Source organism: Camelus ferus, chromosome 1 (genome assembly GCF_009834535.1).
Source record: "Camelus ferus isolate YT-003-E chromosome 1, BCGSAC_Cfer_1.0, whole genome shotgun sequence".
Classification (NCBI taxonomy): Eukaryota; Metazoa; Chordata; class Mammalia; order Artiodactyla; family Camelidae; genus Camelus; species Camelus ferus.
In genome coordinates, this window is record NC_045696.1 from 10,493,329 (window position 1) to 10,564,710 (window position 71,382).

Consider the following 71,382-nt stretch of genomic DNA (forward strand, 5'->3'; position numbering starts at 1 on the left):
CTCTCTTTTAGGGAACTTTGATGAATCTGCTTTATTGGGCAATCTGGCCCAGAAGAAGGGACATTTGTTGCTAACCTAGGTTTGTGCAGTCAGTCATACCCATGAGATTATGTTGCTGGTAGGACTAGCTACTGTTCACTGAGTGACTGCTCTGTGCTGGCGCAGGCGTGGGCATTTTTCACAGAGTGACACTACTCCTTGGGTCTTTTCATCCCCACATACAGATGAGGAAACCGAGCGGTCATGGGCCAGTAAGTGTCCGAGGTGGAATTCAAAGCCCGGGGCCTTCTATTCTCTGAAGCTTCCCAGATGCCATGGGGCCCCTGCACCAGGCACAGTCCCTGGTTGACCGCAGACAGGGACTGAGGAACATCCTCTGAATGAATGGACATTAAACATGACGCATGAGAACCTTGTTCAATCTGACAGTCACACAGATGCAGTATCATTAATACACACAGATTAAATAAACTTTAATAGTGCTATATAAAACTCGTCCATGTAGGAAAGTAAGTCTCTGAGAATCCACAAAGTCTGCTCTCTGTACAGTGTTTGCTGACAATTACTTCTGAGTCCAGGCCATTTTTTTGGACCAGTCTATTGGCACTCTGCTCAGATTTTACAGTATCTCAGTTTTTATTCCTCATTTTAAATATTTCTGCTTGCCACCATTTAAAACCTTTTTTTTTTTTTTTTTTTTTTTGGTATATCAGTGAACACAAGAGGTTGAAAACCATACCTCCAGTGGCCAACTACTTCCTTTTTTTAAGCATTAAGGCCTTTATAAAGTAGCAAGTTCCCAATACGGAGTCTTTTTGCCAAGTGAGCCTTTAAAATTCAGCTCTTTGGTTGTTTATGCTTACCCCACTGTCTGAGAGTTCTCGATTTGGGGTTTACTCAGGTGGTCTCGGTCCTCGTTTGTGTGTTGCTCTGATCCCCTTCAGAGGCAGATGTGAGAAGCAGGGGGTCACCGTGCCCAGCTGAGTGTGGTCCCTCCTCGGAGACTAGTTCAAAGGGTCCCTGCCCAGACTGGATCCTGAGGCTGCAGCTGGCACCAGGATTCTGCCTGTGGCTTTCAGATACTTCTGTGATGACACTCAGTTTGTCAAAAACTTCATTCTCATCAGACAGTAGGAAGGAGAATGAGAGAAGTGTGCTGTGATGAGGATGGCCCAAAAACTGCAGGAGGAAAAAAAAAAGAGTTAATTATCAAAGTTTCCCATTCTTTTTTCTGGGCTCATGATTTTATATAGAACTCCTGGCTGGAAGACGCTGTTTAAAAAAATGTGACAACAGCAATAAGACAGTTCCTCAAAAAATTAAAAATAGAATTATCATATGATCCGATGGTTCCACTTCTGGGTATATACCCAGAAGAACTGAAAGCAGGGTCTTAGAGAGATATTTGCACACCCGTGTTCAGAGTAGCATTATTCACAATAGCCAAAGATGGAAGCAGCCCAAGTGTCCATCCACGATGACTGGATGAACAGAAGGTGGTCTATACGTGCAATGGAATACTATCCAGCCCTGAAATGTAGTCAAGTTCTGATAAGCTCTACAACACGGATGAAGCTTATGCTAAGTGAACTAAGCCAGATACAAAAGGACAAATACTGTATGATTCCACCTGCATGAGGTACCTAGAGCAGGCAAACTCACAGCCAGAAAGTAGAACGGTGGTTGCCAAGGGCTGCGGGGAGAGGGAGATGGGGAATTTTGTTTAATGGATACAGAGTTTCTGTCTTATAAGACAAAAGGAGTTCTGTGCATGGATGGTGGTGATGGCTGCACAATGTGAATGTACTAGAAGACCACTAAAATGGACACAGAAGTGGTTACGATGGTAAAGTTTACGTTATGTGTGTTTTACCACAATTTTAATATTGCGACAATAAATCTGCACCTCATCTGCTAAGTGACCACAGGTCTGCCTCTCACAGTTCCTCTTGTAAGCCAGAGGGTGATTTTTCAGGACGATCAAGAAGCTGTGTGGCTGACACAGCCTGGGCATCCTTTCCTCTAGGAAGCAAGGATGTTGCAGGCACGGGATAGATGTGTCTTGGAAAAACAATCTCCTGTGTGTCCTCACACTGAGTTGGGGACCCTCTTTGGTGCTACCCAGTGTCCAGTGGGCCCCACGCTGTCCAGTATAGCAGCCACCAGCCACACATGTGGCTACTACTTGAAATGTGGCTGGTCTGACTCTATACGTAAAATACATACCAGATTTTGAAGACTTTTATGTAAAAAGACTGTAAATATTTCAACAATTGATCACATGTTGAAATGATATTTTGGATACACTGGGCTGCATGAAATGTATTATTAATATTAATTTCATCTGTTTCTTTTTACTTTTTAAAAAACCTGGCTACTAGCAAATTTAAAACTTAGGTGCTGTGTTTCCATCTAGCACGTTTTACGGATGCTGACTCTTCAGTGTGTCCCGTCAGCAGACGGGCAAGTTACAGACAGGAACCAGTCTAATTATCCTTGTCACTCCAACACTTCAACAATGAAAATGTCCATATATGTTTCCTGGAATATCCCCTGATTTCACATTCTCCATTTTTCATCCTTGTAGGTCCACTAATGCTTTTAATCTTCAAGATGAGATGGAGAAACATTCCTTAAAGCATTGCATTTTTAACCTCTCCCCCCCTGAGTTGGTTATTCTTTAAGTCACCTGTCTGCTCCCTCTTAATGTCATCTGTACATTCTCTAGACCATGGTTAATGGATTCTCTACATGATGAGTCAAACTGGAGAATTTCATGATGTGAGGAACCCCATCTGCTCCAGAGTTTCTGGGCGCCTCCCTCTCCCTCACTCCCCTGGCCCCTCTCCAGCGCCCCCACCTGTATTTCTCAGATATTACAGGGGCTGGTCCACAGTCACGTCTGCAAAGTCTTCCTGCCTTGAGGGCAAGAGCTGCTTCCAATGGGCCCCTTAACTACGCTGGTCTCTGGCTTTGATTTGCCTGGCAGCATGCTGTCGCCCCGTCTGTCCTTTCCTGTGTGATGACACGTCCCTTTGATGGTGAAGCCAGAAGCAAAAATAGCAGGTGAACAGTTTTGCTTCCTCTTTGTTCTCCATTTACAAAACACCTTCTACCCAGAGCAAAGGGCCCGCACCTCTTTATTCTCCCTGCTGCAAACGTGGCTTCTCAGAAGCCCACCTCTGGAGGATTCTTGGCTCTTTCTGGTGCTGCAGTCTCACGGGCACTCTTGTTAGAAGGTTCTGGCTACTCTGAAACTCTTGCCTGTGGTCATGGGGCCCACCTTCTATCCACACTGGAGGCTGTGCTGCCCACACTGGAGCTGAAGTGGCTCCTAGTGGAGTCCCTGTCCAGGAAGGCAGCTGTCTCAGCCAAGGGCACTTGTCCTCCCCAAAGCTGGCCTGGAGCAACTGACTGGCTGGTGTGCGGACAAGGCCTGACATCAGCTATCATGACAATATGGGACTAGGACCAGGAAAGCAAGAAGTGGCAAGGCCTGGGTAAGACATATGTACTTCAGAAGGTGGGACCCTTGTCCAGTGAAGATTCAGGGACCTCCCACATCCGTTTTAGCGGTCCCATGGAATAGGCCATGCCAGGACATTCTCTGCAAAGGAAGGGACTGATTATCACGTCTCACCGCCCATCGCTAAGAAGGAAGCACCATACTAGGTGGGTTCCTTAGGGCTCTGGGGGCAGGATGTTCCACATCTGGAACACGACTCCAGTGTGTTTACTGACTGAGTGACACAAAAGGCTGCTGGCCCTGAGGGGGCCCGGAGCAGGAAAGGGCCCCACAGATGGTCTGGGCTTTGGAGCAAGCTGCCCTGGCCACATCCCATGCTGGTTAACACCGGGGTACGAAGGCCTGGCCTCATCTCCAGATGACAATGTGTTAACTGAACCCAACAGATGTGAAATGGCTGTGAGACCTGGGAGATCCCTGAAGGGCCTGTGGTGGGAAAAGACACTGTGTAGAGCTGATGGCAAATCCCAAGAGAACCACAGTGCGGGTCACTACAGTTCTGCGGCCAGGCTGCCGTCTGCAGCGGAGGATTGCACCCTGTTGGCAAACAGCTCCTGGATCATGGGCTATGGGAACCTGGGAGAGACAGAACCTCCGGCCACAGGACGCCAGGTGACCATGCCACCTAAAAGTAACCATCACGAGGCTTGTCAGACCCACCAGGTCCTAAGGTGGGGTCAGAGGCTGCATGTGCAGGTGGCCCAGCCGACCCCCCTCATCCGCCCCTGCTGCCTCTGCTCACACCTTGACCTTGGTGGGGGATGAGTCCTATGACTCGCAGGAGGGAGAGGCCAAACATGGCTCACAGGGAGGTCAGGGTGGCACGTGGGTGCAAACCAAACCTGGCCTGCCCCGGACAGCTGTGGTGAGGACAGCGCCTCCAACTGGCAGAGCTTCGGGCTGTGCGTCTGGTCACCTATCCTCTCTGTATGGAAAGAGAAGCAGCCCAAGGCCAGGTATCTGTGGAATCCCAGGCAGGGCCCTAATGGCGAGGTTGGCGGTCATGGGCCCGAGGAAGGGAGACCGGAAGGCGAGGGAGTCCGGGAAGAGGCGTGTGGCTGGACTCTGGGAGCAGCTCCACGTGGGGAGGTCTCAGGACCACATACTGACTCCGAGACCCACAGCGGGGTCCTCTGTCCCTGGAGCAAACGTTCTGTCAGGCCTCAGCAGTGCCGGCAAGGCCCTGCAGGACAGGTACGGCTGATCATTCCCCAAACAAGTGTCAGCTCCAGTCGGGGTGCACTGGTGCCCCTTCCAGAGTCTGGGCCTCGGAATGTGACCCTGTTTGGAGATAGGGTCCTTACAGAGGAAACCAAATTAAAGGAGCCCCTTAGGGTGGACCCTGGTCTGATATGACTAGTGACTTAAAGAAGAGGAAATCTGGACACAGGAGAACACCACGTGAAGACGAAGGCAGGGATGGGGTGAGGTTTCTACAAACTAAGGCACCAAAGATGACCAGCAGCCTCCAGAAGTGAGGGGAGCGGCCGGAGCAGCTTCGCCCTTACGGCCCTTGGAAGGAACAGACCCTGCCAACACCTGCATCTTGAGCTTCCAGTCTGCAGGGCCTTGGGACGATGTGTGTCTGTTGCTTAAGCCTCCCAGTGTGTGGTGCTTTGTTATGGCGGCCTGAGCTGACTAACGCACGCCCTGCGTTACACCATGTCAGGCCCCGGGACCCAGTGATGGCAGAGGAGGCCAGGAGTGGCTTGGTATCCGCGTGCTGCACCTCCCCCCAGCGGCTGCCAGCCTGGAAGGACAGTGGCCAGCCTGCTGAAGGTTGGAGCATGTTGTCCCCTGGCACCAGGCATGCACCGAGACTCAACGACAGTATGTGATACTGTGTCCCCAAGAGGTTTAGGGACCAACAGGTGGAAGTGGGAGTGGCCCTGCCCACCCTCACTCCCAGTGATGCTCCTGGGAGCCGGTGCTCCGTGTCCACGCAATTTTAGGTTCTATGCGCTCAGAGCTGAGCTCAGCAGACTACAGCCCATGGGCTAAATCCATGAGCATGGATTGGTTTCAAAGGATGGTTTTAAAGTTGTAAATGATTACATGTAAGTGGTTCTATAGGTATCCACATAAGATCTCAATCTTGGCTTCAAAGCCTAAATCAGTTACTTTGTGGCCCTTCAAGGAAAAGTTTGCTGACTCTGATCTAGAGGGTTCTCAGAGGGGACGTTTCCACCAGGGGACACAGTAGGGGTCCCACTAAACTTTCAGTTATAGCGGCCACCTTCTCATGTCAGGCTCCTTGTGCCAAGAAACTAGCCGGCAAGGAAAGGAGTCAGCACATGGGTCATTGGGAGGAGAAAAGGCTGCTGCCACGTGATGAGGGGCACCCAGCTGAGTGACAGGGCACCTAGTGGCACTGAGACGTCCCCTGTCCTGATGGCAAGTGGAGGAGCAGAGCAGCCCAGACCCATGCGGCCCCGTGAGCAGAGGCTCAGGCTTTTAGCACTGAGGGTGTGAGATGCCCTGTGAGGTCAGCAGGGCTAGTCAGGGGAGAGGGGCCTCCAGCAGGGACAGCAGAGCAGCGAGACAGTGAATGTTACCCGGGACCAGCTGCAGCGGTGGGGCTGGACCTTGTTCCGTTAACCTTCCTCTTGTAACTTTCCCCAGGAGAAGAGATCAATTCAGCTCCTGGAGGAACTGTACCGTGGGTCCCGGTGGTTTACGGGGTGGGCTGGAGTGGATGCCGCAGTAAGCCACCCGGACCTCCTTCAGCAAGGAGGCACGCAGTCCCCTGGCTGCGGGAGCAGGGCTGCCTCCCTGCTGAGGGTCTCCCCACGAGTTCCTGCGCCCTAGTTTCGCCTCCCTCCTGGGGGTAGCCCACACCCAGCCCACGGTTAACATGGGACCCACAGGCCCTCTTGCCTCAGCTCGGGTCATCTCTAAAGAGCCACCCCAGCTCCAGAGCCCCTGTGGGATGGCAGAGACCTCTGTTGTGACAGCATCACATCTCAACATTCCCCTCCTCCCAGCCTGCTAACCTCGCTCCCTTAGAGGTATTACTCCCAAAGCTACTCCTCATTAAGCCTTCTGAATGCAAACCTCCATCTTAGAGTCTGTTTCCTGGGGAATGAGACTGAAGATTGGGTCTTCTGGGGCTGGGCTTGGCACAGTTTCATTTCTAAAGGTGAGTGTATAGCCAGAATTTCATTTCTTAAGGCTACGTCTGTCCCACTGTCTCTACCCAGGTACATCCCTTCTTCCTTCTAAACCCTTTGAAAATAGCTTTCTTAAAAAGACAGAAAAAAGAAAATTGCTTTTCTAGTCTCCGAACCGCCTCCCATCATTTTTGTCGCTCCCAGAGATCCCCAAACTGAAGCTGCTCCTGCCCCTTCTCCCAGCCTCTCCCCTGGCTGTCTGCTGGCACTCAGCCTAGTTTTCTCTCCCTTATCTTCTCTGCTCTGAGCTCTGCCTTGTCTTTTCTTGTCCCAGGATCATCACCTTTGCTCCCTGACATCCCAAGGACAGGGAAGGTTGGAGAAGGAACAGCGTCCTGGCTGGAGGGAGGGCTTCTGGAACAAACCTTTGTCCTCTCCCACAGGACAGTTCCATGAGCACAGATGTCCCTGAAATGGCCCCAGGGCTGGGACCAGCATGTGTCCTTTCCAGGAAAGTCCGCTGTGCTGAGTTAGGCGGCCCTGACTTAGAAGGAAAACTCCTTCCAGCCAGCGTTTCTGAACCCACATCTGGCTCCACGGTACCACCTACCTCTTTCAGGTGCTGTGGAAAGGAATACCTCGGGGAGAAGGCGTACCGGGCCTTCCTGTACAGGCAGCGCAGTGAGGCGAGGCAGCCAAGGAGCAGCAGGAAGGCGGCACACACCGAGGCGGCCAGGACACCGGCCACGAGCCACGAGGGAGTGGTTTCTGCGGGGATGACGGGCTGGGTCATGTTCTTGTCATGCACAGATTGGATGACAGTGCCCTTAACACTATTTTCACCATCACAATACAATGGCAAGCCCAGAAATGGGGCCCAACATCTTGGAAGGTGTGTGGGGGATACACAGCAGCTGTTCGAGGATCCAGAGGTTTGCAAGCCTCTGTCCTCTCCCTATCTTCCTCCAACCTGGGCTTCGGCATGACTGCTGATATACACAAGCAAGCACTCTGACCTGCTTTACTCACAGGGCAGCCATCAGCAACCTGGTCTGGATAAACCTCTTGTGGCTTAAAGCAAGAAACAGGACTCCCTGGGTCCCCAGAGCCCCACTGAAAAACACGTGCTGCAGTGTTCTGTCCTGAGAATCACACGGACCACCCCATCCAATGGCCTGCACTCAGAGACTCTCAGGCCAAACCCTGGGCCCACCCAGCGCCCCCTTGAGCTCCTGTCTGGAAAAACCCAAGGCCGCCAAAAGATCTCACCTTTGTTCTGCCAACCTTCCTTTCTTAGTACATTTTCATAAAAAGCTTAGGACTGTAAATCCTTCCTCTGTCCCTTTGAGACCTACACGGATCTCCTACAACCCAAGAGTGTCTTTCTCAAGGACCTGAAAGCCATTCCTCTGAAATGGGGAAAAAGTGGGCCCCTGTCTCTGAGTCTCAGTACAAAGGCGGAACCCATCTGACAAATACCGTTGAGCGTTAGACACAGACAGCCTGCCCGCATCCATACTGACCAGCCCTCTCACCAGTTTCTGTCATTTCTCACTTCCCTGGCTCTCTGCTCTCTTCCCCTCCTGGTTCCCTATTCTTCCTTCAAAACTCCCAGCTCTTTCCCCTCCTACAGTTGTGATTGACTCAAATCAGTTTTTACTGCTTTAATTGATGTCTGGCTTTATCTTTGATGGTGTCCAGGATGTCGTCCCGGGTGGTCCAGCTCCCCTCATTCAGCCCCTTGGCCAGCCGCCCTCCTTGACCTCTCTATGACCAACCCCTGGCAGCCAGAACCACCCTCCTGATCCAAAGCCAAAGCATTTGGTGAATGGGCCCAGCCCTGTGAGAGCAAGTCGTTTTAAGGGGATGGTCTGTGGGAAAATGTCAATTCTTACTCACATAGGGCTGATCAAAGAACCCCGTAACAGCACACAATCCCGGAGCGACACTGACTGCAGTCCCCTGCGGGCCCCTCCCAGCACGGAGCGGGGTGCCCGGCCACAGACACCCCTTAAACACTGGAGGATGGATATGGCGGTCATAAGGGGTGAGAGGCTTGACGAGCCCGCCTCCCTTCCCTCTTCGTCCTCTTACTCTGCAATTCACGCTGGCAGTGGCCTCACAACCTTTCTAGCCTGTGCCCTTGCCGAGCTCAGAGGGACTCATCCTGGGTCCCTCTGAGTTCTTGTTTCATTTACTAGAATCGAGGGGTGCACTTCTTGCATGTTCAACTCAGATTTGTCTCCCTGGCAGACGCAGGGTATTGTGGCGAGGGAGCCGGCGGGGGAGGCCCCCAGGCTATCGCCCAGCTGTAAACAGGAGGCCAACCTGAGATCTGATGTCCCAGCTCTGGAGGAAGTTCCAGGATCCTTCTCATCCATCCGTCTTTTCATTTAATATTTCAGCGGTTCTCTAATTTGCCATGAATCAGAATCACCCACTCAACACTGATTAAATGTGGACTGCCAAGCCCCTCCCTGGCATGGTTGGTGACACTGTGATGAACCCCTGGGCGGCAGTGCCTGGGTGTCCTTGGGTCCCAGGCCCAGACATCGCAGCATCTTAGACAAGAACATTCCACGAACACACGTGGTTGATGGTGACAAAATACAAAGGGTGTTTCTGTGACTCACCCCGAGGGAGAAGAGGGGGGTGGAGAGGACCCTGCTTTACACAGGCTGTGAATTGTGGGGGAATTGAGTAATCACACCCTCTACAAAAAGCTCTCCAGCTGGTTTCAGTCTACCCGACCACGCTGTCGGCTGGACCCCTTTCTCTGTTTCACCCGCAGGGAAACGGCACCTTCACTTACCTACGGAATTAACCTGTAGGCAGTGGGCACAGACATTACTTCCCTCCTGTCATTTACTAGCTGAGCGCCACTGGGCAAGTTACTTCACCTCTCTGAACCTTCACCTTCCAGTCTGAGGAAGGGGAGAAGGCCTTCCAGTGCTCTCACTAAAGACCTGTTGTGAGGTTTAAATGAGAGAACTGTTTCAACGAACCCAAAATGATGTTTGATGAAAGCAGGTTTTCAATGGGCTATACTTTCCTTTTTCCTTTCTAGAATGTTTGGACTTTGTCAGTTAATGGGTGATCATTTACAATCATGAAATATTTCTCTTTTTGGTCAAACTGTGTGCCCCATGCCATGTTTCATGACATAAACCTTAAGGAACAACTAAAGATATGAGATGAATAATGTCCTTATTAATAATAGTGATGGCTAATACGTGCTGGGGCTCACTCTGCGCTGGGCACTGTCTGGAGTCCTCCCAGCACCAACCCTCCTGTGTGGTAGCATCATTTTATTTCCCCCATTTTGCAGATGAAGTGGCTGGGGCACCAGGCAGTTCAGGACTTGCCCGATGTCACATGTTCTGGAGTTCATGGTGGGGAAGGACAGGCCACAGGACAACCGGGCTTGTACTCAAGGCTTGGGGGAAGCAGCCAGCGGGTGTTTAGAGGAAAGAGGAATGATTCCAAGGTGAGGGCCTCTAATGATTCAAGCAGGATGCAGGTTCCCAAGGTACAGAATTCTGACACGTGATTCAGGAGCGGAATAAAATGGTAGGCTTTTGTTATTTAAAGGCTCTGTTGAGAGGCTCAGCCACTGCAGGAGGAACACGGGCTGACAGAGGTGGGGCACTTGGGGGCGACAGAAAAAGAAAGGAGAGTGACAGAGAATTCCCTCCAGAGACACAGCAAGAATTTCCATCTTCTCTGTGGCTCTGCAATCCTGAGAAAATTTGCTAATACGATTGTAAAAGGGTTTTGGATGACACTGAAAAGAGCACGTGCATGGGACAAGTGACAGAATCCTGGATTCGGGGAAGTAATTTGTGCATTTACAAAATATGGGGAAAAAAAAACCTCAACAACAGCAAGATTCAGGAAACTACAGGCTGGTAAACTTGATGCGATGTCCAGAAAGAAAACATGAACATTCCAGAATAGATCGTTAAGGAGCTAATGACAAACACTTAAAAAAGATACGGACAGCAACTAAAAATAGTAGCATGAGGGCACCAAGAAGTTAGCGAATAGCGGCTGCCTTTCCTTTTTCCAGATAGAATTACTTATTGGCAAATAATGGCATATTATGGGCAGGTTTTTCCCAAGCTGTCTTCCTTGGAATGCTCATCCTCAAAAAAGGTGTTGAAAGATCTAATACGCTAAAAATGTTATTAATATAGAGGGTGACTTTTCTGAGAGGGAAAAGTGGGGTACCATCATTTCCAAGCACATCTGACTACCAGGCTCTTGCTTTGTGAAATGTCCGACAGCCACTCCTGGGACACTGCTGGGGCGGTGCTGTGCTTGGCACTGGCTGTCGATTTTAGCTGATACTAGACTTTGCCAAAGTCTTTCACGGTGACTTTGTGGATAATAAACCAAAATAGCGCATAACAGTCCACGATATTCAGATGGATGGGGGACCAGTAAGCAAGCAGTTGAGTAGTCTAAAGGAGGGTGTGTCCTAGACACACCAACAGTTTAAATAACAACCTGGTGAGGATCCTGAGGCTCTTCCCAGCAAATCAGATGGTGAGACAGAGCAAAACCGGGTGAGAAATATGTTCAGTGACAAAAACCAACATTCAGGAACTTGAAATGATGAATCAGTGTGATGGCAGCCCCGTGACCGCCTCAGAACTGCAGCCACACAGAAGATGAAAAGCTGTGCACTCTCGCCGGCGGGAATTCTTTACTCTCCGTTGTGTTTCTGTGGCCCCTTGTTCAGCGCCTTGCTTCCAGGAGGACCTCCGTGAACGCAAATGGCCAGGAGCAGACCTGCACCCGTGCATCCTTTCATGGTCTGAGCTGGCTGAGCCTCTGGATGTCTTTAAATAGCAAAAAGGCCTCTCATTTGTGTGCAGACATCCAGGCTACAAGTTTTTATCACCTCGTATGCAATTGCAATGCGTCTGTGTACAAATAATCAGGGTCCAGGCCAGCTGGTACCCTGCCTTTCCCTCTTTTCCTCCTTCCCTTCCTCCTTTTGTGTGTGTGTGTGTGTGTGTGTGTGTTTTTAAGAAACACCAAGTGTTGGGGCACTCTGCCAGACGCTGCAATACACGTCATATGTGAGGGATGGTGATGAGGTCCTGGTGCCAGCATCCACGAGGGACCCAGAAAGCGGCTCGCTGAGGAGAGTGAGAGAGCCTCCGAACTCCCAAGCATCGTGTCTGGAAAAACTGGAGATGTGCAGCCTGGGAAGGGAAGGCTCCTGGGTGTGTGTGCCAGGGCGCGACCTTTGCTGGGTGGTCTTGGGAGGACTGAGACTTGTTTCAGGGAGCCCCAGGGGACAGAACCAGCACATTGGAGGGGGCCGCATGGAGGGGGACCTCAGCTCCCTGGGTAGAAGGACTTGCCTTTAGTCTCTTTGGTCTAAGAGTGAATGAGTTGCCTCAGAGGGTGGCGATCTCCCTCCCGGCATGAAGTAGTCAGTCATGGGGTTTTGGTGATGTCTCAGGAGCTTTCCAGCCCTGATAGTTGCTGGGAGTCTATAAAGCTCTGAGGGACGCTCAGAGAGGGGGAGCTGCGGATGGTGCATCTTAAGACTCACCATCATTGGTTGTTTGTTCACAGACCAGCTCACTCCATTGCCCCGTTTTGTTCCGATCAGGAAGAAATCCTTGAACTTGAACACAGTAAGTTGTCCATGACTCAAGATTTCGGAGGACTTCAAAGTCGTACTGACAAGTAATTGTATACTATAATGGAGACAAAAATAAGAACATGCCTCAGCAGTAAAGGGGCACCATCTTTTCTTTCCTTCCCCAACACTCACCAGTTCTAATCTTCACTTCAGGAAGCAGGTGCTCCTCCCAGTTTATGTCAGGGCACCCTGATACCATTCTAAGGGAGAGGCAAGGACTGACAGTCCTCACAAACCATCTCATTTCCTGAATTCTCTAGTTTAGATGACATACAAACCATCTTACTTTCTTTGTTTTGTTTTGTTTTTGGAGGGGGAAGGGGGATGTAATTAGGTTTCTTTATGTATTTTTTAATTAATTTTTTATTTTATTTTTTAGTGGAGGTACTAGGAATTGAACCCAGGACCTTGTGCATGCTAAGCCTGCACTCTATTGCTGAGCTGTACCCTCCCCCATGTCTACTTCCCTTAAAAAAAAAAAAAGATAAAGCAGCTGAATGGGTTGAATTTCATCCTCCTAATATTCATATGTTGAAGCCCTAACCCCTGGTACCTTAGAAGATGACTTGGTTGGATAGAGGGTCTTTGCAGATGTAATCAAGGTAAACAAAGTCAGCAGTGGGGGGCCCAATCCAGTCTGACTGGTGTCCTTGTAAGAAGAGGAGATTTGGACGCAGACATGCACACAGAGTACCACATAAAGATGAAGGCAGGGGTCAGGGTGATGCCTCTGTAAGCGAAGGACCCAAAGATGGCCAGTAGCTACCAGCAGCCTGGACCAGATCCTTCCTCATGGTCTTCAGAAGGAACCAATCCCACAGACACCTTATCTTGGACTCCCAGCCTCTAGAACCTCGAGATAGTACACTTCTGTTGCTGCAGCCGCCCAGTTCAGTGCACTTTGTTTCAGCAGCTAGCAGGCACACAGACACCTACAGCAAGACTCAACATGATTTTCTAAGTTGAGATCATGTTTTCCTCGGAACCACTTCTCCACTCATGCAGCTGGGCTGCCCTCCCCCAGGGCTCACCTCTCCTCGAGGGCACACGCCACAGCCTGCCTCCGGTGGGGATATCCTGGACTCATCGTAGCTTGATTGGAATAGCATAATTGGTATCATTAATTGATGACATATTTCTGAATTTGAGAAACCAAGATAGTTTCCGGCAAAATAAAGGAAATTAAAAGAGTACGTACGGCCTGTATTTCCAGCATGGTCATAATTTCCTTACAGAAGGGTCTTATGTAAAATTTGTTATGTGAATAGGAACTTCACAGTAAGTGAGCGCAGACTCCTTTTTCACTTTGGTAATTGGTTATTCTTCTTTGGGCCGTTGGGCTTGCTGACCTCTTATCTCTAGTCCTTTACTGTATGAGAAGCTAAGCTCACTGAGGTCAAGAACTGGATCATACTCATAGAAAACATGCAGAGCACAGTATAACTTCTAATAATGAAAAACAGAAGTAAGAACTACCTCTCCCCTCCCCCAGCTGTCATTTCTAGAAATCCAATACCTCTAGCACCTTACAGTGCAATTTTTTCAGGACTAACCTCAGAGGCTGATGCTCAAGAGGCAGACAGGGAAGAGAGTGGCGCAGATGTGAGGGGGCCTGCTCAAGTCCCCTCCGCCTGCTTTTCTAGCCTTCCTTCACTTCTGGACAACTGCTGGTTGCATCTTCTCACTTTCTCCCTTCAGGAAGAAACAGAATTTCCAAAAGCCTTTTATGTTTTCAGCTCAGGGACCTACTAGGGTACCTGCTCAGGGACAGACACCTGCATGCGAAAAGGGAACCACAGTGCCTTATGGCTGCTGCAATAGAATGACACAGACTGGTGGGCTGGGTGGCTTATCAACAACTGACATTTATTTCTCATGGTTCCAGAGGCCGGGAGGTCCAAGATCAAGGAATGGGCAGATCTGGTGTCTGAGGAGGACCTGCTTCCTGGTCTGTAGCTGGATCTTCTTGCTGAGTCCTCACAACGTGGAAGGGATGAGGGAGGGAGCCCTCTGGGGTCTCTTCTGTAAGGGCACTAATCCCGTTCACGAGGGCAACACCCTCATGACCTAATCATCTCCCAAAGGCCCCACCTCCTGATACCACAAAATTGGAGATTAGGTTTCAACACATGAATCTGTGGGGTGGGTGTGGCGGGTTGAGGGAACACAAACATTCAGTCCATAGCACATACGAACTGCTAAAGGTAACACCGCAGGCACCTGTGAGGGGGGCGCTGGGGAGCACGCAGCCTTTCCAATGCTCTGCATGTCACGCCAGAGCGTTCCACACAGCCAGGTTGAGTGATGGGACAAATGTGCAACCAGATGCCTATCCTGTGGGCAGATTCTAGATAAGAAGCTAAAGATAGGCTGGGTTTTGCATTTTGCGCCTGTGGGAGGCGGCACTCAGGCATGGTAACTGTGGAAGGGGATCCTTAATCATAGTAGGAGTTATCTTTGCATCCCAGAGTTTAGCAGGGACAACTGCATGCAATAAGTGACCATAAAGCTCATCATTCTGTATTGCTTCCTTGGCCTGCATTTCCTGGGGTCTTGACTATGAGGAAAGTCATCTTATCTGTGAAGGCAGATATCCTGTATCATTCAATGAAGCATTAAAAAAATTGAAATATAGTTGATATACAATATCTTATGAGTTTCAGGTGTACAACATAGTGATCCAACATTTATTTATGTTATGAATTGATCACAATGGAGCATTTCTGGGGGGGAAAATTCACTTGAGATTTCTTTGGGCTATACAGTGTATATATATAAATTTAATTATATCATTCCTCAGATAATACACATGGGTGACCCTTTCCTCCCAGATCCTTGAGAATTACTGATAAGATCAACATTTAATGTAGAGAAGACAGCATATAACTTAACTTATGTAACATACATGTAAGTCATTTTAGGCCCACAAATGGCCTTCAGCCCAGAAACACTAAGTATAAGAATTAAACTTGACCAAAGAGGAATGATTATAGCCTTAACATATCTACATAACGGGAAGGAAACCTCACATATTGACCACATACATTGTTCAGACGATGGGACAAGTTAATTTTTTTCACTGTGTCATTAAATTCCATAACAACCCTATGAAGTAGGTTATTATCCCCGCTTTATTCATGAAGTAGGTTACAAGCCCATTTTGCAGACGTGACAAGCTGAGGTCAAGAATCAGAGTCACACAGTGGCAGGGGCAAAGTTCCAACTGGGTCTTTCCACCTCTAGCCCCATTTTTTTTTATATATTTATTTTTTCCTTAACAGAGGCACTGCAGATTGAACTCAGGCCCTCGTGCGCATCAAGCATGCACTCTACCACTGAGCTATAGCCCCCACCTGCTGGTCCATTTTTTTTTTAAAGGAATTGTCCCCTAAAGAGGAGGAAAGCAATGGGAAAAGATGGGGTCAGTCAGGTAAAAGGTGACATCATTTATCCAGGGCTGTGGTGGCCCTGACCATGGACTTGACTATTCCATGGGGTACGTGGGACCTGGGGGTTCACACCATGAAACAGTAGTCATTCACTGATCACTGACACAGCTGACTCCAAGTTATCCCAGCCAACTGGTGAGTCAGCTCTGCCTTTTCTGGCAACTTCCCTTTGGGGAAAGGAAGGCCAGCCCTCCCTGCACCAGCAGCCAGGAAGTCTGCTCTTTGCATTTCCCTTGTGGCCTGGAAAGCGTGACCTGACATACAGGTCGGGTCATCCCTCAAGTGGGAAGCTTCTAAAGCTCAAAGGACTAGGCCTGAGATCCTCTGGACCATAAGGTGCTGCCATCTGGCGAAACCTCCCTCCATTGTCATGGCCTCAGATCAACACTGAGTAAGGCAGGGAGCTTACATCTGACATGCATATGATTCACCCAGCTTACCTTTTCATCAGATCCATTTTTCCAGTATTGCACATGATAAGCCCATGAGTTATAAATATTCCTCATAGTCCATGTTTCAGGTTCTTTCTCAATTTTGGGGGCTAAGAAACGCAGATGTAAAGAATTAGCAAGCCCTTCTACTTGCATTCCAGGAGGTCCAATAATAGCTAAGTATGAGAACACAACAAAATGACAATCAAAATTCACATGTTAAAAAAAATCAACACTTATCTTCTGCAACTGGGCAGACCAACTGGTCTACTGAAGCACTCTGCCCTTTGAGACACTGTTGCAGAGACACTGACTGATGTGGTTAAGAAGGATAGTTGGATTTTGCTTCTTAAAAAAAAAAACTAATCTTTTAACTGTTGCCTTTATTAATCAGGTTTAGTTCATTTATGTTTAGTGTAATTTCTGATTTGGAATTATTCCAACTACATTACTTTGTGTGTTCTGTAAAGACTGCTTTTTGGGGGGCTTGTTCCTCTCCTTTTCTTTCTGTTGGGTTGAATTTTCTTTATTTCCTTTACTGAGTTGGAAGCGACAGATGGCATTTCTATTATCTTTAGTGTTGAACATATATAATTAACCATACACATTTTCCTACAAGGTCTGAAGCTGCTCCTTTCCCAAAAGCTCTTTTACTAGATATTTCCATGATGTCCCATGGGTCTCTGGTCAACTGCCACCTCCTCAGAGAGGACTGTCCCTCACCACTCCATGTAAAGAGCAGCTCCTATCTCTCTCCCTGCCAGGTACCTCCTTTATTTTCTAGAGAGCCACAGTCACTATCATAAAATACATAACTGTTTGTTGATTATCTGTCTTCCCCATTAGAATGTGTGTCCCACCAGGGCAGGGGTTTTTGTCTTGTTCACTGTTGTAGCTTCAGCACTACGAATATGACTGTAACGTAGTAGGTGCTCAATAATAACTGTGGACTGAATCGTAAGTGGCTCTGGGCCACTGTTCTGTTTGTGTTATAGCCTGTATTCTTCTCTGGCTGCTGTGACACTTTGGGGGCTGCTAATGGGTCTGCTTCTGGCATTCTACCCCATTTCTAATCTGCTGATGGCTGAAAACCAGATAAGAAAACCTATTAGATATTTTTTCTGAAGCAAGTATAAACAGGTTCCACATGACATCTTGAAGCACTTTCCCATCATGTAAACTTCAAGAGGCAAACAGCCAACGTGGGGCAGTTGTTGCTAACAGCACAGATGGGGGAGCCTGGGCCTGAATCCTTGCGCTGCCATCTGATACCTGAGTGACCTTGGGGCAAACTGCTTATCTATCCAGTATCAGTTTCTAAAGAGAACTTCCATAGAATGGCCCTCAAACAGGATTTGGAACCAGTAAGGAACTGGTAAGTCAGTTCAATTGTTAAGCTGTTTGTATTTTCAAATGTTCGTTTTTTCTTAGTATCTATCAAGAGACTTTTAGAAAAGATAACATCACTTTGATAGTTTCTGACTCCAAAAATAAGATAGTTTTTTTTTGTCCAAGCCTGGGACAAAATTAGGAATGGGCAGATATTCTAGCCACATTCCCTACCATGGAGAGGGAAATTGGGGGAGCCCTGAGGGTCCGAGCAGGGGCGTGGTTAGGATAAAGACCCCTCCCTACGTGGACAATCCTCCTGATGCGTCTGTCTGCTCTTTGGAGGGCTGTACTTGAGTCTTATTAATGAGATTCTTATCCTCTTTATTCTCTCAATTGCTAAATGGTGTTTTAGTTTTCAGTTCCTGATATTCTAATGATGTTTATCTCATGGCCTCTGGTGGGTCCCCAGGACCCTCCAGATCTAACCCTGGAACATTCTTTTTGATGCCTACTGGCCAGCCTGACCCAACCCACCTGCCATCAGCTGTGCCCATTCCTCTGGCCTTCATGCCGGGCAAGCTGGCTGTCTGATCTGCTCTTTCTGTCTCAACACCTGCCTAAAATCAATCTTCATTCTTCTGTCTATTGTGTCACATTTCTTTAAGTCATGATTCCAAACTGCCTTCCTTGTAGAAAATTCACCACACTAATCCTTCCAATGTTTCTCATCAACAGCACTGGACCCAACTCATTTTTTTTTCTTTTTAATGGAGTACCAGGGATTGAACCCAGGACCTTGTACATGCTAAGCATGCGCTCTACCACTGAGCTATACCCACAAAGCCCCAACTTGTTTTTATTCTCAAGGCATTCAAGTTATCAAATTTCTTTTCTTTTTTGCAGGGGGCGGGGGTGGGCAATTAGGTTTATTTATTTATTTCTAGAGGAGGTACTGGGACTGAATCCAGGACCTCCTGCATGCTAAGCATGCGCTCTACCACTTGAGCTATACCCTCCCCAACTCAAATTTCTATTTAATTATCTTATTGACTTATGCCTATCCTTTCCTATCTCCACAAACTTCTTCAAGGCCACAGCCCTCTTTATCATATCCCCTAAGTTCGATGTGCAAGGCCATTCACTTTGTGGGCAAAGAATTCTTGCTGATGGGACACCCAAGGGGGAAACAACCAAGGCAAGATGACATTACAACAAAATAAAAACCATCGTGGCTTACTGTCATCCACAGGACAGAAGGTGATGTTTATCCAGTCTGAATGCTCATCTGCAAATTCAGCCCTGACTCTCAAGGTGTGGTCACCATACTTGGAAAGACTTGAGAAGTCACATTCCGTCAAGACAGTACTCGTGCATACATCTTGGAATTTCCTATAACTAGAAAATCAGAAAAAAATCATGAGAGTTCTAACCTGAGTCTCTGAGGCTGCCTGGTGGTTTATTCTTCCTGCTACTGAAGATTACCAGAGGGTAATGAGAAAATAAGGCAAATTCTTAATCATCAATTTTTATGAAGAGTATGTATCACTTATACGAGCTTTTTCCAAACCGTGCCTCATGGGATCTTAATGATCCTTGAGGTATCATAAGACATTTCAAAAATAATCCATCCCAATGCTCAACCAGTTCAGGGCAAAAACTGGGTGAGATATAAATAAGTGTCTGTTTTTACAACAGAACTTCTCAGAGACGTTCCTATCCTGATGAGCACGCGTCTTTCCAAAAAGGGGTTGTGTATGCAACATATTTGACCAAAAGCTTCCTTCTTTGATTATATATTTCTGAAAACTGTGGGACTTGGTTTGTGAAATGTTGATATACACAGATTAGCCAAAATAAGTATATCACAACGATTTCAAAAATGTCCTTTAAGTGACTCTTGTTCAATTACGCTGGAAAAAATTATAAAACAACCTGTTGATCTCAGATCTCCAGCCCTGACTACCAATCACCAAAGGGAGAGCATGAAGTGGAAGAAAAGGGCTGCTTGCAAACACCTACCAGGTGCGTGCAACCTAATTTCACAGCAGGAGGTATAATTAGCTCCGCCCAACTTCAGGAAATGCAGGTTCTTGCCTTGCAAAAAGTGAGAATTTTGTCTGCTTGACACCTTCCTATCTCGGTGCCAAAACCAATCTCACTGCCCTCAGAGGCGACAAAAAAGGTGGTGGTGATAAAAGTAACAGCCAACACTTGATAAGCACTTAGGTGTCAGGCAGGGCTGTTTTATCAATATTATCTCATTGCATTTTCACAACCCAGGAGGGCAGAACTGACATCACTCCTATTTTGTAGATGCGGTGCAGGCGTGGAGAGAAATCTGCCCCATGGAACCCAGGTCTGCTTAACTTTAGACTCCACTGTCTCGGGCTCCACCCCACACTCCACTGCACTCTTAGCAGGCAGAGATAACTCGGCTCAGACTATTTTACTATCTTGCTTTTTTCACTTAATATACCACAAACATTTCTCTAATCAATCAACTCTTTATGGCTGCCGAACATCTCATCAATTGGGAAAATCCAGGGGTCATTTCATTAAGGGGGTTTCTCACTGGTGGACATTTCCTTCCATGTATTTAAACTAATGCATCAATTGGCTGGAACACGGAGTACTTCGAGAGTTGTTTTGCAATAATGTCTCTTTCACTGGGTCATTTTTAAATTATATTTAAAAATATTTTTCTTCCCATTAAGCAGGTAATATGATCCATTCCCCATATTTATATCTAATTATTTTAGATGTTTACACATTAAAAACCACCATGACATCATCTTCTCTGGCCATCCCTACCCAATGCACACGTACAACAGAGTTTGTGCTATGCGGCAGCTCAGGTTAAATTCTAAACAAAGCTTTTCCAGAGGCATAGAAGGGTAAATTGGATTTTTCAGGATCAAATTTCTTCCACACCCAGCACATGCCATGCTCAGTCTGCACATCTACTGAGAAGACTGGGAACCCACACATTCACTCTTGGTTACCAGTTACTGGGGAGTCACTGGGAACATTTACCTAACAGACTTACACCCCAAACCAAACACGTCTACTCCAATGGCAAAGAAGCAAAGAACAGAACAACAAAAAATAAACTACAGGGAGAGAGACAGGGAAGTTAATTTTCCATAATGAAATCCCTAGAGCTATCAAGACAGAGTGGAGAAAACAGAGATGAGATTATAAAACCGATCAGTGCTAGAAAATATATTGCAGGAGAAAAAGAAGTCTCAGAATGCCCCTTCTTAAGCCCTTGGGAAAACTGACAAAAACTGGAATATAGACTTAGATTAAAGTATTGTATCATTGGTAAGGCTGCCAAATCTTGACAACTGTACTGCAGTGATGTAACAGGTTATCCTTGCCTTTATGAAATACACAATGAAATTTTAAGAGGCTAAAGGCATTATGTATGAGAGAAATGGGGAGACAAAATGTGGAGAACCTTAAAAATTGGTGAATCTGGATACAAGCTATTTGGAAGTGCTTTGTATTATACTTGAAATTTTTGAAATGTTTTGTTAGCTTAGAATTATTTTGAACTAACAAGTTTAAAAGAATGTAAACAAGGATTCTCTTACTTATCTTTCTACTTCTTAGGGTAACCCTAACCCTAACCCTTAATAGAAATTGGTAAGAGGCTAGATAAGAAATTCAGGCAAGGTTTTATTGAGACTCACAGCATAAAGGAGCTAAAACAAGTAACAGGTTCCCTTGCTTGCTCCCTGAGGTGGGGGTGAGCTGGTCCCTTAAATGGGGTGAGGGCAGGGGCAGGTCCAGGGATCAGGCTGGAGGGGTGGCTTAGGTGGTCCACCTACCCTCTTGGTGGTGCTGTGTGCAGGGATCACATGCAGCTGCCTGCTTTAAGTGGCAGTTGGGTTTTTGGTCTTTTTGTATCTTGTTATTCATAATGTGCCCCAACTGCACATGCATGCAATTATTTTTAGTCCCTTATGGTTTCTTTGTATTTTGTTGCTCTAGGAGATGTTTGCCCTCGTGCAAGCACTGCAGCCCTGGGTCCCACATCCCAGGAGCCAGCCTGTCTCACTTTGACTTAGCAGGCCTTGGATATGTTTGTAAAATGAAGGCCGCGTGAGGAGTGTGGCATTAATGGCATCCGAGACCCATACTTCCTCTCTCCTCACTGAAGGAGCTGTCTGCCTTTGTATGTTTCTGAGTCACACTGGAAGCAGGTGTGTGGCTCATTGGCCTTTGGCCACCTGTTGCTGTTTGCACCTGGCACAAAGGGGCGTCACCTGCAGTCCAGCCTGGGGTGTATGGTGGCAGGCTGCCAAAGGACGGCTGGCACAGGGAAAAACCGACAGGCAGGGAAGGTACTAGGAGATCAGAGCGGAGGTCATCATTGTGGGTGACACTCAGCCTTCCTTTGTAAGCCTCTGCTGTCTTCACAGAGCTTTTGACAGCCAGTGGCTGTCTTACATGCAGTCTCAGGACAGAGCCTTGGAGTAACTGAGCCCCGACTATGCACACTGTCTGCACCACCCTGCACTGGGGCACCCAGGTTATAACCTACTGGAGGGGGTGGGTGGTAAGCTAGCAAGAGGCTTCTGGGCTTCTTTGCATACCTCAGTTTTCTTGGAGAGCATCCACTTGTAAATTGCTGACTTCCAGCAATACTACTTTAAGTACTTGGAAGATGGTAATCTATGGCATTTTTCTCTTAAGAAACATCAATTGTGACAAACTCAGTATGCTCGCAATGTAGTAGGTTACCACCGTGGCTGATGACACCCATGTCTACATGATAAAATGTCTATTTTTCAGTGGCCCTGCAATGATCACACCATGAACTATCACAAGAAAAAGGAAAAAGGATTTTACTTGTCTGTTTTCAGAGGACAGAGTTTTCACAAGAATTTTAGGGCCAAAAAGAAAGAGGACCAGGAAAAAGGCTTCCCGTAGGCTACCATGGTTATGGAGGTGACAGCAGTCAGACTCTCCTCTGTGGTCTGGCCCAGTGACCAGCCCAGGGCCACCACCCTCTGGTGCCTTCCTGCCTAGAGTGCCCTCGACTTACCTTTGGTACTGAGCTGTGAAAGTCAGATTCCCCTTGGGAAAAGCAGGTGACTCCCACTGTAGAATGTTCTTGAAATTAACTGAATTCATTCTGACGTTTTCAGGAGGTGGCACCATTCCTAATGCTGTAAAAACAAAGGGTAAAAGTTGACAACTTTTTTCCTCAAAAAGGTTGTCCAAGGAAATAACCATATCCAATACTTGGGCTTCCCCTATGGCTCCAAGTCTTCGAATGGGTATGTGGGTGAGGGACAGACAAGCTTTAACTGTGCTGAAGTCTGGATTTTATTTGAAGAGGGTTGGCGGGGAGGGTGGAAAGCAAGAGTGAAGTGGGGATGGATGAGGGTGATCTGGATTTGGTTGGTGGGAGAAGATGTGAGGGGGTGGGTAGATGGATTTTAGATATATTCCCAGAGGTATAGAACTCTAGAATTCCTGATACACCTGGAGTGAAGAAGTAAAAGTTAGTATCCATTCCTGACTTAAGCACCTGATGCCCTGACTGGGGCTGGGAATAGGGAAACCAAGAGTCCCATTGTAGGATCTGCATTAGGTTTGAGATGCTGAAGGATGTCCAAGTGGGAATGTCAGAGGCAGACGGATGATGGAGCCTGGAGAACAGAGGACAGATTTACACTAGAGACAGAAATCATTTTTAAATTTTTAAATAGAAAGTGTCAAACATACACAAAAGGAGAGAGAAGAATATAATAAACCACCATGAGCTCATCACCTAACTAGTGCCAACAGTGATAAAAATGTGAGGCAAGAGCACGTAGCTAGTATTTAATGCCAGAGTTCGGCTGACACTTCCCAAAGGGATAGTGTAGGGGAAGGAAAGGAGAGGGCTCCGACATGAACTTGGCGCTATGGCGACCTGGTACAGGTGGAGCACCCTAGGTAGAAACAGCCTGATAGGTAGAAGGAACACCCCAGAGGTATCCTGGAAGGCCAGGGATAAGTTCATCAGAAAGGAAGGAGGGGACCATCTTGTTTGAACCTGGGCAGGCAATTTAGGGCAGGACAAAAGGGTTTCACTTGATTTAGAACTCAGAAGCCACAGGGCTGTAGAGTTGAGGAGCAGAATTCAGATCTTGGGATGCTGAGGGCTGAATGGGAGGCCTGCCCAGGTACCTAGTCACTTTCAGTGTGCCTACGGGGTCCGCTCAAGGGGTCCAGGCGTCGTAGTCAGCCTCCGAGTCCCCGAGGGTACATCGGGTCGAGAAGCCGCACCACGGCGGGTCAGGGTCCCCGCGCAGGCTTGGGGAGGCGCCGGTACACGCCGTCGAGCCGCCGCCCTGGAGACCTCCCGGTGCCCCCTCCCCGCAGGCCCCTCACCTGACACTAGGAGGCAGCCGCCCAGCCAGCTCTGGAGGCTCCGCGCCATGGTCTCGCCGGGAGCCCGGGAGGGCGCTCGGGGGCCCGCCGGCAGCCGCGGGGCACCGGAGCACACGCCCCCGCGCCCGCGTCCACGCCCGGGAGATTCGGCCTGCCCCGCCCCGAGGCTGCTTCCGGGAAGGGGCGGGGCGGGGCGGGGCGACACGAGCCCCCGCCCCTGCCTCGGGCCCCGCCCCTGTGCTCCGGGCAGGAGAGGCCACGGTCAAAGGCTTGGCGGGGAGCAAGGAGATGCAGAAGTGAAAGGGGACTTTCCTCCCCGGTGAGTGGAAAACACCGATAGTAAAACAGGTTGCAAAACTGTAGGCACAGTGTCCCATTACACTAAATGCTTGCTTTGAAAGGAGCCCGCAAGTTAAATAAATACACTACCATGCCAACCTAGAGGTTATATTTGGGTGGTAGACTTATGGGTGATGGTGGTTTTTCTTTACACCATTCAGTATTCACCAAGTTTTTTCCAGTGAACTGGCACATCCTCCATAATCCCCTCTCCCTGCAAATAAATTGATTTTAAAGCACTCCATTAGCAAATCCCACTTGAGAGGGTCTTTACCGTAACCTCCCCCCAGCCCACTGGGGATAAACAACACAAAACCAAGTCATTTATTTGGCAATAATTTGTTTCTGTCACAAGACTGGTGAGAAAGGCTCAATTTCCTCTTTTTAAACTTGTGCAGTAGTGACATCAGAAAGCTCAGAACAGGGTGAAATACTGGGTGACGTTAAGACACTGCCTGATACCTGTCCCAGGGAGGCAGAACGTGCCTTTGGCCCCCACAGGCCGTTGCACAGAGTTAGCGGGAGTTTTGTGCAACCTGGAGATGCCAGCAGAACCACACATCCGCTGGATATATATCCTCTCCAATACGAAACAACTCTGAAGACATTACCAAGTTTGTATGAAAAGGTATGTTTTATTTTTTACCAACCTCCATTATACAAAATTAAATCTTAAAAAATGACGCTGAGATTTTAGTCCCTCTCCTTAATGCAAATCTTTCTCTATAAGTCATCTGCCTGGCTCTAGAGTAATTTATGTGTGTGAGTCTGTCTTCCTCACTCAAACTGAAGAGGGCTGAACCAGGGGCTGAAAGTTGAATTCTCAAGAGCTTAGGAGACAGAATATCATCTGGGAGATGGCCAGGACGTGGCTGGGCCTTCCCTACTTCCAACTCAGAGCATGTGCTTCTGTTTCCTTGTGTGTGTCCTTCCTTTCTCTCCAGATGCACCCTCTGCCTCCCCCTCTTTCTTGCTCTTTCCTTGAGCCTGTGCTGACTGCTCCCACTATGAACCCTGCTGAGTGTCTGCCTTTTCTCTCCCCCACTCCACTCTGGCCCGATTTAGTAATTTCCCAGAACTCTTACGGGGCCCTGGACCACCCCATGAAAACCACAGGAAATCTTGCTCCTTACTCTGGGGGACAGGATGCAGAAACATTATAACTTCATGAGAGTAAAGGGGATGGGCAGGGCATTTTCCCTTCAAAGCCAATTGCTTTGAACTTGTAAACAGTGCACTGAATGATACCAGGATAGTGCGGTTCCCACCTCCCCTTCCCCTAACTGGGAATTTGCATAGATGATGTCACCAGGAAGAACAGTGACTCTGCAGTCTCCTACTCATTCCCTTGGAGAACAAGGGTTCTAGGAGGGAGAAGCTTGGAGGTAGCATTCGTCCAAGTTAATTAAATATTTCTGGATTCATTCATCTCATTATATAACCATCCCCAATGTCAACATCTGACTCGGAAGTGTCACTGTGATCAGAAGGAGCATCTTCAGGCCACAGGCACTCCGCGGAGGGGCTGGGGAAGGGCAGCTGTGTCCCTTCTCCGCGGGCCACCAGAAGGCTCGAGTCTGTTTCAGCGGGACCCTCTGGCATGACAGCCTCTTCTGGAAGAGATGATAACATTGGAGTGACTTCCGAGTTGTCATCATCCTCGTCGTCAAGGACCCTCACAAGCACTGAGTTCAAATCCACATTGAAGATAATTCTGTCCCCAGAGTCCTCAGTGGGGCTGCTGCCCTCCTCAGAAAGGGCATCCTGCAGCAGATCCCCACTGACCTCGTGGGCCCCACTTGTGCATTCTGACTGCCAGGGGCTGGGCCCTGGTGCCATGGCGGCCTCAGTGACAGCCTCAGGCTCGGGCAGGTCTGGCTCCTCGGTGGCCTGGTCACTGCAGTCCTCCAAGGTGGCCGAGGAGGTGGAGGTGGGCCCCAGGGGCCTGAGTCCATGCATGGTGTAACCACCTGCGCTTACTTGCGGGGCTGTTTCGTCATCGCTGTCACTTTCATCATAACTATAATCCCACACTTTCTTCTTTCGGTTGACATGAATGATCTCCACGGTAGCCACTTTTTCCAACGGAGGCAGCTCAGGAAAGACCCAGGCTGACAATTTATAAAAATCCTTAAAAAAAAAAAAAAAAGAGAGAGAGAGAGAGAGCCTGTCAATTCTGAGTGTTTTCGACATAATAAAACGTAATGAGGTTAATTAACTGCCCCGTGACGGGGAAGGTGGTGACAATGAGGATGGCATGAGTAACAGCTATTGTCACATAGTGTCTACTATTTGCAGGGCACTGCTCTTAGTCATCTACACGTTATAATTCATTCTACCCTCACAGCTGCTCTATGAAGTAGGCTTACGATTCTTATCCCCATTTGACAGATGAGAAAACGAGGCAGAGAGGTTAAGAAACCTGCCCGAGCTTCAGGAATACTAAGTGGTGGAGGCTGGGGTTGAAAATAGGCAGGCTGCCTGCAGCAGAGACGATGCTCCACTGCCTCCTACTGCTGTCCCCTCGCAGCCTCTTGCATGTCAGGGGACTCTCTCCATTTAGGCTTGATAGATTTTAACTCTTGATTGCCAAGACATTCTTCAGGGTGTCAGAGAACTGTGGGGGAGGAGAGATTCTAGGGATCCAATTCCACTGGGGTCCAAGACCCCTGGACTGGAAGACCTTAAAGATGCAGGTGACCCCTAAAGGGTCACAGATGAGAAGAGTAGGGAGACTGGACCTTGCTCTGTTCCAGCACCTCCAGGACACAGCAGTGCGAGGTGGGCTAAGGAGACTGGCCACAATGGGGTCATGGTGAGGAGGGTGGTCACGATTCCTCTCCCAGACCTGGAATCATCATGACACCGTCCTCCTCTCTATTCTGCTCAGGCTGCCCAATTTGACAAATCTACTCCTCCCCCACTCTCTCCAGACCCAGCCTTGAGGAGAATTGTTCTATTGGGTTGTTCATATTTTTACTTATTGATTCATAGGGGCTCTTTATATAATCTGGATGCTAATTGTTTGTTGATTATTTATGTTACATGTATTTTCCCACAGTCTGTGGTTTAACATTTTACTTTCTTTATGATGACATTCAGTGGAAAGAAATTCTCAATTTTAATGTAAGAAAATGTATAAATTTTCTTTCTTCATGGTTTTTGCTGAATCTTCTTTACCCTAAAGTAAGAATCTCCTATATTGCCTTCCAAAACTTAACAATTTTGCCTTTCACATTAAGTGGTTAATATGCCTGAAACTGATGTTTGTGTATTGTGTGAAGTAGGGATCCAATTTCATATCCCCCCTGTACAGATAACATTTATTGACCTGTCAATCCTTTTCCCACTTTTCAGACTTTAAGCTCCACAAGAGCATGTTTTTTTGTTTTATTCACATCTATATCCCCAGCACCTATGGCATGTGGACACACAGTAAATAGACAACACATGTTTATTGCTGAAAAAAGAAGAGGGAGAAGAAAGAGGAGAAAAAGGAAAGAAAGAAAAGAAAAGACAATGTTTAAAATTTTAAACATATATTCTTGATTAAATGTACATACACAAACATACTAGACCTAGGTCTTCTGTTTTACTATTCCTAGAATTTTTATTTAAACACAGAGTAACGCTTTTTAATGGAGAAATATTAGACAGACACAAGGTAACACCACCTCCTGTCATTACTTGAGCTTAACACACTAAGAGGTACAAATATAATTGGTATATAATTTGGGTGCATTTTAAAGACTGGAGGAACCCAGGGAGACCTAAGAGGAGGGTTAGTAATGAGTTTAGGTAATTCAGGAGAAGATTATCTAGGAGGGGATGGGTGTGGTGCTAGGGACCTTTATCTCTCAAGGCTGCATGAGAAATAGGAGTTGGAGTGGGGTTTACACAAGTCCTCAGGGCCAAAGCAACACATGACAGATAAGAGTTGCAGCAAAGGCTGAGAGTAAGCCTGCAACTGAACACTGCAAAGATAAAAGTTACACTGATAGAGAAAAAACAACCACTCTTGCAAGACAGAGATCACAGGGTGGATGAAATCCCAACACAGGTCCATCTATATACCTCATGATGCCAGCCAGGTTCAACCTGTAAATAAACAGGTTTACCACTTGTAAATAAAAACTTCAAAATCACCCCCTCTCCTGTCCTGGCCAACCCTCCTTCCACAACCCAACCTGAACAAATAAGAACAACAAGAAAAAGAAGAGAACACTTTTATCACCCATGGAGGGATATTTATTTGTGGCTGTTAAAAAATTAGAAGAGTAAGGTGAGTGAGTTCAAACATAGAAAAATAAGATATTTCTGAATGAGAAATTATAAAACTAATGTACAAGGAAAGCGATGGAACAGAGAAAAGGAAATGATGGGTAAAAGTGAGTCAAAACACGTAAGGTTTTAGAAACAGGTCACATCAATACCTAGACTCGGCTGAGTGTTAGAGGCTCTGTCTGAGCAGGAAGAGCGTGTCTTAGGAAACACCGGGACAGCACCAAGATGAACAAAGTGGCAGGTTTCACTAGTAATTAACACGAATCAGAGTGACTGAGGGGGACTGTTACAATACGACAAATGAACGAAAGGAGTAAAGATGATTAATCACTGTCAGCAGAGCTCTGCAGAAGTGTGGACACTTCTGTATTGACGTGATAAATTACACACGTTTCATCTAAGATAAATCCACTTTGTGTATATATCCCACTGAAGTAATCCAAACTAAAAAGATAATCTGTATAAAAATGTTCATTGCATTATTCAAAATGGCCAGAGAAAGAAAATAAAATAAAAGAAAAGACAAGACAAGAAGTGAAAAAGAAATCATTCCAAAGGCCAAACAGCTGGGGAAATGATTAAGGGAAAAATGATACATTAATAACAATGGAACATTATGTGATTATTAAAAATCATATGTGGACAAAAGAAAGTATAAAATGCAAAATATAGCTTATAGGGATGGAAAAGAACCACCCAGAGTGATAAACCACCTTGTTCTTTTGAGAAAATGGAATTTTCTTCTGTGAAAATATTTAAGCATATAATAAAATTTCTTAAGTTAAACCGAAAAATTAGGAATTAAAAAAAAAGAAAAACGACATACCAAAACTTTGGGGAAGTCGTTTCTTAAGCATATATAACCAATCCGTTTCAGTATCATTATGGTGCTTATGAAGACAGCAACTATTAAAAACAGAGTAATTATTCCTCCTATTGTGGCAGATTCTGACGACTCTGTTGATGAAAAATTAAATGGCTTTATTTCAAAATAAATTCAAGGAACAATCGCAGCTGGGAACAAAGGCACATTGATCTATCGGAGGTGGAGGGGTTTATCAAGGGAGCAAAAGTTGGAAAAACTATTGTTAAATACAAAGGAATGGAAAGTAATCCAAGTATACTTTTTAAAAAATGGATACAAATGACAGATTCAGTTTTTAAAAGTGAAAATTTTTTTTCCGGTTGATAATTATGCTCTATGACTGCACCATCCAATATGGTAGCCATTAGCCACATAAGACCATTTAAATGTGAATTACAAAACAAAACAAAACTGTTTCTGAGTCACAAGAGCCACATCTCAAATGCCCAATAGCCACAAGTTAGCATGCACCGCAGACAGGCAGGAAGGGGAGTTTGCCTGAAGAAAACAACCAGGTCACTTGGAAGCTGGACTTTGGCCATGCCAGGACCCAAAATCAGGGCTCTGCAAAACTTGCTTTGTCCTATTATGAGTTCTCCTTTAGTTTTGTGTCAAAATTACTTCTGGAAGATTTCAATTTTCTCAATAAAAATAGCTTTTTTTCCATAAATCTGACTGGACTGAGAAGAAATCAATAGTTACATAAGTAAGGCGCTCTTAAATTTCCAGGAAGAATTTTATTAATATTAATCCTATAACCACAGCCTCAGGCAACATAGCTACAGAAGAGAAAAAATGTGAAGATGGGTCACATATTTTAAAAGTCTTTCAGAAGGTTAAAGAATGAATAGAAAGAAACTTCAGTGAAATCTTAGATGGCAGAAGACTCATGAACCCTCTCTCATTTCCAACCACAATGAAGGAAGGAGTGTCTTATCAATGGCAGCTCTAGAATCAGATTTAGCCATGTAGGCGCACCTTTATAGTACAAAATTCCTACACGTATAGCATCTACATTCCTGAAAAGGATTCTGTGAGCCAAAGTGACTTCCTAGGAGGAGCAATGATGTAATGGGATTCTGACCCAAGAGGCCCCTCCTCCTCTCCTGCGCCAGTGAGTCACTTGAACTAGAATTTAGGTTTTAGGCTTGGCTTCTAGGGAATGTAAACAAAATGCCATCCTATTTAAGAGACCCACCACCCTCTCCCTTTTACCTACCCCCTCACCCCCACCTCTCCCCCACTTCCTGCTTAATTTTTCTCCAAAGCACGTATCATCACTTAATACACTGCATATTTTACATATATATTTTACTTGTTAAATCTTGTTTTTTTGTCTCCCTATTGCAATGTCAGCTCCATAAGGTCAGGAATTTTTATCTATTTTGTTCACGATGTATCTAGTATCTAGATACGATCTAGAAGAGAATCTGACACAGAGTTGGCTCCACTAAATATGTGTCAAATGGAATTAACACAGCATTCCCTCAGGACCTTGCTGAAAAAAAGCCAACCAATTAATTTAAAGTTTGACAAAGGGGAAGTCATTTCTCCAGATCTCTGGACTAAATACCCCTCATACCAGTACTGCTTTAAGATACCAGTGTTCACTGCTGAGTCTGAGTAAGTTAACTCTGGTCCCAAATCATCCTTCAAGAATCACCCCACCATCCAAACCTACTTGGTCCCTGAATTTGGGCTAGTTGAGAGTAGTTCACATGGTGAGCTGGGACAGTGAAAGGGGCTACATTATCTGAAACTACTTGGTTCTTGAAGTTTCAGACGAGAATCGGGACATGAAATATTTTATCCAAATCAATGAGGCATACCTGTGCTTTAACTGTCTTGGGTAATGATAAAAGAATGGAGGCTGACAGTATGCAAATGAAATGTTCACACCCAGGAAACATGCAGTGCTGCGACAGCATGCTGTTGTATGGCCGTTTCTCAGCGAGTGAAACAGAAAAGTCAGGAGAGAAACTGAATCATCACAGAGCAAGTACATCAACTTCTAAACAAGCTGCGCTTTTGTTCAGGCTTGCATTCCCTTTTCAAGTGAGGACTGAGTTTCAGCAAACCATCGTCTGTCATGTCACATTACTAATCTGAGTTTTTATTGTTGTGATATTGTGATTTCTAGCAAGAAATACATATTTGGTCTTTGTTCCCAATTCTGAAACCCTTAGAATTTAATTTCCTGAGTGATAAGGGCCAAGAAACTGAAAGGAGCATTTTTTTGTTATTTATAACAAGCTCTTTTCAAACTCACTTGAGTTTATGTTAATGAGGTGACTTTTGGAAAGCCCCAGAGGATGGGGGTTGGTTGCCAGGGGAATCAACTCTGTGATTTAGAGGGTTGGAACTTTCAGCTCCACCCCTTGATCTCTGGGGAGGAGAAAGGGACTGGAGGTTGCAGTAATCACCAATGGCCAAGGATTTAATCAGTCATGTCTACATAATGAAGCCTCCATAAAAATCCTAAATGATGGGGTTGGGAAAGCTTCTGAGTTGGTGAACACATGGAGGTGCTGGGAGGGTGGCGTGTCCAGAGAGGGCATGGAAGTCCAAGCCCCTTCCCCATATCTTGCCCTATGGATCCCTTTCTTTTGGCTGTTTCTGAGTTGTAACCTTTTATAATAAACCAGGAATCTAGTAAACTGTTTTCCTCGAGTTCTGTGAGCCATTCTAACAAATTATCAAGGCCAAGAAGGGGACTGTGGGAATCTCAGATTTAGCGTAGGTTGGTCAGAATCCATGTGACAACTTGAACCTGTGACTGGCCTTTGAAGGGGAGGGGGCAGTCTTGTGGGACTGAGCCCTTAACCTGTGGGATCCGATGCTATCGCCAGGCACATAGTTCAGAGTTGAACTAAATTGTAGGATACTGAGCTGATTGGAAGAATTGTTTGGTGTGGGAAAAAAACCTCCAAACATTTTAAGTAGAGAAGTATTCTGTGAGCAGAGGAGAAATAATTTCTCCATTCAACTGTTTTATAGTTTGTTCATAAGATCATGGTATCTTCACCATCATCATCAAATCTGACCTTTGTCCCTGGCTCTTGGCACAGAACTTCAAAAACCCTTGGGATCTCTTCAGTGATAGGAGCATCTTTTGGGGGACCATATCTGAGTTTACGTTAATGAGGTGAACTTCTGGACCTTCTGGTCCCAGCCTTGACCTCTAGAGAAGGGAGAGGGGCTGGAGATTCAATCAATCTCCGTTGGCCAATGATTTAATTAATCATGCCTATGCAATGAAACCCAACAAAAACTCTGGCAGCCAGGCTTGGGGAGCTTCCGGTCAGTGAACATATCGAAGTATGGGGAGTGTGGTGTATGCCAGCTCAGTGAGGACAGAAGCTCCTGCACTCGGAAATTTCCAGACTATGTATCTCTTCATTGAGCTGTTCGTCTCCTTTACAACAAAATGGTAATGGTAAGTATAGCATTTTCCTGAGTTCTATGAGTTGTCCTAGCAAATTATTAGTGACTTCCCCAAGAAAATAATCAGCAATGGATGTTCCTAAGTCCGATTAATTGTTCTCACTGCAAACTATTCCAAGGAAGACGGTTCAGGGAGCACACCGTTTACTATTCTGACGCTGTGGCAGCAGAAGGACTTTCAGCCTTCATCAGTGACTGTCTCATCCATCCTGGCAAGTTTCTCTCTCTTCTATGAGCTATAGTCAACCTTCCCTGGAGCCAGGACACATCCATGAACCTCATCTCATCCATCATTCCACCCTTTGATACCTCTGCACGCAGTTGCTCCCAGCAACCCAGTCTCCTCCAGCACTGGGCTCGAAGAATGGCCAAACTAAGGGCACCCAGAACCAGACTTGATCCTAACACCCTGAAATAAAAGCGTCTCCATTCAGGAGGATTTCTGACCTTATAAAGGAAGATACCTGATCATCCCCATGGTAAGGCATCATAAAAGTGAATCCACCACATGGTAGAGACGGACCAACAGAAAACATCTCTGTGCTATGCCTTTGTTGGAAGAAATACCTTTAGTGCTCCACAACTTTCGGATTCTTTTCTCTAAATATATTTCCCCTCAGGGTAAAAGTAAAATATGAATTTTTCGAAAATTGTCATACCTGATTCCTGTCCAGGTTGAAGAAGGGTACATTTTAAGGGAGATCTATTAATTTTTTCCGGATCTTTAGGCTCAAAATAAACAGATACACAGTAGTTTATGTTTGGGATTAACTTGTTGATGACATAATTGAAATTTTCAGTAATGTTTCCATTTACTTCAGGTTTATACTGTAAAAATAAGCAAAAAATCAGTAGGACTTTAGAGTGAGAATTTCATCTAGAGGCAGGCCCTAAGACAGTCTTCGGGGATTTGTCTTCAGATCTTACACAGAGTTAGAAATATCATAGGCTTGGCAAGAAAAAGTATTTATGAGTCACCCAGGTAAGCAATTTATCACAAAACTACATGTACCTGTACACACACACACACACACACATGTGCACAGATTTTTAAACCATGAAATCTAGTCTAGCAAATTCCTTTTACAAATGAGGAAGAAAAATCCCAGTGTGGAAAATCTCCATGGTGTCATTTTTAAAATAAGATAATCTTGCAAAAATAAGATAATAAGATTATCCTATTTCATTAACGATACATATTTATGCTTCAGAAAGTGCTTTTATTAACTCATCTGATTATCAAAAGAGTCTGAAAAGTAGGCATTATTCCCACCCTCCAGATGAGGAATCTGCAGCCTGGAGTGGCCAAGGAAACTCCTGAAGGCCACACAGTGTGTCTGTGGCAGAACTGAGACTGAGGTCAAGTCCCCCGTCTTTCCCCTTAAGACATTCTGCCTCTCTCTCCCCACCCAGTTCTGCTCCATTTTGGGATTAAAGAGATTATATGAAGGTTCTTTCACCAAGAATAACTTTTGTATAATGTGTTGTAGTTTTCAAAGTACGTTCTTACCACTAGTTTTATAAATTGGGGTTTCCAGCAGTTCAAATATAGCCTTTCAGAATAATGTTTTTTGCAACTTTCTTTTCAAAAGGAGGAGGAATCATTTTTTAACCACCTCCTCCCCTCCAAACAAACTAAAAGAGGATGCAAACAAGCGATGAGGAAGAAAAGGGTCTGAAGCAGAAGCAGTGTCATGGTGAGAGGGCTCTTGCCTCAAAGGGAAAGAGTAAAATGGTAGCAGAGGGTCAGAGCATCTAGTTTCCCACACTTGGTGTGGTCATCGTGCGGCCTTAAGTCTGCAGTGTTTGCTTCCTGTTGAACCAGGTAAAGGGAAGCTCCCTCCCTCTGTGCCTTTGGACTCTGCCTCCCCAACCATGACTCAGGTATGGTTCTTCCTCTGAGCCAAGGAACCCCCTTCTCGTGCTCAGAAGATCCTGTCCACTCTCATCTCCTCCAGGACATTGCTCCAGCAACGCTCCCCACACCCCAAAGGAATATCCCCTCTGCAAACCAACATGCTGTCGTTTCTCCCGTCTTAAAAAGTCCCTCCCTTGACCCCACGTTCCCGTCCAGGGACCACAGCATCTCTTTCTTTCCCTTTATAGAAAAACTCCTTTCTCACTACTCAATTCGTAGTCCTCTTCTAACTTGTCCCATTTATAGCACATCTGATACTCTCCTGGAACTTTCTTCTCTCAGCAACCAGGACTTTACTCTCAGAGTTCTCCTCCTGCCATGCTGGTTAGTCTTGCTTCGTTTTGTGTGCTATTTCCTCCTCATTTGACAGATCTCCACATCTTGGAATCTTCCAGGGCTCTGCCCCTGGACAGCTCTTCTCTCTGCAGGGCCACTCCTGGGTGATCTCACCTGGTTTCAAAGCACTCAATACACACCCAAAAGCCGATGGCTCCACAGGACAATTCTCTAGGTGGGAGCTCTCCCCTAAACTCCAGACTCAGTACATCCACTCCTACTCACCATCTCCCCCTGGATAACTTACAGGTTCCTCAAACTGAACAGGCCCAAAGCTGAGCTACAGATATCTAGCCATCCAACTGCTCTGTCCATAATCCCCCCTATTTTAATTAATGGCAACTCCATCTACCCAGGTGCTCATGCTGAAAGGACTGGGGTTCTTCACTTGTCTCCTCCTTCACCACACTGCACATCCAATCTGTTCCACTTGCAAAATATATGCAGAATTTGACCACTTCTCACTACTGCTAAGTGGTCCAAGCCACCACCATCTGTCACCTGGACTATACCAATAGCCTCTTTTCTTTCCCCTCTTGCTTGAATTTAAAGACTAATTTTCTTTAATGAAGAAGATGCTTATTAACTGTAGTTTTCCTCTCACAGTGTTTTCAATATCTTAATAAGCATAGGTCTCTTATTTTAGAAATAATAATCTAAAACAGAGAGTTAGCAGCTTCATGGGCTGAGTACAGATTAGATGCGACGGGGCTATGGATAGTTAATGAAACTTGATAGTGTCTCCGAGATACACAAGCTTTTATTTTTTTCTGTTATTTTTGCTCTCTTTTCCTAATCAACTATTTAGGGTGTTGATTATAATCCAGGTGCATATTAAAGGAAAAGTTATACTAATGATAGAATTTGCTCTTTCTATGAAGTAGTTACCATCCTGACAGTCTCTTAAATGGTCTCCCAACTTCTACTTTTAGTCCCTATGGTTTATTCTTAACCCACCAGCCAGGATGTCCTGTTAAGTCCTTGGGTCCTCCAGTGGCTTCTATCACACCCTGAAGACTTGGATCCACAAAGCCCTACAAAATCTGGCCCTATTACCTCCCTGACCTTACCTCCTTCTATTCTTCATTCCAGCCCTCTGCCGTTTCTCAAACCCCCTGGGCCCACTCCAGCCTCAGGACCTTTGGCTTCTGGCCTATGCCCTGTGTCTGAAATGCATGCCCTTGCTTCTGATACCTTGTGGGCCGGTCTCAGTTGCAAGGGTTTTATAATCAGCCAAGGGCTATGCAGACACAAGCTGCCGCTACAGCAGGGCCCAGTTGTGAGCACAGTTTGTCTGTTTTCACGCCAGCATTCTGAGGGATCGAGAGAACACATAATTGAAGATTTGGATCTGTCTGATCCCAGGATCATCTTTGAGTTTAGCGATACTCAATTAGGTCCTTCGGGAAAATCAGGAGGGGACAGAATCACTGGAAAGAGCCACTTCCCTTACATGTATGAGGGCTGGAGTGGTAGAGACATGCTCTTTATGAGTAGCTCAGCTAAACCAACCCCTTCCGAAGAAGATCTTGCCCTGGCGTGCTGGAATCTGGCTGTTCCCCCTGTCTACACCGCACACACCACGCATTTCCACAATGGATGAACCACAGAGACTTCTTTCCTGAAGTCAAGCCACAATGAAGCCCAGACCCTTCTGTTTCAATTCTTCAAATCATTACAGATGTCTTTTATTTTTTTTAAAGAGTGCTAAATGTATTCCCTGCCAACTCAGAACTGTTTTGACCACTTACCTTCTTAACAATCCCCCCTGACTGTTCTTCGATGACGTGTGCTAAGTAAAACTGTAATTCTTCTCCATCTAGTATCTTGGGAGCGACCGACTGAAATTTCACTTTCACATTAATGTGGTCCGTAAAATCGACAATCTCAAACTCTGGTGGGTCCAAAGACATTGCTTAGAAAACAAAACAAACCGCAGGGTCAGTCAATAATAGCATAACAGAAAAACTGCCATTATCGTGATACAAACATGCCTCTTTTCAGCTGTCTTCTTTTCAACTGCCTATGGCCCTCACTGAGGCATGGGTCATATATTTTTTTATTGGTGAAAAACTGAGAACAGTAAAAGTGAAGTGATGTGTCTAACATTAGCACAAGAAATGGAGGACAGATTTTGGAATGAAAGTTGGTACTTGCCCCAATTTTTAGGTGGTATTCTAAACACAAGAGTGAAATAACTTCTTTTCAAATAATAACAATAATACATACATACAGACAGGCAATTGTCCCTGAATGTGGTTAACCATCTTTTGTCTATGCTGTATGTGTATAAATATATATACACGTATATAAACTAAACTGAACTCACAGACACACATATCTAAACTAAAATTAAAATCATTCTTAATCACATAGTTTTGCCTGGTATGTTTTCACTTATTTCATAAACATATTAATGCATGTTTATCTACATCAAGAGATGGCAAACTATGACCTATGCGTTAGATTTTGCACAGCCTGCAAGTTCAGAATCGTTTTTTATATTTTAAAGGGTTGTAAATAAATGAAGAAGGCTATGTGACAGAGATTGTATAGGGCCCACAAAGTCTCAACATGCTTCTTCTCTGGCCCTTTAGAGAAAGTCACCCACCCTGATCTTCAGCATAATTTTTCACAGCTAATTCTATTCCACTAAGTGGTTGCACTATGATTTAGTTGATTCACTCTTTTGAACACTTAGATTGGCGCTAAGTTTTCTGAATAGAGTCTATATATCAATGAGTGTTCTTGGAACTCAATTTTTGCATCTGGATATAATTATTTCTCAAGGACAAATTACAGAGGATTCTGGATTAGAGCAGGCAAGTGTTAAGGTTTTCCATACATACTGCCACATACCCTTCAACCAGGCTGTGCCAAAGTATACTCCCTGCGTTTCCACTAAATCTGGGTATTTACATATTTTTAAAATATTTACCATTTTGAGCCTTGAAAAATGCTATCTCATTATTACTTTAATATACATTCCTTAACTGTCTGAATACCACGTTCCATAAGTTGTGCTTTTCTTTCTTTTCTATGTGGACACATGCGATCCCACGAATCCAGAGAATCTCCTAAGTATCGAGGTTTGCTACCGTGGGCTTCAGTTCTCATCACTTTGCTAAGTGCGCGTGTGTGAGTGCACGCCCACACAGCCTTTACCAGGAAGCTGAAGCTGAATCTTTCTCTTGGGAACAGGCTGCAGATCAGGACATTGAAGAAGTGATGGAGACTGGCTGAGAGCCACTGACAGCTGCTCTGGGGCTGTTGACACAAGTGCCAGAGGGAGCTGCCTCCAGTTGCAGGCAAAGAGAGAGAGGGCAGACCCACTCTTGGGATCCAGTCTTCTCTGAGTCTGGACCCCACGTGCACACACACTTGGGCGTTCACATGTACAAGAGCTATTGGGGTATGACCTGTGGGAGGGGCTGCAGTATTAAGGAACATATTGGACCAAAGAATTGTGACAGCTCAGACATAGGCCATCTGAACCCCGTTCCCCACCTCCTGTCTGCCTGTGAAACAAAGCACAACGTAGCAGCTGCTACAGCCCGAATGCCTGCCTTATACAGGCATTGAGTCATTGTCTGCAAAGTACAGGTTATCATTCCACTTTTTGGGTAAGAAAACAGAGGCTCAGAGAAGCAAAGTAATTACCCTGTGGTTACACAGCAAGGAAGCAGCAGGGCCAGGAGGCTCAGAGAAGCAAAGTAATTCCTCTGTGGTTACACAGCGAGGAGGCAGCAGGGCCAGGAGGTCTAGCCCTGTGTCTAAAACACCTCTGCAGAACTTCCTACTTCATGGCCAAGCAAATAAGGATGATCTTGGTGATGATAATGAAGGTAATAAACAGAGATCAACTCACTGTCAGTTTCCAGGAAGAAAGAGCCCATACAATTGACCAGCTGTGTGCCTCCTCTGAATCCCACCACTCTGGGGATGTATGTGTCCGTCACGTTTCCCCACACATCTGTTAGGTCACAAAAGGATCTCGTGATATTGGTACAGTCCTTGACGAGTGTCATATTTTGTGGTTTACTTTGAAAGGCAAAGAAATGGTAAAAGAAAATGTTAGTATTTATGTGATGAGAATCTACTGACTGCAGGCCCCGCCTCCTCATTCCTTTTGGGCTCTGCTCCAGTGTCCCGGGTGTTAAGTCGTCTGCCTGAACCACCTTTCAAATGGAGCACCTTACCCTGCCCCCCGGCCCTCCAACCCCTCTCTCTGGAACCCTCTTTCCTGTGTTTCTCTTCATACCATTTCCCACTACCTGCCCCATTCTCTCTTTGGTTATTGATGCCTCCACCTACTTTCAGAATCTCTGCTCCAAGAGAGTGGGGATTTTGGTTCATGGTTGGAACCCTGGCATGTAGTAGTAGGTGCTCAGTAAATATTTGGTGCAGGAATGAATGAGCAAACATTGGGCATTCACAGCAGAGGTCCCAGTCTCCCTGCCCCTAGGGAACAATCATGAATGCCCTCCCTGAGATCCTCCCAACCTCTGGCCGAGGACCATATGGTCCAGTCCTAAGCCCGTGCTATGTAGGGACAGCACAGGTACTGCTCTCTTGAGCTTCAGAAAGGTAAGTCTAGGTGATACATATGACTGCCTAATGCAGGGAGAAACCTAAGACGTAAGCAGGAATCCCTAAGTAGGAGGATTAGCACAGACGGACTGAGCGCCGCACCCAAGGGTCACAGCTGGTTAGTGACCAAGCCAGACCTTGGACCTGCTCCTGTCCTAGTCTGTGCCAGGCAGCTTTCTTATCTGTTGTATCCCTCCCTGAGTAAAGAAAAGCGAACACAAACCATCAATACGGTCATCAGACCTCTGGACCCCTGTCCTCAGAAAACACAGCACTTTTAAACAGCCAGACTTACTGAATGAGAGAAATAAATTGTGAGCAACAGGCACAATAATTATTTTGCTTTTGAGGATTTAACCTGTAGAAATTGGCTTTGGTTAAAAACATAAGCCTTGTCAAAAATAGCTTTGGGTTGTTACAAGTATTCAGTGTCATTAAAAATGGAAGGGTCTTTTGTCATTGGACTTTTAAAGCTCTGAATAAAAAACCGAGATTGAGGGGTAGGGATGGGGGAGTGCAGAGAGAGAGAGAAGCTCTCTCACAAGCAAGATCACCTCTTTCCCACTCTGCACACAATAGAAAGATAATATATTTGGCAAGAGAAAAATGAAATAGCCAACCAACCTTATGATGGTGTACCATAACGTATAGTGAGTTGGTACAACTGAATGGTTTCTTACTTCCCACGATAAGACTGACCGGAAATTTTGTAATGTCATCTTTAAAGTGCAGTATTCATTTGAAAAATCTAAAGGCAACAGGAGAGAAAAAAAGAAAAGAAAAAGATTGAAATCTGGAACCCAGTGTTCTATCTTAGCCACAGCCCAAACTGTGCCTTGGGATCTGGAACCCCAAACTTCCAGCAGAGAAGCCCTCCCATGAGCGCTGGGGTTTGGGAAACACAGAAGGAAATGGTTTTACTGGACACAAGAAATGAACTAATATGAGTGAGAAATGGCAACATATTGTCATGGGGGGCAAGCTCAGGAAACAGGGACTCAGCACTGTGTAAACAGAATCTGGGCACATGCAATCATCACTGACTCTCAGAGGCTCTTTGGATCAAAATAATCAATGTCATCCTGGGCCATTCCATTCTCTCAACCCAACTCTCCACACCTCCTGCCGGCCTCCTGCAGCAGCCCAGCCTACTTGAGCTTTCCCTCCCTTGATTCCCCACCACAGAGGGGAGGGGGGGGGATGTGTGTGCCCAGATTGGCCCTTGAGAAGCATCCCACCCCCAGACTGTGCTGAAGCAGGTGCTATTAATAGACCCATTCTACAGACTGTGAAGTTGAGAAGTTGGGTTATGCAATGTTAGACAGCTCGGAAGTGGCAGCCAGCCAAGGAGACTTTACGGCTATGCCTGTCAAATCCTGCCTTATATGGTTAAAGTTTCAAAGATCATCTAAATTTCCTGTCATGAGGGCCTGGGCCTTTGGTTCCAGGTTGCCAAGTTGTCACCCCACTCCCCGGCGCCCCCGCCAAAGTGCCCATCGCCAGGCTGGGTACATAGTTAATGTATAAGTGACGTTTTGTGGGAGGCTTTATATGCAGGCAAGAAATTTAATTTAAAAAATGTGTTTTCCCTTATCTGGTACCAGGAAGAATGCAAATTAAAGGGAAATTATCTCTGGATTTTTCGTTTGGCACAGTCTGTGTCTCCCTCTATTAGTGAGAGTATTAAGAGTTGAATATTCTTTAAAGGGGTTGGTAAATGATCTCTAGTGTTTATTTCTGATGATAGTTTTGTGAGACAAATGTGAAAACCAGAATCGGCTAAATTTTGACTCCTTTTATAGAGAATTTGAGAAAAAAAGATTCACACAAAATGGGCAAAAATAGATCTGGGATCAGAAATCAAATTTCTCACATTTTTGACTTCTAAGTGGTTGAATGGTCACACTGACACTCTGGTCCTAATACAAACTTTTGTCAAGCCGAGAAAGTCTCTTACCGTGTAAAATATATGAAATACCAAACACGAGGCTGAAGTGCGCTAGGAAGAAGAAAAACATGTTAGAAAAGCAGTAACAATTCCTCCAGGCTCAATTTATGATTGCTGCTCTGAGCTGGGCGTTCTTTACACACACATGTATTAATATCGGATTGAGACTCTCGTGCTCAAGGAGAAAGCTCAAGGAAATTGTTCTCAGAGAGCTGCTGGCATCAGCAGCACATGGTCCAAGGATGTTTCGACCTGAGCAGATCCAAAGTAAGATCTGTTCAGGAGCTGACACTAGTCACGAGGGTTGGCTGGTTGAGGGGGTATCCTGAGACGCAGCCACCCGTCTGGAACAGTTCTCAGAATATGAATAAGCATGTTGCTCATTAATAAATTTCCAAGATATTCACCAAGGATGGTGGAGGAGGAAAGTTGTTGGTGATGGGAATTGGGGATTTTCCTTTGTTTCCTGGATGTCACCATAACTATGGGGGTGGGAGGGGTGGTCACTGGCATTTTTAGTAAGTAGAGACCAAGGCTGTTATACATTCTCCAGTGCGTGGGCAGTCCTTGGGGAAGAAGAGACCGACTCACGGACCCCTTACTGATAAACTATGGAACAAATGACACAGTGACACAGGGGAGAAAAAATCAATAATAAATGAAGGGTGGAAACCAAAGTTCAGTAATGACTTCTCAGTTTTGTGACGTGGTAGGAGATAAGGGGTTTGGCCTCTTTGCAAATATAGGAGTAGTGGGAGGGTATAACTCAGCACTAGAGCGCATGCTCAGCTGTACAAGGTCCTGGGGTCAATCCCCAGAATCGCCACTAAAAATAAATATACAAATAAATAACATAGAATAAATGAATAAATAAACCTAATGACCTCTCCCCTCCCCAAATATAGGAGTAGAGTGATAAATTCCATGCCGGATTGGAATGACGGTATAAAGAGAAATTACTCTTCAAATTACGATGAGGATATCCCGCACTGTTTTTGAGCCTTAAGTCATTTTTATTTATTTGTTTTCCTAAAATAACAGTAGGGAAAACCCATAGTGAATCTAAATCATTAACACAGCACTCCTACCTGTGTTCCATTTGGCTTTTGACATTGGGCAGCAGATACTGGGTTCTCCAGGCAGTGAAATCAATTTGCTACATCCCAACAGGGCCCCTGGCCACCAAGCTGTTTTCACTGATAAGAAGTAATACTCACCTACGGGATACAAATTGAGTGGCCCAATTGCTGAGACATTCTGGCTCAAAACCATCTTTGTTATTTTATGTATCTTTACTTTCACATCTGAAAAGAAATCAGTATTAGGTGATCAAAATTCTAAAGCGTCTAATTAAATTGCAAAGGTAAGGGGCAAAGACAAGACAATGAAAGACTAGCAGGAAATTTCTGGTTCCAGGTTCCCTCTGCCCTTCTGGGAGCTGGACCATTTACCCCATTTACATGAGCAGCCTTATTCTCAGCTCTGGGACCCATTCCTTACCTAGTCAGGGAGAAATTTTAAATTTAACTTTTGAACAGGCAACATAGTCATTTGGCTCCAAAATTTTAAACATTCCAAAAAGTAAGTAGTGAAGGGTCTTGCTTCTTTTCAGAAAACTATTTTTGTCTTTTGTGAGTCCTTCAGAATATCTTCATGCATAAGCAAAAATGTATATATATATCATTACTTTTTTTTTCTTCTTTTACACAGAGACAGCATATACATTCCCTGTCCAATTCCTTCTTTTTCCACTTAAAAATGTATCTGGGAGATCTTTCTGCATCAGCACCAAAGAGAATTTCCTGTTTTTATAAAAATAGCTGCATAGTCTACTCTATGGAAACACCATGGTTTGTACCAGTCCCTGTGGTGGAGTTCTGAGTTGCTTCCAACAGTTTCTGCAGTGGATTATCTTGGAAATACATCATTCTGCACATGTCAAGTGTGAGAAAGCTTCCCAGAAGCAGGATTGGTGGGCTAAAGGGTGTATCAGTCAAGGTCCCAGCAGGAAACAGCACATTCAAGTTAGGATGATTTGGGGAAGATTTTAATCAAGGGACTATTTACAAACATGTCAACAGGATGCAGGCGAACCATAAGGAAGAGTATAGTATCTGAAACTAACAACAGCTGGAGCCGTTATCACCCTGGGCTAGAGGTGCAGAGAGAAGATGCCAATACTGGAATTTGGAAGAAGAGAATCCTGGATAAGGAGCTATGATGTAAGCCAGGTACCACCAACCCAAGGTGACTGTGCAGGGAGTGGGCGGAAGGGTAAATATCCCTCACTGTCTTCCCTCCCTTCTCTTCTTGGGTCTCTCTATTGGCTGATCCCAACCAGTCACAGGCTGTCCCCATACAAGACAGGATCCCAGGGCACAATAAAGGGTAGGGAAGGCGGACGCTGAGTCTGCAGGGGCAGACAGAAGAGACCTAGCACAAAGGGGCTACGCATGTGTAATTTTGATAGAAATGGCTACACTCTTGCCCTTGTGGCTGTACCAATTTACACAGTCACCTGTGATGTGTGGGAATTTCTGCTCCCCATGTGGGAAAGTTTATGGGGAATAATAATGATAATGACAACCTTCAGAGGTTATCATCAAGCTCTTGGATTTTTAAAAACCAAATTCATAAATGCAAAATTGTCTTCAGACTAACATTAATTTTGCCTTTTTCTTATTCTAAGTAAGATTGAGCATGTTTTCATATTCTTACTGAGCTATTTCCTTTCTTGTTAACTGTCCGTTTGTACCTTTGCCCATTTTTCTACTGAGCAGTTGCATTTTTTTTTTTTTCATATTGGTTTGAAGGAGCTTTTTAAGTATGAGGGAAGCTGGCCCTTCGTTTGTGATATGAGTCACATCTGTTTTTTTTTCCTTGCCGTTGTCACTTGTCCTTTGACTTGCCTGTGCTGTTTCTTTGTTTTTTGTTTTTACCACACAGAAGCTTCTGAGTTTTATGTTTTCAGACTTCAAGTTGTTTTCTTTCTTAGCGTCTGCATCTCAGGTGGCAGTTAGAAAGTCTTTCTCACTCCAAGTGAGAAGAGAATTCTTCAAACATTTTAAGGAGCCCATAGTTGGTCTTATTCCTTCTCTCTTTCAGGGTTTGTGTCTCTATCCAATCAACTGGGCCTTACAGATTCTGGGTGTTCTTCTGTCCCCCAAAACTGAGGCAGCATCAAGCCCCAAGTCAAAATGATAAATGACCACAAAGTAGCAGATTTGAATTCAAGCTAAAAGCAGATTAAAAAGCCCTCCTGACTATCATGCTATCAGGTCCCACCCAGGGTATTTCTAGAGAAATCCAAAAGATTCCAAGTCAGAATTGCCATCTACCACCCATGAGATATCCAGGCACCTCAACTTATCCCATAATATTGTTCCCCTTTAGAACATCCACAGAGTTGTCGTTGTCATATGTGATGTCATCTCCTGTCATCACTCCTCGGCAGAGGGCCTGCATGGTTGTGGACTTTCTAGAGGTGGGCGTACCAAGATTGCAGAATGCCACCTTGGGTGTGACTCCCTTATACCTGATTATCTGCCCGTGGCCTCTGGGCCTTGTTTTTTTTCTAATGATGATACATCTTTGCCTTTGTTTTGCAGCTGCAGAGCCCTCTCATCCTTCAGCAGCTCAGAAATACAGACACACAACTACACAACTAGAAGTCCCGCTCTCCTGCTCTGGAACAACGGATGCCTCCTCTTCTTCTTTGTTCCCGGTGACTCAGACTCTACTTCTAACCACATGTCTGGTACTAGGTTCCTGGTACTGGAAAATCTAATTTCCCACTTTGGCATCCTGCCTGGAATTATTAATGAAGCTCTTTTAAACTCTTTCTGACTCTAAACAGATCAGACTTCCTGAAGCGTAGCTCTTGCTACCCTCATCTCTGTAGCAGGCAGAAGGGTCCCATGCTTGGTTTGCTGCTCTCCGGTGGTCCTCTTGAACTTCTTAATCATTTTTTTTTTAAACTTGTGCGTTGTTAGTGAAGTCTGATGGGACAATGGAACACACTGGGGCTTGGAGCATCAGTTTACACTTGGGTCTTGCTCCCCACTCCCCTGAAGGATGGGGTCCCAGGCCCTGCCTGGCCTCACTCTACACTGACTGCTGATGCTCTTTTCATGGGGACACCAGCTGGGTCACATCATGGGAGAGGCCCATACTGCACTGATGCCCTCCTGGTAGGTGTGCAGGGAGGGTGGGCCAGGCAGAGTGGAAGCTGTCCCTGGCCTGCCTCCCTGAGAGGGCGGCTAGCTGGTCCGATGGGGCTAAGTGTCTAGGTCAACCTTGATCCAGGTACACAGCATGGCCAGTTGCAGAGGTTTAAAGACCCATGGACATCACCAGCATGCTGTGGGTTGGGATGGTAGGTCCTTGGAGAGGGGAGAGTTAGGGTTTGACTGTCCGAGAGCCCATCCCAGGCTAGTGTGATGGGTGGCTAGCAGGAGATGGTTCCCAGCATCCTTCAGGCATAAGTGCATTCGTGACCAGAGTTGCCAGGGCAGAGGGGCCTGGGCACCTGTGGGGAGCAGCACTGCCCTGTGCATGAGGGAGTGCTCCTTGGGCTGGCTGGGTGCTGGGGCTGCAGTTAGAAACTCTCACTCCAAGGTGAGAAAGGAATTCTTCAAACATTTTAAGGAGCCTCCTCTTCCTCCTTGCTCTCTCTTCCTCCTTCCTCTCTCTTCCTCCTTCCTCCTTGCTATTTCCTGAGTCTCTCTTCCTCCTTGCTACTTTCCTGAGTCTGACCTGAGTTTGTTGCTTCTGGCTACTTAGAGGAAGGCTCCCAAGATGTGCTATGAAATGCCAATTGTGTAATTCTGTGATTCCTCGTCTGGATTAAATTGCTCTTATATTTGCACTTAGATCTGGCTTTGTACAATATAAGGTCAGATGGTAAAATTCGTGCTAGTAATTAAAAAAAAATTTTTTTTTTTTTTTGCTTAGAATGACGTTAAACAGCAAAAAAAAAAAAAAAAAAAAAAAAAAAAAAAAAAAGATTGAGAGAGACCATGGAAAAGGTTTTTCTTGTCTTCATAGTTTAGTACCTTCAGTGGTACTCTTTCCTGCTTTTTAAACAGATGGGCCTTGCATTTTAATCGTGTTCTGAGTCCTGCAAATTCTGCTGCCAGCCCAGCCTGTAGCTCACAGTTGCCTCATAAGGCACCAAGGCCTTAGGTTGAATTCAAAGCTGCCATCAGCCTTTCTAGTTTTCCCTGCAGTTACTGTCCTGCACCAGTGCTGAGCTCATGCCCATCCCTCCCTGGAAGCAATCCTTGCCACTGACACCCAAACAAACCCTACCGATTTTCAAGGCCCAGCTCAAATGGATACTGCCCGGGCAAAGTGATTCTTTAAATTCCAAGTCCAGGCAGACAGACAGAGAGACAGACAGACAACCCTCACAAAACTCACTGCCTCCCACTCTCCTGGTAGAGAGCAGAATTGTGTCTTTTCTTCTATCCAGTATAACCTGCTGCCTGCCATATCTTCACTAGTCAATGAGTGAATGGATTTAGAAGGACAAATACAATTACATATTTTTTTTTCTGGAAATTCAAAAAGATACCCAAAAAAAAGCACCAAGAAGAAACAGTCATCTTTATTTTTTACCGCCAAGCATCAACCATTGTTAACATCTTGGCATCTTTGTTTCTAATTTATTTTCCAAATATCTTTCTCATTTCGGTAAAAATTGTTATACCTGCTTATTGAAAAAAATTAAAAATCATGTATAAAAGGAAAAATCCCAGCATCCAGATATTTCTATCATTAATCTTAGGTGAACACAATTCCAGAGAACTTTCTATGCATAGACACACACAGTGTTTCTGTCTAAATTAACTCTACTTGGGAAAGAAACTGAAGCAAAGGCTGAAGAAATTGACATTTAAATTATTTTTTCTCCTTAAGAAAGAATAATTCCCTAAAACATCCCTCTAAAGTTAAAAAAAAAAGATTATGAAAGACATCAGGAGGTCGGAGCATAATATGTTCACAGCACTTTAACTGTTAAACTATATTTATTGATCGATGTTTTCAAGATGAGAACTATAGGATGTACTCACATTTCCTTCCATCTTCCTCCCCTACTTCCTTATTTTTTTCCTTATTGTGCTTTGGGTGTCTAGATTGATATAATAATCACATTTTATTCTATCTACAATTTCCAAAGATGCTTTGTATTAATTCTACATTTAAACAAATACTCATCAACAGTCCTTTTCATCAAGAGTATCAACACCAGAGTTCTTTCTCTTGACTCCTCTCTTAATTTGCTATTTGCTGGATTTTGTCATCCAAGCAGTTTTTTCCCATAAGGGCTCACAGGTGCTGAATTCCTTTTTTTCTTTCCTATTTGAGAAGGTCCACCTGTTGACTTTCAACTTGAATGACATTGTAACTGGATGAGATACCCTCTTAGGAAAAAGTTTCTTTCCCTTAGAACTTTTCGCACAGAACCAGTCTTCTGGCATTTAGCAGAGCACTGGAAAAGTCTGAGGCTAGCTAGTCTGAGGCTAGCTAGAATCCTTCACTGATTCTTTTTTAGATTCCTAAATAATCCTTTTCCTCTGAATTTAAATTGTGTAAGTTATCTTGGTGCTGAGTACTCTCATATGAAAATTTCCTGGAAAATGGCGTGCTTTTTTGGCTTACAGACCATTTTTTCTTCATTTCAGTAAAATGTCTTTCACCCTATTTTTATTTGCATTCTCTGTCCTGTTTGTTGGTTTCACTACATCAGGGAACCCTAATTATCCTAATACTTGACTGTGCTTGGTCTGTCTTCCACACTGGCCTCTTTATAAATGACTTCATCTTGGTCTCTTTCATCTGCATTTGTTGGGCTTCTTCATTAAGGAAGCCTTTCCTCTGTTAAAATATTTTTATTTTCAGCATCTATTTTGTTCTTTTCTCTCATCTCTTCTGTAATTGTTTCAGTGATCTTCCATGCATTCCCATAAGTCTGCAATCTCCCTTTTAATCTCAATTCAAATTTTTTCTCACCTTTGAGTTTATTTTATTGAATTTATATTTTCATCAAGTTGTTGTAGGATGTAAAGCTATTGTAAGGGATTTCCTCCCATCCCAAGAGTCATATTTTCTTTTTAGTAAGACTTCTGCAAGCTATGTCGTTCTTTCCTTTCTTTTCTTTTCTTTTTTTCCACACCATTTCTGTTCACCTTGCTTGTACTCTGACGGCTTTGTCACCTGCTAGTGTGCTACAGTGGAGTGAAATCTTGACTTCCTTTTAATAAATGTATCTGATTCCAGTTTGTTCTGTAAGGACTAGGCAGTTTCTCTAGCCCAAAGCACTGTGCTGGGACGAGGGAGCTCAGTCAAGGAAGTGCAGTCTGCCAGAAGACCCAGGCTCTGCTTCCTCCTGGAGGATTCTGTTAAATGTCCTGCAGGCAGAGTCACTGCCTCTGGTGGGGCCCTGAGGTAGGATCAGCCACTGGGCCTTTGTGTGGATCCTCTGATTCTGGTCCTGGCTTTTCGTGCTCCCATTTGGCCCATCTCACTCCCCTCTGACCAGCAGGAAGAGCCTACCACTCCTTAGTCCAAAAAGGAAACAGCTAAGTAATGCTAAGACTCAGTTTTCTATTTATTAGGGAGCATTTTCAAGATTTTTATTGATTAACCAGTCTACTGTGGCTAATAATTGTCAATTTGTTTTTAGTGCTATTCTATCAGGAAACTCTGATACCATGGGGAGAAAATATATCTTACTGGCATTTGGATACTGGCCAACCACTTGAGCACTTGGTTTGCTACTTATCTCTCTGTCTTGTATTTCCTGAAGATCACCAATTTCTCCTATCCCTCTTTCCTTTGGCTAAAATGGAGAATTAACAAGGTAACTGTCATGCTTCCGCTGGCATCTGTGCCCTTCCTGTTCATGAGCTTTCCTTTGCCATATGGTTTTGATGTCTTCTGGTATTACAGCCTCCCAAAATGTGAGACAAATATGACTGGGTTATTCAATGTAAGCAAAAATAAAAATTTGAAATCTACGATTACCTTCACAGATTTTTATTGATTCACCAGTACAGTTCCCGGAGGTCAGGCACACTCAAATTTTATACATATTTTCTAAAACCCCAGAATTAAAACAACAACAACGTTTAAGAACAACTCTCCACGTACCAGTTTGTAAAAGCCTGGCTTGTGGGGAAACTGAATGGACTCATTTTCCTGTGGGTTCCCAAGAACACTTGCAGCGGCTCTGAACTATTCCCCATCCTACATCTTTCTCTCTTCCCCGCTTTTGTTTTCTCTTTTCTCCACTTCTCATCACCCTAACTTACTTCAGCCCAACTGCTCCACTAGCGAACTATTTTCCTTTCTTCTTCCTGAATTGCATACCACCAGTTTCATCCTCTGAAGGAGTGAAAAATCCTCGGGGAAGAGTACTGACAAGCCCTGCTCTGAGATTCTATTGCACAGATTGTAAAACATGCACTTCTTTCTGACATCTGAACATCTCTGCAATAGGGTGCTTTGCACAGTGGCATGACACACCTTAACTGACAGTGGTTTTTCTTACTTGGTAACATGAAGTTTAAAAAGTGTGTCATTCTCAACAGCATCTTAATTTTGGACAGGCAAAGAATATATATGCCACTGACTCCTCTACAGTCTGAAGGTTTATAAAGGTAACAGGGAGATAAGTCCAATATGGCTCTCTGTGCAAAGTGGCGGGGATGGCATACACATTTTAATAAAAGTTTCACTTGTAAGACAATACCTCTGGGGTTAGGATTCTTCTAATTTTTTTTGAAAGATAAATTACCATTTGTCAAATTTCAAGAACCAAATCTCAGGCAGATTTTCTTTAAATTTTAAATAAATACATGAGAAACTTTAGAAAAAAATATGGGTAAGACTAAAAGAGCCATGCAGATTTCTGATGATCCAAAGTTGAAAAACAACTTGTGAACTAGAGAACTTAAAAGTCCAAGTCATTTCCTGCTGACAAACAGGTCAAACATCACTGATGCCCGTATCACTAGGAAATGTTTTCTTTAGAGCAAATTTTGGTGTGGTCTTGCTCCCACCCTTTTCCTCTTCAAGCCACAAGAGCAGGAGGAGGGGTACTTTGAAACCTTGCCCAAGTGTGGGACAGGTGGTGGGCTGTAGGTCTCGGCCACCAGGGTCAGTTAGTGTGACACCTGGAGGAGGGGAGACGGACTCCAGGCCTCAGTCTACACCTCTCACCTCCTTCCATTCAGCTTCTAAGGGCTTTTTGCCTAACAAAAGCGAGGAAATCAAACAAATATAAAAAGAAAAAGAAAGAGAGTTTATCTAGAGTTTATGAAACCCATCGCTAGCCACAAAAGAAGGCTGATGGATTCAACTCGTAATTGGGTTTAACTAGTTGCTTTGGTCCAGGCTGAAACGCTAGCGTCGACTCGCACCCAGTTCCTCGTTCCCTCCCGACCCTGGAGCCGGGTCCACTCCTCTGTCTCCGCGACGCTGTCCCATCGCCCTGTCCTCCAGCTTCCAAGCGATGCATCTGGAAGGACGCAGACAGTCCAGCCCGGCTGCCCCTCCGTGACCCGCTCCCGCGCGAGAACAAAGGATGGCTAACTGCAAGTGTTCTCTTAGAGGGAGGGCGGAAGACCTGGAACCGGAGACCCGAGCCAGTAAACCAGTTTTGCAAGGCGTTGTGGCCCGTGAGGAATCTGGCTTTTGAACTTCACAAGGGCTCTCATCTGGCAGCGGCCACTGCCCGGGTGTCCCAGGCACCCCTGGTGGGGCGTGAGGGGGCTGCAGGGCTGGGTGCTATGAAGAGAGCTCCCATGAGTGGCGATGAACGGAGGACGCCGAGCCGGCCGACGGCAGCGCGGCCTCGGGGGACAGCCAGCCGATGCCCTCCAAGGACCCCCAGGCTGCGGGGGCGGGGGAAGGGCGGCCCCCGGGGAGGAGGACGGCGGCGCGCGAACCGAAGCCCCGCGGCCGGCCGGGAGCGCAGGCGGCACCGGGAGGAGCTCCCAGGGGAGGGACCAGAGCCTGTAAGGCGATTCCGGGAAGCGGCTGCAGAGAGGCGACGTTCCTTCGGTCCCCTCCCCCGCCCCCGCCCCCCGCGCTGTCCCGCGTTACCTTGGCAGTCTGACCTCGCCGCGGCCCCCGGGGTCCTGGCCTCGGGCCCACCCGCCCCAGCCGGGCTCGGCCGCAGCCCCTCCGCACCCAGACTCGGTGCTCCCGACCGGGATGCGCGCTGCTGGCGGCCTCTTTGGCAGTGGCGGCCGGCGCGGGGCAAAGGCGAGCAGAGCGGCTGGTGGTGGCCGGCTCCCTCCGCTCCGAGGGCGCCCCGGATCGATCCTCGGGGTCGCCTCCGGGAGGGGTGGGGGAGGTCTTTCCCGCGAGTGCGCGCGCGGAGCCGGCCTCCGGCAGCTGCGGGAAGGCGCCGGACCGGGCGGGGGCGGGCAGGGGGCGGGGACACCAGATTTTGTAATTTGCCCTCAGTTGGAGGCGGCGCCTTCCGCCCCTCCCCAGCCCCCGCCTCCTCTATGTAAGCTCCATAGGGGGTAAGAAAAAGAATTTTGGCTGTTGTGTTTCCTGCAGTATCCTCAGGGTCTAGAACAGTCCCTGGCACTTAGAACAATGCCTAGCACGTTTAATCCGCTCAATAAAAATGTGTTGCATGCATGCATGCATGCATGAATGAATGAATGAAAGAAAAAGTGAATGTGTTCTCTCCTGCTCCGCTACCTCCCTTACTAGCTCTATAAACCGCTCAGAGCATAATTCTCCAATCAATAAAACAGGGATAAGAATAGCTACCATTGAGTTGTTAAGGATTGGTGTAGTTCCAAGCTCAAGAAGGTCTTTGTAAATACTGTAAATAATGGCTCCCTTCCCCTGCTCTGTGGGTCTTTCCTCTGCTCTCCTGCTCACTGATCAATGTGTTTAAGGTAGGCAGAGAGGAAAGACAGTCCCTCATTATTTTGTTTACCTATTATTTATATCTGTCAGTTTCCAAAATAGAATATGAAGTAGCTTTCAGTAAGATGTAGGTATATTTTAAACATTACAGCTACCGAAATGGAAATGTTAAAATCCTTTGGAAGGAGGAGGAGGGAAAAAATACGAATCACCTAGGTTATTCTCATTGAGAATTCAACTTCACTTTCAGCTTTCTGACCTTTGAGGAAAGGGAGGAAGAGGCTGTTTCACACTTTTTGTACCTGTTAGAAAGGAACCTTTTCATTCATCGAGTCAGCTAACATTTGCTGACCCCCATCTGTACAATAGACACAGGGGGTGATCATAGGAGGCTGTGTCTGCTTCCCATGTTACGCTTAATCTTCAAAAGGAGCAGAATTCCTCACCAGCCCCCTAAGACCTTACTGGAGCTCATCGTGGGGTCTTGGTCTTTACAAAAGACATTCAACATTAAAAATATTTTCAGCATTAGTGTAAGAGAAGCTGCAGAAATAGCCTCTGAAAGTGGAGGAACGCCAATACAAAACTGTATGCACCTTTTTGTAAAAACATATATGTATTAGAAATAAAAATATGTGAAAATGTTAACTATGACTAATTGAAGATTGGGTGATTATAGGTGATTTTTCCTTTCTTTTTTACTTCCTAAATTTTCTAGGTAAATGTTTTTACTCAATATACTCAGAGAGAGTATATTTTAAAAAAATGCTGTCCATGCCAAGATGTAAAGAGCTTAGAAGTTGTCACTCCACTCCTCACAACTAGAGAGAAGCAGAACCAACTGAAAAGTCAACTCTTCTTAGATCCATCATTGACTTGGGGTCACAGGGCAAACTGTAGCCCTCCAAACTCGGGAGACAGCTTATGCAGAGAATCAGTGTACAGGGAACAGAAACCTCAAAAACATAGGAAAACTTAAACCATATTAACTATTCGCTGGAGGCTGAGAGGGGACTAGCTGGAGAGCCAAAAACTCCTGGGGATCCAGTCTTGGTGGGGTCCTTCTACTTTCTTGAACTTTTTTCACAGGTGCCCCACCAGGTTCTCATGGTGAACACCAGAGAAAATTCCCATCCTGTTTGGCCAGAGGGAGGATAAAAGTAACCATTTGAAACACACCTGGAGTGTTCTGTTAAAAAAAAAAAAAAAAAAAAAAAAGCCTGTCTTCAAGAGGAATTATTTTACCCAAGCCTAATCTGACTTAGTTCAAGGGTGATTAGACAACTCAGCCCCCTCAAGACTTCCTGTCATAAAAAGGAGGGAAAAATGAGGGTGGAGGCTAAGAAATTCCTCTGAAGGTAACAGTCTGGAGTTTCAAGCTCAAGCTCATTACAAAGAGAAAAAACAAACTCTGAAATTTTATCTTAAAATTATTGACTGTTTCCCTTCCACAGTATCTTCTACCACATCCGCAGGACTCCAGTGGATTACAACTCGACTTAAGAGAGAGTTTCTAGGGAAACCCAGACAACAGGGAAGAAAAAAATAAGGACACTGGATGAAATCAAAGCCTCTGACACCTACAGGTCCAGCAAACATTATGCACAGATGAACTCTCAGCCAGTAAACATGACACATCTCAGTAAAGGATTATTTATCTCAGCTCCTGTTGTCTGATCCGTCATGTCTGGCTTTCTCTAAAAAGCAGGAAAAACACAATCTGAAGACGAAAAGTAAGCTTGAGAATAAGACTAAGATATGACAGAGAATTTGGAATTATCAGACTAGGTGGATACTATATAACACAAACAGTGAATCTTAATGCAAAGTGTAAACTTTGGTGAATATTAAAGTATAAGTGTTGGCTCATCACTTGTTACCAAGATAGCACACGGGTGTAAGACGTTAACCATAGGGGAAACTGTGGAGGAGAAGGGGGGTCTGTGGGAAATCTCTGCACTATGCTTTATTTTCTCATTAATAAAGTCTACTATATTTTTTAAAATGCACATTTGTTCATTCACTCAGAAATATTCATTGAGCACCCACCCAAGCCAAGCACTGTTGTCGGTTTTGGAGACAACAAGGTCTATGACCCAGGCCAAGTCCCTACTCTCCTGTGGGGCTTATGTTCCAGAGGGGGAGGGGGTGATGGGGGTACAAAACATGAGCAAATGAGATAACTGCAGAGTGACATGAAACCAAAGCACTGGGCAGAAAGCTGGAGAGTGCTTAGAAGAGCTATGGTAGAGGGGCTGGTCTGGCCGGGGTAGGGGAGAGGGGGCTCCTCCCTCGACTCATCCTCAGGACATCTGAGCTGAGACCCAGATAATGCAAAGTGTGAGGCTGAGAGTTTAGAGGGCAGGGCTGCAAGAAGTGCAAATGCCAACGCCCCAAAACCCCTGGGGCAGGAACCAGCCAAGGAAGGAAAGAGCCTAGTGTAGAGTCATGGTTGACTGTATTCATAGACTTGAGCCGTGAGCTGGCTGGTGGTATTATGAATTGACATGGAAAAGACTGAGAGAGACAGTGTAGGGTTGGAGGATGGATGCCAATGTTCTGTTTTGTGGTCTTAAATTGAAGGTACCTACTGATGCTCAGGCAGAGAGAGAGAGAGAGAGAGAAAGTCCTAAAGCCGGTGGGTGGCCAGAGCAAGACAGAGGCCACGCTGGTGGGGGACAGAGGAGCCATGGAAGCCCAACAGAGGTGTCAGAATCTGAACAGGGTGAGAGGGACATCCAAGGGGCAAACTGATATGAGGCATCAGAGCAAGTCAGAGAGGGAGGGTTGCATCCTTGTTAGGTGGTGGGGGAAGTGAGAGGCCCCAAGGCCTGAAAGGATGAGGAAAGAATTCTCATGGAAACAGTGTGGAGTGGGGTCTTGGGACCCAGTTGGGTTGAGGAAGGCATCTGTGCTGGGAAGGGGGTGGACAGGAGAGGGCAGGTTGATTACATATAGGCGATCAATCAAAATACAAATCTGTTAAGAATAATGAGAACTGAGGTTGTCACAGATGGAGAAGGAAGTTACAAGCAATGAAAGGGAAAAATAAAAACTAATCCTAAATTGTTGGATTGGAATTGGAGGTGTTGATGTGAGCTTATGATTTTCTAGAGATGGTCAGATAGGACCTTAGAAAGGGAGATACAGATATAGAAATAAGTATAGACATACATGCGTATGTATGTGTGTCTGTGTGTGTTAGTGTGTTTTTCTCCCTAATTCTGCCCTCTGAGATATAAATTAGTGCATGTGTGTGTATTTCCACCCCCACCCCACCACTGGCTCTGCCCTTCTGGGAGCCTGGTGACCTCTGACAGTGACGATCACACCTACTATTTAGATCTTTGATTCTAAGTATAAGTTTCCAGTAAAAGGAACTGGGTTCCTTGGAGGAATGATGGGATCCCAAGGGACAGGGAAAGCACAAGGCATCTGGATCATCTTATTCAGGAAAGCAAGGAAGTGCTCAAGGAATGATAGGGGCATGTCAAGAGAATAGGGCAAAGCAGGGACAATTTGGGTAGAAAAATAAATAATGCTAGAAATGGATTGTAACCCACTGAATAAAAAGGAAATCATGCATCCACACTTGTGGCTGCCATTTTAAAAGTACTGAATACAACGAAAGTTTGATGAAGAGCAGGATATTTGCTTGTTTCAAAGCATCTCCCCACAAGCATACTTATTCATTACAAAGGGGAACAGAGGAACTTTACAGTGGTGAACACTGGCAGAGGTCTTCTTAACCAAACAATGCAATCAAGCACCATCAATAATGGGGTAAATTAAAATTACACACCACTCGACAGAGAGCAGTGAGAAGAAGGTTTGTAGTACCACATCTGTGACACTCCTGGCCAAGGTTCATAACCAGATAGAGAGATAAGCTACAAAATCACTGGTCTGCAGTTTCTTAATGTCATGAAGTTTATGTTGTGAAGGTCAAAGTCTGAGGAACCATTCAAGACTAGAGGAGACTAAAGAACCATGACAACTTGATGCGATCTGTGTCTTTGAGGTGAATCCTTTTAGCCAGAGAGGATGTGACTGGTGATACTTGAAGGGGGTCAAAAGATGAGCTGATATCCATGTATCAAAGTCAATTTCCTGATTGTGATGTTGTAGTTTATGTAGAAGTGTTCTTATTTGTAGGAAATATGAAAGTATTTAGGGATGATGGAGCATTGGAAAATGGTTCAGAAATAAAGGTCTTTGTACTGTAGTTCAACTTTTCTGTAAGTCTGTGATATTTTTTAAGAGTAAAATTTTATAGGAGATGTACCAAGAAGAAGGCTGTGAGGTATACAATTCTGGGTCTTGGTGGAAAGGAATGAGCAGGAATTATAAATTTGCACATCATCAGCATAGAGCTGAAATGTTGTTACCAGTTCTACGCGGTCACCTCAGAACAGCTGGAGAAGATGGCTGAGGACCGGGCCTGGGGTCTCACCAATGTTTAGATGTCCTGGAGGGAAGCGAGGTGAAAAAAACCTGCCATGCCTGGTCAGTGTGGATGGGAGAAAACCAAGAGACTGGATGTCCTGGAAGCTGTGAGAAGAGAATTTCTTGATCAATTCTGTTGAATGTGGCTGAGAGGTTAAGTAAGATGAAGTAGTGATCAGGGCTTTGCAACTCAGATGCTGCTGGTTACCTCTTGACAAGAGTTGTCTCAGTGGAGCCCAATTAGAGAGTGTGGCAGGCTTAATAATGGCTCCCAAAGACATCTCCATCCCGATCCCCAGAATCTGTGACTGTATCATCTTACACGGTAAAAGGGACTTTTTACAGATGTGATTAAGGATCTTGAGATGGGGAGATTATCCTGGATTATTTGGGTGGGCTCAAGGTAATCATGAGGTCTATATAAGAGGCAGGAAGATCAGAGTCAGAGAAAAGAGATGTAAGGGCAGAAGGAGAGGTCAGCCGTGGGAAGATGCTGTCCTGGAAGACAGAGAATGGGAGCGAATGCAGGTGCCTTCAGAGGCTAGAAAAGACAAGGAAATGGATTTCCCCCATAAATCCCCAGAAGACACACAACCCTGCTGTCACCTGTATTTTAAGACTGACCTCCAGAACTGTAAGATGATAAATTTCTTTTAAGCTGCTAAGATTGTAGTAATTTCTTACAGCAGCAATAGGAAACCAATACAGGGAGAAAGGGTTAGGGAAAAAAACGGGAGGTGGGAAAGGAGAGAAAGCAACTTTGGAGAAGTTTTGTTGTGAAAGTGAGCAGGGAAGAGGGGTGGGAGCCAGGGTGGGCTAAGGGTATTCATGGGCCAGTGAATATTTTAATTTTTTTAATTAGTAGATTATTTTTAAAGAGCAGTTTTTGATTTATAGAAGAACTGTGTGAAAAGTACAGAGTTTCTATATTACCCCTCCTTCCTGTTTCCCATTTAACATCTTGTAATAATGTAGCAATTTTTTTGTTTGTTACAAAAAATAATTTGTAACAAACAAACCAATAATTTGCTACAATTGGTGAGCCAATGTCGGTACATTATTACTAACTACAGTTAGTTAGGGGTTCATTCTTCTGCTCTACAGTCTATGAGTTTTGACAAAAGCATAATGAAACATATCCACCATTACAGTATCATATAGAATAGTTTCACTGCCCTAAAAATGTCCCAGGCTCCATCTATTCATTCCTCAATTTTTCCTCCTTAGTCCCTGGCAACTAGTGATTTTTTACGGTCTCCATAGTTTTGCTTTTTCTAACATGACTTATAGTTGGAATCATACAGTACATAGACTTTCCAGATTGGCTTCTTTTACTCAGTAAAGTCACTTAAGGTTTCTCCACGTCTTTTTTGTGGCTTGATATTACCTTTCTTTTTAGTGCTGAATAATACTCCATTGTACAGATGTACCATAGTTTGTTTATTCATTCACCTATGGAAAGGCATCTTGGTTGTTTCCCTGTTTTGGCAATTAACAATGCTGTTGTAAACATCCTTGTGCAAGTTTTTCTGTGAACATTTTCAACTCATGGGTAAATGTCAAAGAGTGCAATTGCCTGGACCATATTTGAAGAGTCATGTTTAGTTTCATAAGAAACTACCAAATGGTCTTCCAAAGTGGCCACGCCATTTTGCATTCCCATGAGCAATGAATGAGAGTTCTCACTTCTTCACATCCTCATCAGCATCTAGTGCTGTCAATGGTTTGAATTTTAGCCATTCTAACAGCTGTTTAGTGGTATTCCATTGTTGTTTTAAGGGATGGGCATTTTAAAGATTATAGATTACCATGCATGTTCACAGTCTGTTGATTATGGTCCGATAGAGAGTGAGACATTATTAATGGGGAAAAGAGGTGATAAAGGCAAGAGTGAAATTGTTTAGATGGAGTGGGTGAGGGGAATCCAGGAAACTGAAGGGGCTGGTCTTAGGTAGAAGGGGCCTTTTGTTCCCTCTAGAAATAGGAAGGCAGAAAGAGTGGGTAGATTTGGGCACAGAAAGAGAGTGACAACTTCTGCTATTTTCAGGAAGTATGTAGCAAAGTCACCTGCTGAAAATGAGATGCGTGGGAAGGGTCGTGGAGGGGGTTTCTAGGGAAAAAATTTCTCGATGTGGGATACTCTTGTGTATCAAAGACTTCATGATGGAAGATGACCTAGTGAAGGAATTTCCCTGGACTGAAGAGAGGACTGATGTGGGTTTGATCGCTCCTTTCATAAAATCCATACTCCTACACTCTGCTACTCTCCTGGTCTCCTGGGGGAGGGAAGAATCAGTAGAAAGAACGCCAACTTAGGGGTCAGAGAACTGGATCTGGTCTCAACTCTGACATGAACCTCTCATCGGTCAAGTTCTCTTCTGAGCTGAATGCTTAGCTCTAACTTCCTCTTGGTGGGTGCAGGTTGAGGTTCTAGATGCTGTGCTCATGATCAGCCACGACCCCTCTCTCAGACTCGGATCGCGTGAGGATTGTGGGGGTTCGTTTCCGCCCAAGTCTCTGACTAAGAAACCACAAAGCAGAGTTTGAGCACACTTAGCCTCTCTCTGTTTGCAGCTGCCTTCCTCAGCCCAGGCAGATGGGAAGAAATGGAGCAGGGAGGGGCTGCTTCTTTCAACTCAGCAGCAAGCTGTCTCTACTAATAGTCCAGGGCATTGCAGCCTTGGCGTCTTCTGGCCTTCTGAGCAATGAATGAGAGTTCTCACTTCTTCACATCCTCATCAGCATCTAGTGCTGTCAATGGTTTGAATTTTAGCCATTCTAACAGCTGTGTAGTGGTATTCCATTGTTGTTGTAAGGGATGGGCATTTTAAAGATTATAGATTACCATGCATGTTCACAGTCTGTTGATTATGGTCTGATAGAGAGTGAGACATTATTAATGGGGAAAAGAGGTGATAAAGGCAAGAGTGAAATTGTTTAGATGGAGTGGGTGAGGGGAATCCAGGAAACTGTGTGATGAACAAAGAGTGGGCTACCTTCACCACCTCAACCTCAACTCAGGGACTAAGCCACGTGCACATGACTCTCTTTCCCCACTGCTGATTTTCAGAATTACTCATTTCCTTCCTCTTTCACCCTCTTTTTTAGCCAGCATCACCCTCTAGAGCTTGGCTCCACTCATACTCTCACCGTTATGAATCCTTATGGGTGGGGCAGGTGCCAGGGCCCTGTGGCCACTGCAGTCCAAAGGAGTCAAGATCATCCCCTAAGATTGCTTGAGAAATGGGTACCACCAGGGCTTGAAAGGAAAGGGAAAAAAAGGAATGAGGGGATCTGAGACAACTTTTTCATCTAGAACATGCTGATAGACCACGTGATTCCTAAAGTGTCTTGAGACTTTGTACCATGGCAACAAATTCATTAATTCATTAATATACATTAATAAATGCCATCTAGTGAGTTTGCATTACTACATAAATGTAGCTTAATTTTAAAAACCATAAACCTCGCTATTTTCTTATGTACCCCAAGTTCTCCTAATGGTCTATGGCCATCTGTTGGGAGAACTCTGTGCCTGGAAAACTGATGGACCCCCAGGAGACCCTGCATTTCTAGGGGAGTAACTCAAGAAGGCAAGTAGCTTATAGAAGACTGGCAAGGGCTGATCAAGGTGCTGAGACTCAATCCTAGGTCCCAGTGGGTCCCTGGGAAGCAGTAGTGTCACTGGGGACACTGCTCCCACAGGGTGTCAGTGTACAGAGAGAGAAGGCTGTAAGACACTTCAAGACAAATGCTGTGAACCCTCCTCATGAATCAGTGCCCTTCTAAGAAGCGGAAGAGACTTTCTCCAGGAAACGAACTGGTCAGCACCTTGTCTTGGACTTTCAGCCTCCAGAACCATGAGAAATAAATATCTGTTGTCTAAACCATTCAGTATATAGTATTTTGTTACAGCAGCCTGAGCAGACTTAGCATGGTTTTAATATCACTGAATGTTCCAGAAATGTAACTGCTGTGTAAATTGAGAGACGATTGTACTTTGTTTTGTTTAGAACTTTGCCACGAGTTCTTCTCCATTCTGGAAAAATCACACAGCAATAACATCACTCACAGTATCTGAGTCAGTGACAGAACACACCTGAATCAGGTTGTGTGGCAGCTGTGGCATTTGTGGTGCCACCAGAGCAGCAAATTAACACATGGCAGTTTACGGATTAACATGGCCTCTCCTTGTGTCCTGGGAAGGTCTGCAGAAGGAGAGATCAGATGCAGAGTGTAGTGGAGTGACTTTTGAAGTAGCTCAGATGTGATAGGGACCTGGACCAGGATGTCGGCTGTGGGGATGGATTAGAAATATTTAGGAAGGTGAATAAAGTGAACATGGCGCTAGATTGACTATGTGGAGTCAGAGCTACATTAGGAGTCAAGGCAAACTCCCAAGATCCTGGATTAGGCACCTGTTGGATGGTGGTACCATTTTCTAAGATAGTGTGATGGGTAAGGTACCCAGGCCATGGTAGGCCATGGTACCCAGTCTTCATTAAATCTTGGTCTGGATATTGTTGTTAAGGTACATTTTAGTTGTGATGAATATTTAAATCCAGTAGACTTTGAGTAAAGCAGATCACCCTCTATAAATTGGGGGTGGGTCCGATCCAGTTATTTGAAAGCCTTAAGAGAAAAGACTGCAGTTCCTTGAGGAGGAAGGCATTCTGCCTTCAGAATGCTTTCAGACTCAAGCTGCAACATCAGCTCTTCCCTAGACCTCCATCCTGCCAGCCTCCACAATTGCCTGAACTAGTTCATTAAATTCTCTCTCTTTCTCCCTCTGTATATACGGACACGTGCATATACCTTTGGTTCTCTTTCTCTGGAGAATGTTGACTAATACAGTGTACATCAAGGAAGTAGGAGATGTTGGGGGGTGGAGGAAATGACGATCTCAGTTTGGGGGCACAGAGAGTTGGATGTACAGGATCACTGAAGAAGTTTCCAGGAAGGAGTTGGTTCTGTGCACCCAGAGTGAAGAAGATTTCAGCTGCAAGGAAGGATTTGGAGACCAGCAGTATACAAATGGCAACCGATTGTGTAAGCACAGGTGAGCTACTCCAGACAGAATAGGGATCAGGGCCCGGGCATGTGAGGACAGAGCCACAAGCCACCTCAACTTGTAGGGAACACTGGAGGAAGTTGAGCCTGCAGATCAGACAGAAAAGGTAAGTCAGGGAGATGATAGAAAAACCAGGGTGCCGTTAGAGCTGCCAGAGGAAAAGGATGCACGGAGGAAGCTGTCAATAGAATCAAAGGGCACCAAAATGTCAAGAGAGTTCTGTGCTGAGCAGTCCCCTGTGACCTGGTGGAACACACGTGGTGCCCAGTGGGGAGGATGAAAGCTAGGTGAGAATGTAGGGGGCTTGTTTATAAGAAGCTTTGCAGGGAAAGTGTGGGAGGGACCTAGTGTTGCAGCTGTGAGGTGTGGGGAGCTGAGAGGTCCTGCTTCATTCTTACCTTTTTTCCCCCCAATGGCAGAGCCCAGAGTGTGTTTAAAGGCTGGTGCAAAGGAGCCAGTGGCCCTGGGGAGGTGCAGGCAACAGAAAACCAGGGATAAGACAGAGCCTGAGGTCTGAGCAGGTGGACGTGATAGCCAGTCTCCCCAGTTACGTTCAGACCAGGCTCCTCCAAGGACAAAATAGTATCTTCTGCTTACGTTTTGGAAGTTTTCCAGGGTGACGAGTTTACCCTGAGAAAAATCTGTCACTGCCTCTTTGATACTGTCCGAATTTCCCCTGCCCTAGAAGGAACACACTTTTTAATTCCGTAATATATTCTTCCATTTAACATTTGTAACATGTTCTTTCATTTGACAAGTATTTTTTCTTTTCTTCACTTTAAATTAGATCTAATTTTAAATCATTTAATTAGACTTCCTTTTAAATCAGGTGCACAGAATAGGAATAATCAGTCATAATCCTTAGTTCATGATGTTTTCTCATCATTGATCCCTACTTGTCCAGCTTCAAATTAATTCATTCTTTTATTTTGTTTTTAGTGTTTATTTATTTTTCCAGTTTTATTGAGATATAATTGACATACAGTACTGCATAAGTTAGTTATTTAAAACAATATAATAACATATATGAACCCACTTATCCTCTCCCCTCCCACACCTAGACCCCTAACAATAACCTACATCTAACTCTTCAGCATCCTAGCCTTCTGCCTCCTGCCTCCCCCACCCCCTCACCACCTCACCAGGGCATCCAGAATCCAGTCTACCATCTCCTTACTTTCTCTTGTTATATCACTTTGTTGCATCTGTACATATCCCTTAAAAGTACTTTTATTTAAAAAAAAATCTTTTTAGTTTTTTTGCAGGGGGGGAGGGTAATTAGATTTATTTATTTAATTTATTTTTAGAGTAGGTACTGGGGATTGAACCTAGGACCTTGTGCATGCTAAGCATGTGCTCTACCGCTTGAGCTATGCCCTCCTCCTCTTAAAAGTACTTTTAAAATTTTAGTCATTTTTAATTAGAGTCTTTTGGGGCTATGTATTTTTCATATAGTATTAAATTTCTAAGGCTCATCCACATTGTTGCAGGTGGCTATAATTCATTCCATTTGAGTGCTATATAATATTCTTTGTGTGAATAGAGCATTGTGGAAGCAGAATTCTAAGAGGGCTGCCAAGACTCCTACATCCTGGTGTACCCACACATTATTCAATCCAACACTACTCTAGGTGCTGCTGTAATAGGATTTTGCAGATGTAATTAGGGTCCCAAATCAGACCTTAAGAAAGGGCACTTTCCCCAATCACACGAGCCCTTTAAATCTGGGTCTGGAGTCAGAGATTGAAAGCTACAGGGAAGTTCCTCTGCTAGCCTTGCAGAAGGAAACTGTCCTGTTGTGGAGATGGCCATGTGGCAGGTGGCCTCTAGAAGCTAAGAATGGTCCCTGCTAACAGCCAGCAAGAAAGTGGAGACTCCGTCCTACAACCACTGGGAACTGAATTCTACCAATATTCAGTGAGCTTGGAAGTGGACCCCAGCCTCGAATGAGATGACTGCCCTGTCTGACACCTTGATCCAGCTTGGTGAGACCCTGAGCAGAGAACCCAGCCATGGTGTGCCTAGACTTCTAATCTATAGAACTTTGATATTAAAAAATGGGTATTGTTTTAAGCTACTGTTTGTGGTAATTTGTCATGTAGCAGGAGAAGATGAACACAACCATAATCTATTTTCCCATTTTTCCTTGAGGAGTATTTGGGTTGTTTTCAGGTTTTTGTTATTGAGAGCAGTCCTGCTATAAACATTCTTGTATATTTTGCTGGTTTCACAGGTGCAAGAGCTTCAAGTATGTTTCTAAGAATGAAACTGTTGAGTCAGAATGTATGGGAATTTTTAACTTTAGGAGGACATGCCAAGCTTTTCCCCAATGTTCTTACATAAGTTTACACCCTCACCAGCAAATATGCAATTATTTTCATTTATATTAGTTTCTGTCTCAGTTACATATGGTCAGAAGATCTGGTTTGTATGGTATCTAACTTTGAAATTTGCTTAGGTTTTCTCTATAGCCTAGTATGTGGTCAATTTTTGTAAATGTTTCATGTGTGCTTGGAAAAAAATGTATTCTTTAAGTTTTGGGTGTATAACTCTATATTTTTAGATGATGTTCAAATCTGTTATATTCTTGCTGATTTTTTTGTTTACTTGACCCATCATTGATTGAGAATGATGTGTTGAAATCTGCCACTGTGAAGGTGGATGTGATCAATTTCTCCCTATATTTATATCAATTTTTGCTTCATATGTTCTTGGGGAATCAAATCTTATATCATTTTTAGAGACCCTCTTCATCCTTTATAATACTCTCTGATTTATTTCATATTGCATTAATGACAATACATCCTGATTTGCCTAAGATGATCTTGGTTTATTTTTCTAAATAATTCTCAAAGGTATGCTGTTTTAAACACTAGATTATATATAGTTACCCTAATTTTAGATGGTATTAATATTGCTACACGAGCTACTATTTGCCTGCTACACTTTTTCCATGCTTTTATTTTCAACCTTTGTGTGCTCGTATGTTGTATGTGTAACTCATATAAGACACTACATATCTAGATTTTTTTCCCACTCACCTTTCAATCTATATCTTTTGGTGCATTTAGTTCGTTTACATTTATTATAGTTATTAATATATTTGAACCTATTTGTGCTGTCTTAATTAGGGCTGAGACTAATGTGAGGCAAATATGGTTCCCAGGCACAGAATTCAAGGAGGCATTCACTTCTGGGGTCATGCAACTTCAAAGTCAGCACCTGACAATGAGTGCTTCCTTAAATTTTATGCCCTGGGAACCACCATAGTCCCAGCTTGGCTTTTAATTTATTACTTAGTTTGTCCCTCCTTTGCAATGTCTTTAAAAAGTAAAATTTGTTTCCCCCATCAGATAAGACAAATACTTAGCACACTGTCATAGTCCATGGTGGCCTCCATTCCCAACACCATGGTATTAATGTTTTCTAGAGCAGCACTGCCCAGTACAAGAGCCACTGGCTACATGTGTCCACTGAGCTCTTGAAATGTGGTTAGTTCAAACTGAGATGTGCTCTAAATGTGAAACACACACTGGATTTTGAAGAGTTAGTATGTGGAAAAAATATGTAGAAGGTCTCATTAACAGTTTTTTTATTGATTATTTGTTGAAATGATATTATTTTGGATATGTTGGGTTAAATAAAATATAATTAAAATTAATTTCACCCGTTTTAAAAATTTAAATGTAGCTTTAGTTTATTTTTATTTATATATTTATTTAATGTATATATGTTCCTTTTCATATTCTTTTTCATTATAAGTTATTACAAGATATAGAATCTAGTTCCCTGTGCTATACAGTAGGACCTTGCCATTTATCTATTTTCTATATAGTAGTTAGTATCTGCAAATCCCAAACTCCCAATTAGGTTCTTTTTTTTTTTTATTGAAGTGTAGTTGATTTACAATGATAGTTTTTTTTTTAATTGAAGTACAGTCAGTTACAATGTGTCAATTTCTTGTGTACAGCACAATGTTCGTCATGCACATACGTGTATATATTCATTTTCATATTCTTTTTCATTAAAGGTTATTAGAAGATATTGAATACAGTTCCCTGTGCTATACAGAAGACACTTGTTTTTTAATCTGTTTTTATATATAGTAGCTAACATTTGCAAATCTCAAACTCCCAAATTTATCCCTTCCCACCCCATTTTCCCAGTAACTATAAGATTGTTTGCTATGTCTGTGAATCTGTTTCTGTTATGTAGATGAGTTCATAATGTCCTTTCTTCTTCTTCTTTTTTTTAAGATTCCATATGAGTGATATCATATAGTATTTTTCTTTCTCTTTCTGGCTTACTTCACTTAGAATGATGATGTCTAGGTCCAACCACCTTGCTGCAAATGACATTATTTTATTCTTTTTTATGGCTGACTAGTATTCCATTGTATAAATATACCACAGCTTCTTTATCCAGTCATCTGGCTATGGACATTTAGGTTGTTTCTATGTCTTGTTATTGTATATAGTGCTGCTTTAGTTTAAAATGACATACGTGGCTTACATGATATTTCTAATGGACAAGTGCTAATCTAGACTTTAATTCTGGGTAATTATAAACATTTTTTTTGTTCTTTGGTCTTAGTATTTTTTTTAAAAGACAGTAATTAATTTTTCTAAGGTATTTTGTTACTTTAATTTCCATGTTTCTTGCAGCCACTCCTTGATTTGTTTCTCTGTTTATTCAAGTTTTCAGATCTTGTATAACTGAAAATATTTATTTCATGCCCTGATATCTCATGCCAGTTTGGCTGGTTATATATTTCTTGGTTCTAAGGTCATTTTCTTCTGTATTTTTTCTGTATTTTAACAAAAGCATGCTCCATTGTTTTCATGCATCTGCTGTTGCTGTTAGGGAATCTGATGTCTATCTGATTTTTGTTCCTTTGCATGAAGTGCTTTTTTTCTTAAGAAATTTTCAGAATTTTCTTTGTCTTTGATAATCCTACACTTTATTATAGATTTCTATGTGTGATTCCTGCCCCATTATTTTTCCTCCTTATCATTCTACAGGCCCTTTCATTCAGGTCTGTCTTTCTTTTCTTTCTTTCTTTCAATTCTAGGAAATCTAGCTCCATTATTTCTTCAGCTATTTCCTCCTCATTTTATCCCTCTGTCTTTCTGAGTCTCATTATCTGGTTGTTAGCACTTATACATAAATCACCCACATTTCTCTGCTTTTCTTTAATATTTCCTAATTTTTTGTCCTTCCTTTAAAGGTTTTCTTCAATCTGGAATTCCAATTCACTAATTTGTTCTTGAGTTGTATCCATTCTACTACTTGTCCCATCAATGTGTTCTTTACTTCAACTATTTTTATTTTTTACTTCTTACGCTTGGTTCCTTTTCTAGATTTCTTTATTATTGTTTCATTTCCCCTTATTTCTTATTTCTCTTTTATTTAAATTAGAGTATAATTGACATACAGCATTATATCAGCTTTATTACATTAGGTGTACAACATAATGATTCAACTTCTTTTTATTAAAAAAATTTTTGGCAGTTAAAAATTTATTGAGGTGTAGTTGATTTACAATGTTAGTTTCAGTGATTCAGCATCCGTATACATGATCATCACAATCAGTCTAGTTACCACCTGTCACCATACAGGGTTGCGAAATTTTTTTTTCTTGTGATAAGAACTCTTTTTTTAACAGCTTTCAAATTTGCAATACTAGATTACTGTCTACAGTTACCATGCTGCACATTGTATTCCTACGACTTACTTATTTTATAACCGGAAGTTTGTACCTCTTGATCCCTTTCATCTATTGCCCACCCCTGAACACCCCTCCCCTCTGGCAACCACATAGCCTGTGTTTATGAGTTTTGTTTGTTTATCTGGTTTTTTCTTTAGATTTCACATATAAGTGAAACCATATGGTATTTGTCTTTCTGTCTGACTTATTTCACTTAGCATAACAACTTCAATGTCCATTCTTGTTGTCTCATATAGCAAGATTTCATTCTTTTTTTTACAGCTGAGTGGTATTTCATTATACAGTTGATCCTTGAGCGACATAGGTTAGAAATGCATGGGTCACTTATTTGCAGGGTTTTTTTTTTAATAGTAAGTACTATAGGACTATGTGATCCATGGTTGGTTGAATTGGTGGATATGGAATTGCAGATATGGAGGAACCACAGATATAAAGGAACCACGAGCATGGAGGGACTGAGGATACAGACGGCTGGCTATAAGTTTTACGTAGATTTTCAACTTCACAGAGTATGGGTACCTCCATGTAGTTCAAAGTTCAACTGTATGCATATAAACCACATCTTCTTTATCCACTCACTCATTGATGGACATTTAGGTTGTTTCCATATCTTGGCTACTATAAATAATGTTGCAATGAACATAGGAGTACACATATCTTTTTGAATTAGTGTTTTCCTTTTCTTTGGATAAATACCCAGGAGTGGAATTGCTGGATCATACAGTAGCTCTATTTTCAATTTTTTGAGGAACCTCCGTAATGTTCTCCATAGTGACTGCACCATTTATATCCCCACCAACAGTGTACAAAGTTTCACTTTGCTCTTAATCCTCACTAACACTTGTTTGGATGAGTTCCACTGCCCTGTCTTCAGCTCACCAGTACTTTCTTTGCTTCATCTAGTCTGCAGTTGAATGCCTCTGGTGTATTTTTCAGTCCAGTTATTGTATTCTTCAGCTCTGTGGCTTTTGCCTAACCCACAAAAACAAAATTACACTTCAGTTTAAATAAATAAATAAGAAATAAGGGGAAATAAAACAACAATAAAGAAACCTAGAAAAGGAAACAAGCATAAGAAGTGAAAAATATAAATAGTTGAATTAAAGAACACATGCTCTCCATGGAGTACCCACACTCTGTGAAGTTTGAAAATCTGTGTATAGCTTATAGTCAGCCCTCCACATCCTTGGTCTCTGAATACTCATGGTTCCTTTATGTCTGTGGTTCCTCCACAGAATGTGGTTTCTGTTTGGCCCTCCATGTCCGAAATTCCACATCCACCGATTCAAGCAACTGTGGATCATGCAGTCCTGTAGTACTTACCTTCTTATATTTTCTATCCTTTGTTGAAGTTCTCATTGCATTTATCCATTCTTCCCTTGAGTTCCATGAACATTTTTACAACCATTACTGTGAACTTTTTACCAGGTAAACCTCTGTTTCATTAAAGATTTTTCTGGGGTTTTACCTTGTTCTTTCATTTGGAACATATTCCTCGATCTCCTCTTTTTGCTTGACTCTCTGTTTGTTTTTATGTATTATGCAAAACAGCTGTTTCTCCCAGTCTTGAACAGGTGGCTTTGCGTAGGAGATGAAACTTAATTGTTTAATGTTGCCCTAGGTCTTGGTGAACCTTTGTGATTGCCTAAGCAGTCTAACTTATTCTTGCTCTGTCCAGTTACTGAGGGTGTGCCAAGACCTGTGGGTGTTCCAGAGGGAACGATTTCAGTCTGCAGCGAGTTTCAGGCTGATTAGAAGCTAAACCCTTAGGCAGCAGGTTTTAAGATTTGCAAGTATATACCACCTTATGAGATTGCGATCATAATGCTGCTGGCCTGCAGACCAGATGACCTGGAAATGTTCCCTGGGCAACAGTGGCAAAAACTTGGGTTCCAGTTGAGTATGTGAGCTCCTTTCTGGAAGGTTCTGATGAGCTGTGGCGCGGCCAAGGGAGAGCTCGGAAACAGTGTCCCCGGCTCACATTCCCTGAGACCACTTCTATAACCTCTTGATGTGTGCTTGTCAGGCTCACACTCCAGGACCAGTATTTAAGCCTTTTTTCACAGGGAGACTAGGGGTGTGTGGTCCAGTCTTCTGTTGGTGCAGTTTCCTGGAGCAAGTAGCCTGCCCGGAACTGCCCTTCTGATTGTTTCAGACCAGTGGGGCTGAGAAACACAATCTCCCCTGACCGCCGGGGCCAGGCACTCAAAGGGCGTCTCCTGTGTGGGCTGTGAGTGCCCTCCTGGCTTTGGTGGGGCCATGGGAGTGCCTCTGTCCCTAGAGAGAGTCCCCACAGGCTTCTGCCCCTCCAGGAGATGCTCTAAGGTGAGCAAATGAGTCTCTTTCTCATACAGTCTCCCTGCTTTTCAAACTGTGGCTCTTGTGCTAGGTCCCAGGGCAAGTGAGTCATCCCGCGAGCCCTTTAAGAGTGGAATCTCCATTTACCACAGCCCTATGGTTCTCCTGGACATAAGCCCCATTGGTTTTCTCTTTCTTTTTTAATTTTTTTGGGGGGAGGGGGTTTGGTTTGTGTGTTTATTTTTAGAGGCAGTTCTGGGGATTGAAACCAGACCCTGTGCATGCTAAGCATACACTCTACCACTTGATCTATACCCTCTTCCCGCGGGTTTTCAAAACCAGACATTTGGGGGCTTGTGTCTCCAGTTCAGGTCCCAAGGGTTGGGGCGCCTGATGTGGGCACAGACCCCTCACCCCTCAGGGAGAAGCTCTGTGTCTTTGAGATGCCTCCTGATTGTGGGTCTGCGCCAGGCGTGGGGTTTGGGGGGAGGCTGCATCTCTGCCTCTCCTGTCTTGATGTGGCTATTTCAACCTTTGCTGTGAAGGAGGTGAGATGTTCAGCTGTTCAGGTCTTCTTCAGTGGGAACTGATTCATAGTTAGCTGTCGATTTGTTGTGTCTGTGGGGTGAGGTGAGTTTGGGATCTTCTTACAGCTGCATGTTGAACTCTCCCCCAGCCACTTCTTAATAATTTATTAGACTCATTTTAACTTCTTGGACTTTAACAGCATTTCTCTTTCTGATGGAATCTGTAATCCAGCACTTGTTTCTTTGTTTTGGAAATGGTTATGCTTCTCAAATATCTTTTGCTTTTTTGACCTGTGAGCTCATTTTCCATGGTGGGGGCTGGGGAGACTGGTGTCTCTGTTGGGCAATACCTATTGAAGAAACCTGGACTCTGGTCCACACTTGCCCCAGGGAGATGGGCGGGGACAGATCCATCCCAGACACCCACAACACCTTCAGTCCCTCCACACTCAGCAAAACAAACTCCTCAGGTCAGTTTTCCATCCTTTGCCCCAGGGAGACACAATTTAGGAGATGTTCTTTGGACTGTGGTTCCTTTGGTCTGGAGGTTTGGAGATGTCAGAGAAGGGAGTCAACTGCCTGGGGTTTGTTTTCCCCTATTTTTCTCAGTTTCTCACAAGCACAGGACTTCTGAGATGGCTGGATTTTTCTCCTGGGACATCTGGACTACAGATCTGAGTCACCAGTGGTGTAGGTCAAGCACCGTTTGCCCCTGGTGTTGGTGGGTGAGGAGCAAACACAGAGCCCACAGTTCCTTTCCTGTTTTATTCTTTCCACAGCCAGTCCACCGAG

At 44.5% G+C, this 71,382-nt stretch overlaps 2 protein-coding genes across 3 annotated transcripts; both read right to left on the reverse strand.

Annotated features, from left to right (window-relative positions):
• Positions 1-445: 445 nt before the first annotated feature.
• IL10RB (interleukin 10 receptor subunit beta) lies at positions 446-24,073 on the reverse strand. 2 transcript variants are annotated; one of them, XM_032474377.1, is made up of 7 exons: positions 23,901-24,073; positions 22,564-22,687; positions 18,748-18,905; positions 16,188-16,288; positions 12,206-12,353; positions 7,247-7,404; positions 446-1,179 (listed from the first exon to the last, which is right to left on the reverse strand). In XM_032474377.1, exons 1-7 carry the CDS (start codon positions 23,947-23,949, stop codon positions 898-900), a joined length of 1,020 nt encoding a protein of 339 aa, XP_032330268.1. In that variant the 5' UTR covers positions 23,950-24,073; the 3' UTR covers positions 446-897. The 2 variants fall into 2 exon arrangements, with proteins under 2 accessions (XP_032330268.1, XP_032330226.1); XM_032474335.1 differs by having other exon boundaries at positions 16,188-16,354.
• Positions 24,074-24,854: 781 nt separating this feature from the next.
• On the reverse strand, positions 24,855-52,069 carry IFNAR2 (interferon alpha and beta receptor subunit 2). Its single transcript, XM_032474477.1, has 9 exons — positions 51,735-52,069; positions 42,842-42,928; positions 41,634-41,675; positions 40,301-40,424; positions 38,955-39,127; positions 36,838-37,001; positions 33,492-33,660; positions 29,350-29,480; positions 24,855-26,369 (listed from the first exon to the last, which is right to left on the reverse strand). Exons 2-9 carry the CDS (start codon positions 42,894-42,896, stop codon positions 25,665-25,667), a joined length of 1,563 nt encoding a protein of 520 aa, XP_032330368.1. The 5' UTR covers positions 42,897-42,928; positions 51,735-52,069; the 3' UTR covers positions 24,855-25,664.
• Between the last annotated feature and the right edge of the window lie 19,313 nt (positions 52,070-71,382).

What these genes read in the sequence shown, in the direction of transcription:
- IL10RB (XM_032474335.1), bottom strand. Translation starts at nt 23,949, where the DNA reads ATGGCGCGGAGCCTCCAGAGCTGGCTGGGCGGCTGCCTCCTAGTGTCA. An exon ending in CTTCTGTCCTGTGGATGACA is followed by an intron (nt 16,355 to 18,747) that starts GTAAGCCACGAT and finishes TCTCATACTTAG; the next exon opens with CTATTATTGGACCTCCTGGA. An exon ending in TTCCACAGCACCTGAAAGAG is followed by an intron (nt 1,180 to 7,246) that starts GTAGGTGGTACC and finishes TTCCTCCTGCAG; the next exon opens with TTTTTGGGCCATCCTCATCA.
- IFNAR2 (XM_032474477.1), bottom strand. Translation starts at nt 42,896, where the DNA reads ATGGTTTTGAGCCAGAATGTCTCAGCAATTGGGCCACTCAATTTGTAT. An exon ending in TTATGGTACACCATCATAAG is followed by an intron (nt 39,128 to 40,300) that starts GTTGGTTGGCTA and finishes TGCCTTTCAAAG; the next exon opens with TAAACCACAAAATATGACAC. An exon ending in CAGGGGGGATTGTTAAGAAG is followed by an intron (nt 33,661 to 36,837) that starts GTAAGTGGTCAA and finishes TTATTTTTACAG; the next exon opens with TATAAACCTGAAGTAAATGG.